The sequence below is a fragment of the Cucumis melo genome, chromosome 11 (assembly GCF_025177605.1).
Source record: "Cucumis melo cultivar AY chromosome 11, USDA_Cmelo_AY_1.0, whole genome shotgun sequence".
In the NCBI taxonomy this organism is placed as follows: domain Eukaryota; kingdom Viridiplantae; phylum Streptophyta; class Magnoliopsida; order Cucurbitales; family Cucurbitaceae; genus Cucumis; species Cucumis melo.
Genome location: NC_066867.1, coordinates 1,099,781 through 1,171,494, shown reverse-complemented (window position 1 = coordinate 1,171,494; position 71,714 = coordinate 1,099,781). Strand labels below are relative to the sequence as shown.

Here is a 71,714-nt window from a genome sequence, read left to right as displayed (position 1 = left end):
GGGGAAGAGATAAAGAGAGGGAGAAGAAACGAAAAAAGAAAGTGAAGAACTCACCGGCATCGATATCCTATAAACGACGCGTTGAAGAGTGGGCAAACGTCGATGACTCGACCGGACGTTGAAGACGACGGCAACAGGTTAGACGATCCTTTGAATGGCGTTGGATAACTCGGCAAATTTGGAGACGCGCTGGAAGACTTTGAGAAATTAAGCGTGAGATTTAAAAATTAGGGAGTGAGAATTTGGGAAATTTTGGGATTTTTTATTTTAATAAATTATTTTATATTCCTAAACTCTTGTATGATAGAAAATAATTGTCACAAAAAAATCAATTTCGAAAACAATATTTTTTTTCACCAAAATACGCTTTTTAACATTTGATGACAATTGTTTCTTCTTTCCTCTCAATTTAAATACTAATGAAGTCTCGTACAATGACATTTTTCTTGGAGTGTTTACAAAGCAAATGGGACGGCTTTATCATATTTAAGATATTTTAGGTGAGATGTCAAATTCTCAAAGAACTATTCTATAGAAATTAGTTGATTGATCCCTTCATTTTATTAGTAACCTCACATTCCAATTTATTGGGTTTATATTTGGATTATTTCTTTAAAAAAAATAGAAAAAGAAATCAATCTTTTTGGTCACTCATTTTAATCATAACTACAATTTAATTTAATAAGCCTTTATTCCTTTTTTCATATATAGAAAAAATAATTAGCTCATTTGTAAATATAACCTAATGGTCATTTTGTTTCCTTTTTGCTATATTTTAAAATAATTACATCAATTTTATCTATTAAAATAATTTTTATTATTTAGATAGTTACATATATAACAATTAAATTCAAATTAATTAAGTATATAACAACATTTTAAAAAGATTGTAATTATAGTAAAATCTATCAAATTCTATCAACGACGGGAGTCTATCATTGATAGGTCATATTGTAAATATACGTCTATCACATATAAACTTTTCTATATTTGTAATTTTTTTAAAAATATTATCGTATACTTGAATAATTTCTAAAATTGCTACTCATTGTAATTTTTTTTCTAGCGTTACACTTATTTCTTAACAATTATTTTTTACAATTATTGCAAAGAATATTTTGATTATTATTGCAAAAAAAATATGGATATCTTTGATTATCCAATTATAGATTAATCCTTATAATCAATTTGATTTCAATCTAACAGGTATAATTAGATATGAATGAGACTTCTATTGAATTTTTTTTTTCTTTTTGCGACGTTACACTCATTTCTTAACAATTATAAGTAGTTTGAACACTTTACAAGTAAGTTGATGAGACAGTACTTAAATATTCATTAAAATTAAAATATTACGTATAAGATAATAACTAAACTTAAATAGCCTTCCAAAATCAAAAAATGTGACTCGATCTTTATCAAAATGACAAAGTATCCGTACTTAATATGTTTTATAAAAAAATTGAAAACTAAAGTAATGATTTGCTCGGTAAAAATAATATAGCCAAATAAGAACGTAAAATCATTGAACAATTCCGAAAAAAAGTACTATTTGCTTAGTAAAATATATTAGAAATATCAGGTTTTGAATTTAATTATTTGGTCCATATTCATTTATTGTATATGTTTATATAAGAACAGAACAAGAGTGTTAAGCTCTCCAACACATTTGACATAGGAAGAGATGAAATTTTCAAATTTGGGAATTTGTTTCTTCTTCTTCTTGTTTGACATTGCAGCAGTACAAAAGCGCTTTTCTGAAAATCCAACCACCCAATGTTCGACTATCGGAAAAACGCTTCGGGTTTTTGATATTCGGAAATTCTTTTGTAGATGGTTGAAACAACAACTACCTCAATGGCAGCATTAGAACTCGAAGCAACTTCCCTCCCTATGGTGAATCCTTCTTCCCCATCCCAACTGGTTGTTTCATTGTGAAGGAGATTTCTTAGGTTAGATACTTTTGTGACGGTCGTATTATATTTTTGACGTTTTTTAAATGTCGTTAACATCAAGATACTTGACGGTATTTATATGTTATAAATATTTGTATACTTGACGTTTATGAAATATTAATATTCATTGTTCTTGATGTTTATTAACTGTCATAAACTTCGACTTTTTTAATTCTGGTTTCAATGACGATTTTAAAACCATCAAAAATCATAATTCTTCAAGGTTAAAATGGGTCGAGAGACTGTTTTTATCACATTATTTCTGGTACTCAGACATCTCAAACACTTTCTTAAACTTTTCGATTTGACTGAACAACTATTCATCTAATATTATTGATTTATTTTTGGCCGTGGAGTTCGCCGGAATGCCTTTCATTATTCCACCATATTTAGACCCTAAACAACAATAACTATATGAGTGGTGTGAATTTTGGATCCAGTGGAACAGCAGTCTTGCCTGAGAGGCAAATGAGAATATGTGGTTCCAATCTAATGATCAACAGATTTTCTTTTTCTCTGCTGAATTAAATGCATAATTTAATTTGGTATGGTTTTACAGGCCTTTATCACTTCAGACTCAGATGGGGTTTTTCAAAAAAGAGGAGAAATCACTAAGAAAGCAGATGGGGAATGAAACCTGATCATCTCAAACCTTCCTCTCTAACCCTGTTTTTCTCTTCACTTTGGAGGAATCGATATCCTAAATCCTTTCGCATCTAGCTAGCTTTGACATCTTCAATACCATTGAATCCCAAGAACAATACGCCAATATGGTGATCAATAACATGACAATAGCTCTCAAGGGAATTATACAAATAATCTCTCTTTGTGTGTCTAAATATGTTAGGCTATGTTAAATTATACAAATTAATCTTTAGGCCATTGGCACTACGTTTTTATATAGTAAAAAAATATATATAATGCTGAATTTTAAAACTTTTATTAGCTAGTGTGTCTAAATTTTTCAAAGTATGTTTAGGCTGTAGGAGGGTGTGCAACGGAAAAAACAACGAACCAAATCGAACTGAATCGTCTGGAGATCTAATACATCTCCCAACGCCGTATATATATGATGTTGTGACAATTGTATACTCCTGATACTGTCCATACAACGACGGGAGATCCTCTATTTTAAAAAAAAAATACATTCCATTTAAAAATGGAAGGTATATATTCTCAAAGAACACAGTTCGAGCCAGATTGATCCAAGCAACCAAAAAAATATCATATTTTCTCCGTTTTAGCATGAAAAATAATAGTTCAAACGCAATTAAAACATCTTACACGCTAGTAATTCAAGCATCCAAATTAGCATAGAGAGACTAGAAACTGAAGGAGCTAAAGGAAAGATTCATGAATTTGGGTTGAAGAAATGTATATATCGTTTTTAATCACAAACTAACTCTAAATTATCAAAGCAATACTTTTCAACCAAACCTTAACTAAAATGTACACAACAATAACATTCACCAACAACATTCATCCATAAAATGAATCCTAAAATTACTAAACATAAAAAATATAGATGTTATTTAGGGCAACGTCTACAATCCACAATTAATAAAAAAACATACAAATTCTAGAGAATTCAAACAAATCTCAAAACATTCTAAACATTTCATCAAACAAAATCTTCAAAACAAAGTAATTTTAGGGATTCCAAAATCTCTTCCTCTCTCTCGTTCTTCGACTGGGGTGTCTCCCTCTTTCTCGTTTTCGGCTAGTTTTAGATATGTAATAGATCTAAAAATTGGGTTTTAAAGGGAACTCCTGACACCGATGAGGGTGCGTCGAGAGTTCCTGCACCACCTCGACACCATTATGCATGCCATTGGGGAAGTTAATATTAATAAAAAAATTATAAACTTACCTTATATCGACGTCGCCTTATGTCACGTCGGGATTGTCAACCTTTCTCGACGGAGCTTCTACGGTTTCGAGAGAAGCTTTTTCTCTCAATGTCACTTATCCAAACGTCCGTATTGTGCATCGAAAAATACGTATTTTCTTGTAAGACCTATAAACAAAGATAAAGTGTTTAAGGACGATATTAATACAGTAGAACACACGACTCAAAAAAGGAAGTTTATTGTTCTCTTAGGTTGTTAATTTAAAGAAAATTGTCTCGAAGGAAAAGATTGTTTTTATGTTGATTTTTATATGTTCTATATTTTTCTATCACTGTTAAAATAGATAATAAACAATAACCAAAAACCATTAAAAAAGATTTATTTGAATTTAATTTGGCTTTTCCAAAGTAAATTAACTTTTAAGTACTAAAGTGACATACTATATTCTCACTTTTAGCCTATTTTTTAAGATTTTGTGTAGCTTAAGAACTTCTTTTAGTCATCCGTTTTCTTAAAAAATTAAAAATAAATAATTTAGTCCCCTCTTATCTAGTGGATTTCGTCATCTAAATTCGGATTAAATAATAAACCGAATCACCAAGAACTAATTTTAGTGGCAAGTCCGAGTTGAAACATATAAATTTCTCAAGTAAAACTTTTTCCAACCAATCGTAGTAACCAATCCCGTGGTGGTTTTAATGAAACTATTTTGAACTATATCCTATTAGATGTTAAAGAGGAATGAATTAGATTGAATCTAACTTAGATAGATTAATAAGATGTGATCAACTTGCTCCCTACACAGAAAATCTCAAATGTCAAGATAAGTATTTTTTTTTTTATAATACTACTAATTTTGATTTCCAATATATCTTTTCCAAATAGTAATTTTTAAAAGTTAAAAAATGAAAAAGAAATAATTTCATAAATAGAGAAATTCTAAGAAGTGTTGCATTGTTTTTTGAGGAAATTTAAAGAACTTTTACATTGATTTGTGTGTGTGAGACTTCGTTTGAAGAGAGAGCACAACGTGATCTGCCCCCATCAACCTATATTGTTTACTATATTATATTTTAAACATTAAACCCTTTTCTTTTGTTTTATTTCATTTCATATTTAATTCTCTTCACTACTCCCTATCATCAATGAATAAATAAGCATACAAATTAAACCAAAATATTGTTTATCAGTGACTAATACCGATAGACTGTGACGTTTCATTACATTTTTGTAAACACTTTCAACAGTTTTGTTATGAAACCAACAATATTTTTTTTGTACTAAATTTCAAAACAACAATATTTTAACAAAATTGAATTGGGTCCGATTCTCGATCAATCACTTCAACAAAAATCATCTACCAATTAAATCTTTCAAAATAATTTTAGATATTGTACAACCAATTTTCTTTTGTATGAGAGAAAAAATAAAAGATTACCTTCAAACGTTATCTAGTTGCATAAAGAAGAAGAAAAGGGCAAAATTTGGAGGGAAATTGTGTAAAGTTTGATAAAAAAAAAAAAAAAAAATACGTACAACTAACGGTGCAAAGTGAGTAGAGACAGCGATGACACAACATCTACATCTGGGGTCCTTGACCCTAAATCAAAGATTTTTATTACTTTGAAATATAAATCATAATTGCAACATTATGATCATAAGTATAGAGTTTACAAAATCAATTACTCACTTTAAGTGATACAATTCCACTATGAGTAAATCTATCACTACTATAATTCAAAGATAGTTTAGATAAAAATCTCCTTCTTAATCATTTATCTCATCCAATCATCTGATTAAGGAATTGATGACGAAGATCTTCCTTTTAATCAAGTGTCTCATCAATCGTCACAATGAAAGCTTTCGATCTTCTTGTTAATGTTAAGATAGACGTTCTTCATAGAACACTACAGATTATTACAAGCAATTGCATTTACTTACTTGTTTCTTTCTTCTTTTCTTGCTTCACAGACTAATATATCTATTCATGAAGACAGAGCCCACCAATATTCTAACAATGTTAGTATTATTGAGATCTTCATTTAGATCTTCATTTAGATCTTCAAAGTTTTTATTTTTTATTATTTATTTATTTTTTGATAATCACGTTTACATTGTTTATTGAAAAAATACAAAAAAGAATAATAAAATAAAATAAGGATCAAGAACTTTTGAAAAGCTTTTGATTTATTTATTTATTTATAGGACAACATGTGGATCATTTACTTTAGTAGCATCTTCATCACTCTATTTTAAAACCAATTTCTTGATACCTACCCCCTCCATGCCTTCAAATTTCCATTCATTCATTCATTTGTTTTTTTTTTTTTTTATTTATTTATTTTAAAGAAGAATGGTACATTGAGAATCTTACTATTTCCACCTAAATAAAATCCACATAAAGGATTTTATAAATTTTCATCTCAAAATAATTTATGTTGTGTTTATTTGTATGAAATATAAATTAGTGTAATGGTAAATAAATCAATCCATCTTAATTATATTGCAAGTTGTAATTAAATGACAAAACCACTTGAAATAGAAAAATTTAAATTTTAGAAACCATTGAGCATGTTTTAATTTTAATTTTAAACCAAATTAAAAAGTTAATTTCGATAAATGTAACAAAACATTAAAATATTTACGTCTCGTATAACATAGACAAAAAATCCATAAAGTCGATAAAATATTTTTATAAATTCAAATTTTGCTTTTGACGACGATTTGTGACTTTTTTTTCTTTTCTTCTTTGCGATTTATTCATCTTCTCTTCTGGGTTTCTTCTACTCTTCTTTCTTTCATTTTCATTCAATCATTTTTTTCTTTCTTCGTTTTCTATTTCTTTCTTCAACTCTTCTTTCAGAATATCAAGATCGTTTAAATATCACTTTGATAGAATCTAAACAACTGCTTACCTAATCAACACGATTGTTTAGCATGGTTAACACGATCGTTTAAATTTGAAGCTCTTTTTTCATTGTTTAAAAAGAACTACACGATTATGTGGATATGATCTAACGATCGTTTACCATAATTAACATGATCGTTTAGCTTGGTCAACACAGATATTACGGAGGATTGCTTACCTAGCCAATATGATCATTTAGCTTGGTCAACATGATCGTTTAGATTTGAAGTATTTTTTTCATTGTTAAAAAAATCTACACTACACGATTATGTAACGATTTTTTACATGATCACTTCTCATGATCGATTTTTGGTATTTTTCATCGTGGGGTGTGTGACATTGTTCTCTTTTCAAAATTGTTTTATTTTTACAAAATCCGAAATTAAACATTAAAAATTATAACGATCTTTTACATAATTAAAATAGATAGTGACACATACAACTTGTAAGGAAATTAGTATAAAAGAAGACAAGAAGAGTTTCTTAAACAGGAAACTATAGAAATGAAGTTTTCAAACTTTTGCATTTCCTTCTTCATCATCTTCTTCGCTGCCGTGTCGGAAGCCGCCAGCATCCAACTGCCCGGCAATTCGTTGTCGGATACCCGTTTCGGCTTTTTCATTTTCGGAGATTCCTATGTCGACGCTGGCAACAACAACTACATTATCACCACCAGTGACTTTCAGGCCAACTTCCCGCCCTATGGTGAAAGCTTCTTCCCGAACCGGATCGCCACCGGCAGGTTTACCGACGGCCGTAATATTCCGGATTTCTTAGGTCATTATCATTTCTCTCTCTGTTATTATTTCTTTTCAAAATATGTTTGTTTAGTACCAATTAGATCACTGAATATGTTTCTTCTTGTCTTGTTTAAATCTTGGTGGTTGAACTCCTGGTTAATGCTCTGATGAATGCGTAACATAATTTTTTGTTCCCTATTAAGAGAATGGGGCTTAGTTATTGTCATTTTCTTGTGACTCAAATGTTTTAATTAGTTTGGTTAATGGATGGGATAACTCTTGGATTTATGGATCTTATTTTGCTTTAGTTTGAAATTCTAGTATGTGATTTGTGTTCACAAGGATTGAAGATTAAGTATAAGAGTAGATTTTTGGGTAGGATTTTGTATTGAATGTTTATATTGAACTGATAACTCGATAGTCCTAATCTCATATTTGGATCGAGGGCAATGGGTGTGGCTTGTAATAAGTTTTACCTTCTTTCTCATGTTTTCACATCTCACAATCTCAGTCCAATAATGTCTGTTATAACATTCATAAGAGATCCTGATTCTGAATCATTTTCGAGTACATCCCAGCTTCCCAAAACAGGTAGAAGTTTGTTGGTAGAGAAGTGCTAAAATCAAATGGTATGATTGGATTTTGTACTTTGATATATTATTTAATTTGTCATCATAACCTATTAACTTAAGCTTTAATGTCAATGGGTCTCAGAACTCTTTCGTTCCCAGAAGATGGATAAAACATTATGTTGTTTCCTAAAAAATATCCGAACTGATCTCGTGAAATATTTCTGAAAAATTGAAGTTGACACGAACAAGAAACAAAAATGTAAATAAACGACCCTTTAGTCGAAGATTATAATGTTGTCAGTAGGCTTATGATCAAGAAATGTTAATGCAGGTGAGTATGCCAACTTGCCTTTGATTCCACCATATTTGGATCCTCACAACGATCTCTATGACTATGGAGTCAATTTTGCATCTGGTGGAGGTGGAGCTTTAGCTTTGAGTCATCAAGAACAGGTTACAACATAATCAAATCAATCAAACCAATTTCTTTTCCCTGTTTTTCCTCTGCTGAATTGAATGCATTTTGTTTGGTTTTCAGGCCATTGGGCTTCAAACTCAGATGGTGTTTTTCAGAAAAGTGGTGAAATCTTTAAGAAACAAGCTGGGGCATGCAAGATCTAGAAGCTTCCTCTCTAACTCTGTTTTTCTCTTCAACTTTGGAGGAAATGATTATCTGAATCCTTTCGACATTAGCTATGACATTTTCAAAACCATTGAAGCTCAAGAACAGTACGTGAATATGGTGGTCGGAAACATAACGATAGCAATCAAGGTAATATGGCACAACAGTGGTTAGCTCATTTGATAAACCCTTTTGTTTTCTGTTATACATTAGGAAACGTGTTTATGTGTGACAGGAAGTATACAAATACGGAGGAAGGAAATTTGGAGTTCTGGCAGTGCCTCCATTAGGGTATATGCCAAGTTCAAGACTGAAAAAGAGTGCTCAATTTTTTGAAGAGTCTTCTTCAATAGCAAGGATTCACAACAAGTTTATTCTCATTGCTCTTGAGAAACTTTCCAAGCAACTCAAAGGATTCAAATACACTCTTGCTGATGTTCACACTGCGCTTCTACAAAGAATACAGAACCCTACAAAATACGGTAATAAACTTTACCTTTTTTTCTTTAATTCTCGAAATTATAGCAAATAACCCAATTTAGAAAATAAAATATTTATCAAAATGAGTAATATTTTTAAAATGTTAACATTTATATTTGTGCTATGTATTATATTATTTCTTGCTTGATTATCATATATGCAACTTGCCCTATAAATCTCTATGCTTTTTAGCATCCCTTCATATTAGTCCTTAATACTTTTAAAATAGTTGTGTATGGTCTTCTTTTTTTGTTTTTGTGTACCTTTACAAACCTCTTTTAGTCCTCTATTTTGCAAAGTTGACAAATTATGTCCTTAATCATAAAAGTTTACAACTCAGTGGCTATATTTGGAGACACTTAAAATGTATGTTTGTACTCAAAATTCTCTCTTTTCTAGAAATATTACTATAAAAAGAGAAAAATGTTAAAAGAGTTTGAGATTTGAATGAAAGATAGGTTAAAAATCACCTTTAGTCTATTTTTAATTTTGTAACAATTTAATCGGTAATTTTATTATATTATAATTTAGTTTTTATTTTTTAAAATTAATAACTATTTGTACGGTAAAAATTAATATTGAGATCTAGTGAGATTTTTAACCTAATAAAAAATTGGGGTTAAGATTTAGTAAAAGTTTTTCTTTTTTATTAAATAAAGGTCTACATCATTAAAAAGTTAACATAAATTTTTTGGGTTATGAATAAAGTTACAAAATCAAACTAAATTGTTATATACTTAACAAATTTAATTGCTACAAAACTAAATGATAATTATAAACCATATTGGTTTAGGGATGAAATATGTTTTTATTATAATGTATATTTAAATTAAAAATGTTTGTCATAACATCACATGATCACAAGATAATTTTGATTTTGATGAACTTTTATCTTTTCAAGGAGTAGTAGTCAATGAAAGTTTATGTTTTCGAGACTTTTCTTTAAAGTGAAATAAATTATTAATGGCACGTTGTTTGAGAATCATGAATGAAGGGTTTGACATATGCATTATATCTTTATTTGTGTGGATGAAGGTTTCAAGGTAGTGGACACAGCCTGCTGTGGGAGTGATGAATTCAGAGGGGTTTACAATTGTGGAAGAAAGGATTTTGGATCTTTACCCTATACTCATTGCCAAAATCTTGAAGATCATATGTTCTTTGATTCTTTTCATCCCACTCAAAAGGTTTTCAAACAACTTGCAGATGAGTTTTGGAGTGGAGATGTTGACATTGTTAAGCCTTTGAACTTCAAACAACTCTTTAGTTGTGATGACTCAACTTTGGCTTCTTATTGAGAATTGTTTAGGAGGAGGATTTTAAGATTGAGGAAAATCTTGGAATCTATATGTTTAACAACTTGGCATTTAGCTACATTTTTTTCTTTATAATCTAGATGATCATGAGGCAGCACTACATTGTAATATCGTTTGCTATGAAAACTCGTCGAATAAATGTTAATCGTTTTTGAAATATGTCTTTCTTTTAGAGAATTAAAATTTTTTTAACGTGCATGACATGAATTAGCTATCTAACACATTTTATATACAATATCACATGGAAAAAATAATTATGGGACTATTTTTAGTATTTTTTTCTTTTATTTGTAGCGTAAATTAGCTAACACATATTATTTTTGTAGTGTTACTCGAGGGAGTAGAAAATTTTGTTATATACCGTTCTTTTTTTTTAAGAAGGGGTTAGGTTGTGTTTTGATGCAACATGATAATCGTTTTTATTCCTTCCCATAGTTAAAGAGTTATGAGCAATACCTAGCTCACGATTTGAGGTTGATAACTATGGCTTGGAGGCAATATTGTAGGGCTATCTGTTTCAAAATATTACAAATTAAATGATTTAGGTTTTGAGTTTCGTTTCTATTTAGTTTCTAAGTTTCATGAGATATTACAATTTTACTTTTAAAAACATTTTGAAATCTAAAGTCCAAATAAAATCTATGCTAAATTTAAAAAGAAAAAAAAATGTCCATCAACCTTGCATTTTGCGTCAAAAACATCTTTAAACTTTCAAAAAACAATTCAACCAAAACTCTCAAACTTAAAAACAAAATGTTTAAAAATACTCTAACGGTTAGCTTTGAATGAAAAACGGTTATAATTTTGTTTTAAAAATTCCACTGAATTATTGAAAAGTTTAAAAAATACCTCGAACTTAAAAATAGTTAAGAAAAACTATTCTCAAAATTAGTATATGAACTAAAACCGTTAATATTTTGTTGCAAAAATAACTCTTAATAATTAAAACTACCTCTATTGTTAGTATAATGCTAAATTTATTTGAACTTGTTAATATTTCTTTGATAACTTTATGCTTCCCCTAAGTTTAGAGAATCTCTTTTCAATAAATCATCATACATAATAGTAAGGAGAATGAAGTACGTTTCTAATAAATGTAATATTAATCACCATATATAGTCGTAAGGAGAATGAAGTATGTTTCCAATAAATGTAATGTTGTCTTCTTCTAACAGAGACTGAAACAACTATACAAGACAATTCAAATGTTACTCTTAAGACAAACTGAATGACCAAAACTCTAACCAGAGGACTACGTGTCCTTTAAATATGCACATCTAAATTACAAATAAGCATCCCTAACTTACATAAAAACTGCGTGCTGAATAAAGAAAGATGTCAACCGAAAAACAAAAGAAAAGGCAACCACCAGTAAAGAAAGTATTTTGCATTTTGGTAGACCATCCCCTTTTCAAAACAACAACCTAACATGGCAATAACATTTTCGATATCTCAAGTCATAAAACAAATATTGTCAATCTCATAAAACCTAACAACTTCAAATAAATTTATTACTATACTAAGGATAGAGACATAATATTTTATTTAGAGTTGGTTTTCCAACTATATATTAACAATTTTAGTTCATATACAAAGAGTAGTTTTTTCTCTTTTAAATTTTCTTTCTAAGTTCAAGGGTATTTTTGAAACTTTTCAATAATTTAAAAATATTTCTAAAACAAAACTTTAACTTTTTTCATCCAAAACTAACCGCAAAATATTTTTAACTATTGTTGAAAGTTTGAGAATATTTTTTAAAGTATTTTTTTACCCAAAGTGTAAAGTTGAAGGACATTTTCTATAATTTAGCCTAAAATCTAATAACAAAAATATGTTTTTCTCTAATAATAATAAGTGTTGTACTCAAATATAGTAAAATGAGCCAACATTGTTATAAATACTGCAAAATGACATTGTTTATCGATAATAAACACAAACAGATCATTATCATCCATTATTATATATAAATCTATCAATGTCTATCAATATCTACAACAAATAAACAATAATAGATATCGATCTTTATCGAAATAGTATCTTGCTATAATTAAAAATATTTCCACTAATTTTATGGTTTAAAATATTTATCTTAATAATAATAATAATAAATAGGAAGGATAAGGACAACAAACAAGACAGCTTTCACATTGATCTTGATTGGTCCACTGTACTTCAATAATTTTAATAATCATAAGAAGAACAAGTTGATAATTACAATGAAGTAGATTTGAAAGTGAGTGTTGGTGTTGTCACAACAAAAATGAAGATCTCAAAATTTCAAACCTGTTTGTTGGTGGTGGTGTTGTTTAGTAGTAGTGTAGAAGAAAACATATTTGTATTTTCAGAACAAAATGTGGGATTTTTCATCTTTGGTGATTCAATTTTGGATGCTGGAAACAACAATTACATCAACACCACTACCAAGTTTCAAGCCAATTTCCCTCCATATGGCCTCACTTTCTTCCACAACCCCACCGGCAGGTTTTCCGACGGCCGTCTCATTCCTGATTTCATCGGTGATTTCATTTCCATTATCTCTTTGCTTCCTAACCATTTCGTTCAGTTTTATGTTTTTTTTTTTTTTTTTATATCTATATATGGTTGTTGTTTTCTCCTGTTTCTTTAGAGTAGTTTTCACTTTCATGCTGGTTTTTATGGTAAATTTTTGAAAGGGGGTTTTGTTTGTTGCAGCTGAGTATGCAAAGTTGCCTCTGATTAGGCCATACTTAGATCCTCACAACAATCTCTACATCCATGGCGTCAACTTTGCTTCTGGTGGAAGTGGTGCTTTACTCGAGAGTCACCAAGGATCGGTTTGAATCCATTCATCAAACTTTTTTATATATGCTTGAGATTTGGGTATTAATTTAACTGCCCTTCAAATATCTGTATAATGAATATCTCTATAATGGTAGATGTTGTCCTTTGGAAACAAACTCTCTTGACTTTGTTATCATCCCTCTGTGTTTTCCTATTGTCCACTTTGGACATGCATAAGCCCCTCGTAGCTTTACTTTTGTTTCACCTAAAAAATCTTGCACCATTGAAGATAGTGGACTTTTCTCTTATGTAGCCAATGTGAAACTTTTATTACACTCCAACGATATGTACCAATTTCCCAGAAATCCAAAAGAGGGAATTAGTAACTTTTATCTCTTAGATGATGTTTATGGTTGTCAAAATTACAGGAAAAGAGTATGACATTCACGTGATATCGGTAATAAATTTGTTTAGATGGAGAGAAAGATAAGTTGCAAAATAAAGAATTCTACACATGTTTGATGTTTGGCACTCATACTCTAAAAGAGTGGAACCTTTGGGATTTGAGAGTGAATTTCCATCCTTTAGGGGTAGATGACTAAAGACGTTATCTAAAATACGTTTCAAAGCTAAATCAGTTTTAACTTGGTCTCAACCGAGCATGTGGGTTTGTGCTATCATTATGAACTTGTAAAAATATAGATTTAACTTCGTTCCATTTGTTTTTCTTCTCTACTGCATTGAGTTGAATCATAAGAAAACATTCAAATTGTTGATTAATGATTTTCAGGCCATAACACTTCAAACTCAGTTGAAGAATTTCATTGAAGTGGGGAAATCATTGAGGAAGAAGTTGGGAGATAACAGAGCTCAAAACTTGCTCTCAAACTCAGTTTATTTGATCAGTACAGGAGGAAATGATTACATAAGTCTTTTTGAAGGAGACTCCACTGCCTTTCAAATCTATACCCAAACACAATATGTGAATATGGTGATTGGAAACCTCACCGCAGTGATCCAGGTAAATTTAGAAAGCATCTCAATTCTGGTGGTTTGAATGGCTAAACTAAACACTGTGTCTCATTCTCTGTTCGTGGACGTAACTAATATATGGTTAATAAACCACGAAAATCTTTGTGTTGATTCGATATTGATTACATTTTCATGAAATAAAGTATAAATTTCATATGTTTATAAGATGAGAGTTATAGATTTAGGATTTTGTTACGATGGAAGTTATGGATCGGTCATTCCTAACACTTCGACACATCATTTAAAGAATTAAATTTATTTGACGAATGAGTTGTGTTTCATGTTAGTGACATCTCCGCATGTCTAAGTATGCGATAATTCAATGATACGTCAACTTTTTGTCAGTCGAACTTACTAGTTTCTTTTTTGGCAAATGCCCTAATTGAAAATTCAAGAAGTTTAAGAGATCAACATAACCAAACTACGAAAAATTTAGGGTTCATTCAACATATTTGATTTGACGTTTCGTCTTTCCAGGAAATATACAAGAATGGAGGAAGGAAATTTGGGTTTGTGGGAGTGCCTTCTTTGGGTTGTATGCCAAGGTTGAAGATGTTGAAAGGAGAAGGACATGGAAAGTGTGTAGAAGAGGCTTCTTCAATAGTAAATTTGCACAACAAATTGCTTCCCATTGCTCTACAAAGGCTTGCCACTCAACTCAATGGATTCAAATATGCTTTTGCTGATGCCAACAATTTGCTTCTACAAAGAATACAAAACCCTTCCAAATATGGTAATTGTTTCCTCTTCTTTTCTCTTCTTTTTTACGATATACGAGAGCTAAAATTGCATGATATGTAATCTCTTCGAAGTAGAAATGTCTCGACTACATGATGAAAACTTTCTCTAAAGTAGTTTTTCTTGAGGTTAAAACTTAAAAGGAAGTGTGGTTTTTTTCCCCAATATATTTCTATAAGTATACTAAGCTTCTACTTGGTTTGTGATGAAAAACAAAATATGATTTGGTAAATGTTTGAATTTAGTGTTTAAAATTTTTTTTTTGTCAAATTGATGAAGTGAAGTTAGGGTGAGATTAATTAATTGAAATTTTATTTTTTACAAAATATAGTAAAATTTCAGATGTTATCAATGTTAGACGCTGATAACATTGATATGCTTCTATAAGTGACATTGATAGACAATAATAAAGGTTTATCAGGATTTATGTTTGATAGAATTCAAGATCTTGTTATATTTTTTCAAATATTTTAGTTTAGTTTACTATATTTGAAAATATTCCTATATAATACAAAAATTTAAGTTTATTTTACAATCATTGTTTTTGGTTTTTTGAAATTTGTGCTTGTCTTTTTATAATTTGTTTACCATAGTTTTCATTCTACCTAACTAGACACTTTAATTACTGATGGATCTTTATTTGGACCTATTACGTATCTAAAGTAAAACTTTGTTATATTTGTAAATATTTTTATTGGTTATGGTTGAGAAGATAATTAATATGAAAAAAGAAAAAGTTATGAATATATATTTGGATGAAGGTTTCAAGGAAGTGGAGACAGCATGTTGTGGGAGTGGAGAGTATAGAGGAATTTATAGTTGTGGAGGAAAAAGAGGAGAAAAAGAGTTTAAAATATGTGAAGATCCAACCAAATATTTGTTCTTTGATTCATATCATCCCAACCAAAAAGCTTATGAGCAACTTGCAAGGCTCATGTGGAGTGGAGATGAACAAGTCATTAAGCCTTATAACCTCAAACAACTCTTTCAATATGGATCACCTTTGTTGGCTTATCAATGAAAATTACAACTATATTCTATAATGTCTTTTTCTCGTTTTTAGACACTTCTTTTCTTTTCCCTTTTTTTGAGTTTCTCCTTGGTAGAGAGTATTTCTTTCTTGTGAATTTTGAATTTGAGTTGCCTATGTTTAGCATTAGATCGTTTGCTTCTTCTATTTTCGCCCAAGCATACTATTGTTAGAATGAGAAAAAGTTTACCTTTTTAATCTCTAAGTATTGAATCTTCTTAGTCTTGAGTTTTTAAAGAATACAAAGATTTGCTTTCAAAATAAGTTTTCCAAATATACGTTTTTAGTTCGTCAATTATCTGAAGTCCAAGTGTATTGACAAGTCTTTTAAATCTAAGCTAACTTTGTCTTGATCCCTTTTCAAGAATTGTAGGGTTCGTTTAACAATGTATGTCTATGATTACTTTTGACACTTAGATAATGAAAAATAATTTTATGTTCTTTTAACCTATGTCTAGGACAAGGTCAACTTCTATGTCTAAATACTCTACCTATACTATATTTCTCTTATGAAAATCGTGCTTTGTTTAACTCTTTCGATATCGAAGTCAAACATTTTATGAAAACTGTTTTTTTAACATAAAAGTTTATTGGTATAAGAGTAATCTAAATAAACTATTTACAACTTAACTTGAGAGATACTTAACGTTATTTACAACATCGTTCTGAAAATTATTATGATTTTTACACATGAATGTTAGAACCAACCCATCAGTGTCATCAATGTTACCAATATCTTCATTATTGACTAAAATAGACCAATGTAAACCAACAATATTCAAAGTCAGTTTTAGCTCAAAATTAGTGTTGGTTGATCGATGATGACCTAATCCATGTAAATGAAAACCATCTTTGATGTCCAATTTCGACGACGACCACCTCTGAAGACTACCTCCATAGCCAACTACCACAATCATCTCCCGAAACCACTTATATATGCAACTAACTCCAAGGGCCAATTCATGATGAATCTTTTATAGTGTTTTAGTAACTCTTTAATCGTACGACAAACCAAACAAAGTTGGTTCGTGTGAATGCATTTTTTAAAAAATGTAACCACACACGATTAGTTTTATTTTAATTTTTTTTATAAAAGGTGTTTCAACATTTTAAAAAATATTTTTTCCTAATCGATCCAAACACGCTCTAATGTATAATTTGCTTCATGAGTCTCATCAAAGATCGAACAAAAGAAAAATTATGGATATATGAAAAGAAAAATCATTTATAAAACTAAACTAGAGATTAAGATTTCAAAAAAAATCTTACGAGGAATCTTTTACGATAATTTATACGTTCTAATTCACTTCATTTAATATAATAACTCAAACTAAAATAATTTACTTTTCAAACACAAACTTTCTAAAGTTAGATAAAGATAATTTGCACCCCAAACACAAATTTTGTAAACATAAACTAGAATAGTCCACACTCCAAACACGAACTTTCTAATTCTACCAACTATTATAACCAACTTCACAAACCAGCACTTAAAAATTAAAAAGTAATAAAAATGAACTTTTGGAAGTTTTAGAGAGGAAAAATAATCTAATTTAGGGGTATTTCAATAATATAACCTTTAATAAATGATATCATTCAGTTCTTAACTTAGATGAATTCCACAACTCTTTCAAATACAACTCTAATGTCTAATTATTTTTTTTCTCCATATGCTTAGAAACTTATAACCATTCAACATTTTAAGATGATGCACTGTAATACTCTACACTAGACCAAACACACTTATGAGATGAGATGAAGAACAAATGGGACAGCCTTGAGTGAAACTGAAACATGCCTTGATACTTGATAAAGAAGATTACCCAGAAATAATGAAAGAATCGATTTTGTTTCCACTCATTGCCGTTATTCATATGTACCTGAAATCATAAGAAAAATAAATACATTAATAACTCTATAAGCAAAATGAAATGGAAAGATCATCTACCTACTTCATTTGCTGCTATGAGAAGTAAGAAAGCTTCTATTATACCTAAATGAATCATTTTTTTTCTTTTGTGGTCATCAAATTGCACAATAACCATCTTCTCTCTTCAAAAAGATCTCGATTTGTTCAAGTGCCTGAGATTCCATGGAATAAACAAGTGTGAGGCAGAAATTGTTATAGAAATAAAATAAGACTTGTTGTCTAATGAAAGGCTTTGGTTAATTGTGGTGTAGTGTGTAGGTTATCATGTTTATTCAGAGAATGAGAGATATAGTTATAGACCTCGATTGCTATGGCCATAGGCGTGACATTCGATACATCTTTAGTACCCAGTTTGGCTGCAATTTCTGCATAATATAACATTAGCTTATGTCATTTGGTATTGAGATTTTAGATTCAAGGAATAGAGGAACCACCAAATAATACTTAATTGTTCGAAATGGCATTTGAAAAAAAGAGCTTTAAATGAAAGCAATGAAGCAATTTTTCTATAACAAAAAAAAAAAATACTAAAGAAGTGTTTGTTTTAAAGCGAAAAATTAACCTCTAAAATTCATTTCAAACTCATCCTAAATGGCATCTCTTTAGTGGTCGGTAGTCGAATGAGATTAAAACCAAGACCATTGGGTTTTTTACATTAAGTTGGTAGAATACATTAATAATATATCACGGAGGGATGTCTTACTTTCGCAGGAAACTGTGACTTCAGCGTTGGCATATGCTTCGCCCCTCTCTTCCAGAAGAGTAGATAAACGGACGAGGGTCTGTAGATAACAGGAATTAGAAAAAATATTTATTCGAGACTCAATTTTAAAACTAATCTTTAAGGGTTATTACTTATTATGTTGTGAGTAGAAAACAGAACCTTCGTAAAATCATACATTCGTGTGTATGTTTTGTGTAAAATAACTTCAACATAATAAATTTTATAACGTTTGTTATTGGACATTATTTTGCAGAAACCTGGAAGATCATATTTAAGAATAAAGGGAAACAAACACTGAAAAAAATACCTTTGAGTATGCATCAGTTGAATCATGATGCAAAAGAGGACGAGAATTGGTTCCTACAGCTGAAATTCTCTTAACCAAGGCTTCTAAAGGCACATCCAACCAAACACTGATGCCTTTATGCATATATTTCCTGAAAAGTTAGAAACGGTTCGCTCTGTCAGATGATACTGAAAGCTATTTTGAAATGGAACACTTGTATTCAACTAGTCTGTCTTCTATACCAGTTTATCGATCTCGTTACGGCACCTCCGCCGGTGGAAATAACAAACTGGCGCATCAAAGATAACTTCCTCAATGCTTCCGTCTGCAGGAATCAAGATAAGTTTGGGCTCACTGGTATGTTAATCAGCTAAAGTTCTGCTTCGAACTTCATATATGCATAAAATAGAGCTTGTCTTGTGCTAACAATATTTCAAGAGTGAGAAATTCGAAACATTACACGTTCTGAGTCTACAATTTCATGGCCCAGTGAACAGGTTGAAATTATCTTTAAGAAGGAAAAATAAAAAAACAAAGTAATTCCTAGTTACCAAAGAGCATTATTGGCATGATATTAACTTTGACCTTCGAGGCTAACATGAGGTTTTGGTTCAAGCAAGAACCAAATCCCTTAAACAATACAAGATGAAAATCTCTAATCCCTTCAACTATACAAAAAGGAAATTTTCCAATAAGATCACTTTGATCAATTCTAGATACTATATATAACACTTTAAAGAGTACTCTGAAGTACAAATTCAATTGTATATTGGAGACAAACAGTTGAAATATCCTCATCATTGAAGAGAGAAGGAGCAGCCCGACCAAGATCCATGTTCTGATATAAAACCTAACAGCTAAAACGCTTGACAAGATAATGAATGTGTGCACTTGAGAAGAGAGAGAGAGAGAGAGAGAGAGAGAGAGAGAGAGAGAGAGAGGTACGCATAATAATGAACAAGCAACATAAACTTTGAACAAGGCAGTGAACATGCAACATAAATAATGTCAAGATATGGAAAATGATTTGGCAGTTATGCATCCAGACTGACCTCCCTTTCTCTAAAGAAGTCCTCCCCATAGACCTTGAAAATTTCAGCTACAGAAATTCCTGTGTCTTCTTCCACCAATGAATCACTGTGGCATCCAAAACATAAAATAGAACAAGAGATCAGCATGGAAATGTCTCATCAAATGATTGTACGTGCGGATGCATAGACTAGCAAAATTAAATACAGATACCAGAAATCATAGCATTAGCATAAAAACCTAGGTCAACAGTTATACTCGGTTATTTTTCTCTCATTTATAGATGGGAATAAAATTAGGAACCGGATCTAGTTATTTTTCTGCTCCTATTGCAGCTTCAATGATAATTTACGTCAGCTGTATTTTACTCAGCTTTTGCTTTCCAATATACATTGGAAGTTAATTTTAATTACAAAACTTAAAGAAAGTAAATATTTACCTTGCTATGAAATCAAGATGTAACTAAGAGTACAAGAATTTTGTCGAAAGTTTAGTAAATGCATTAGCAGCTATGAAACAAACCTATCAGAAAAGGAGTAACCAAGTGCATTTGACAAGACTTTTCCCACAGTTGTTTTTCCGGAGCCCATCATTCCTGCATTTCATATATAAGATTTTAATTATCTAACTGCATAAGCGCAAGAGTAATGCAGAACTCCAAGAAAGAAACTCACCAACAAGATATATAGAGCGCCCATTTAAATATGACTCAATCTCCCGGGACTTCCTCTGCAATTTTATGACCAGTGAGCAAAGAGATGAAAAATATGCTAAACAACAAATAGGACAACTTTTGTCCCCCTTTTAGCAAAAAGCAGGGAAAAGGAAAAGTAAGAGGCTCCACAATCACAGAAGGCAGGAAAGCGATGGAAAGCCTAGTAAAATGATAATGAAAAAGTGGGATTGGGAAACCCTTACCTGTATAGCCAAAGACTCATCAACAGACGCACAATGGTTTCCAGATTCCAACACTGAGAAACACAAAAATTGAAAATCTTATCAAAAATGTTTTTTTTTTTCCTGAAAAAACTCAACTTTCATGGAAAAAAAAAATGAAAGAGTACACAAACATACAAAAGAGAAAAATGTAATAAAAAAGAGCCGACCTACAAGGAGTTTCAATCAAGAGAAATAAGACCAAGCTAATAGTAACAAAAGAGCTTAGAAACAGAGGCCCAAAGCGAAACAGAGAATCTAGCAAGGGACCACAGGATTGCCAAAAGAAACTCTTATGTCCTCTGAAAATTAAGTTAGTTCTCTCACCCAAAATCCCCAACAAGATAGCACATATCCCAGTCGGCCTAACATCTTGTGTTCATAAAAGACGATTACCCTGTTTTCTATTTTTATCTTTTTTATTTTCTTTAGAAATTATTAGTTTTTCAAATATCGTATCTACGCAGGAAGAAATGAGGAGAATGGATCAAATTCAAGCTGACCATTAGGGAAATTTCACGAAACTCTCATTCTGGGCAGGAATCAATTAATAGCATAGTTTCAAAGGAAATAAAAATGTTTTTATGGCCCTTGCCTCAGGCATCAGACTCAGACTCAGACTCCTGATCTATATTTTCAAAAAATTCCTTATTCCACGAATTCTAGACTCCCCCATCTAAAAGATCTTAAATCAACTAGATGTTTCTTCACGGTGGAAGCAACTGGGAGAAAAGGTAATAGATTGAAATGAAATTTTCGTTTTAAAACACATTTAACAAATGGTGCCAAGATGTTTAAGTCTACCAAGCAAATTCGAACAAGTGAAGAAACATTAATTTTAGAACGGGTAAAGATGAGGAACTTCATGAATCATTGGGGTTCTAATGGCGTAGATAAAGTTGAATTAAAGAAATTTTCACAAGTAAATGCTAATCAAAATTCTAGGAGCTAAGCTATAAATGACTCTTACCAAATACAAACATAATTCCACAAAATACCATCGAATTAACAGGTCATCTCATTTCATTAGCTTCAAGTAGAGAAAATTTAATATAATCGCAATAGATCGCGAATACCAAACCTGAAGAGTTCTTATAAGAACAGGAGATTTTCAAAGCAACGGTTCTCCGATGATTTGAATGTCTCGACACTCGTAAATCGAATGAAAATGGGGCCTGCAATATATCCTGCTCCGCTAATCTCCGAGGGAAATGCAGCGAACCCTTCGGTTTTGCAGAAACACTCTTCGAGTGAATCCATGGCGAAAACTGCAACTGCTGCATTACCGTAGTCTCCATACTTACTGGCACAGCAGCTCAAATTTCACCAAATTTCAAGAACAAATAAGAAAAATAATTTCACACCACTGCAAACCCGAAGGTCATCACGTTAGATTCTCAGTCCATTCATCTTCAAAAACAAAAACAACAACAACAACAACACCAATCAAACAAAACAACAGGTAGCGTAAAATAAAAATAAATAAATAAATAAACACAGCCTAATTCTAAGTTAGTTACAAAAAAAAAAAAAAAAGGCAGAGTGAAAAACAGAACAAATCCGAAATGGAAAGGAATGACTCAAAACTCAAAAAAACAAAAGTAAAGAAACAGAATAACAAGGATTGTTGCAAGGTTAAAATAAAATATGGATGGAAAACTTGGGATAATGACGGCCAAATGAAGCGTACCGAAGAGGATGAAGACAGAGAAGAATTTGAAAGTCGGATTTCTCTGAAGACACTCCTCCGGTTCGCAATGCCTCCGTCTTTCTCAGCTCCGGTACCCGAAACTTCGTCGCAGCAACTATGTGATGGAAGATATTTTTATATATATATATATTTGGAAAGGTAAATAAAAATGTTTTACCTTTGGATTGGATTGGCGATGGAATTTGGAGTTTGAAGGCATTGAGATGCGATGCCATTTGCATCATTATTATTATTATTATTATTAATAAATTTAATTTTTGTATTCAAAATTGGCTCTTACCAACCCCATGAGTCATCACTACCTGCCCCCCCCCACCACCTTGGTCAATAACGGCAACAAGTGAAACTATATACACACAGAGAGTTGTTGGGTTGGGTGTTATTGTAGTTTGGTAGTCTTCCCATCATGTGTGCTTCATATCTTTACAAATTATATTTCATTTTTTATGATATAATTGTATTCAAGCTACCAAAAGGAAAAAAAAAAAAAAAAAAAAGTCAAAATTCGAACTTTTTTTATTTTTAAAAAAACTATATATTAAAATAGGTGGTTTGAAAATATTTATAAAATATAACAAAATTTTACCTTCTATCGATGACACTAATAAACTTTTATTCCTATTTATCAATACACATGTAGATGTTGCTAGAAGATTTCTATCAATGTCATTGATATATTTGAAATTTTATTATATTTATAAATATTTTGGTTCATTGTTTTATATTTGACCGTGTCTTCGATAAACTTTAAGAATTTGATTACATTCTTTCTGCTATTAAAAAAAAGAAGTAAAAGTTGAAACTTTTTTTTTTCATTACCTTTTTTATATTTTAATTTAAGAAAGAAATTTGAATGTATTCCTTTTACACTTCATTTTTTATAATTATATCAAAACTTAAATAAGATAAGAAAAGGTTAAAATTGAAATTTTTGTTTCCTACATTTTTTTCATACTTTAATTTAAGAAAATGTTATTGTGTAATTTAGTGATTTCAATTTTTTTATATTTATGTGGAAAAAGAAAACTATTACATCATTCAAAGTTCATATGTACTCCATTTTATACTATACGATCATAAATATTAATAGAAGATATCTTATAAATATAATAAAATAGGTTATTTTATTTAAAAATATAACAAAATGTTACTAAATATTCCAACAAATCTAAACATGTAAATTAGACCACCAACATACATATCAAAAAAAAAATTCTTTTGGTTATATTTATAGTTTTTAGACATATATGCTAATTATTGTTTATTGTATAAAATAAACTTAAATTAATATAGAGATTATTTTGTTCAAATAAAATAATAAGACTACATTAATAAAAAAAATAGAAATTTAAATTAATTTATATGTTATATAAGTTCAAATTATATTAAGTTTATTATAAATTAATGAATAGTTGGATGAGCAATATTGAATGGTTAGGTAAATTTAAGGCAATCCAAATAGAAATCCTTAAAAAAACATATATAGTTATCCAAACTTTCTTAGATATCTTAAACATATTTTCTACAAAATAGACGTGGTTATCAAAAAAAAAAGTGGGACGTCTATAATTTGGTTGGGCATCTAAAAACTCTAGTTGTTATGGGTGGTTTTTGACCAATGAAAATAATTGACATTTAGAAATGACAAAGTCATGAAGACATTTGATACAAGTGCTAGAAGTGGCAACTAAAAATCGAAGTGGACCTAAGAAAAGAGGCTACTCAGGCAAGGGCGACCTTCCCAAATATTGTTTTATGCATACCTACTACCCAAATTAGTAACTAAATCCAAGATATAGCTCAAGAAAAATGCTCGATCTTCCAATGCCGAAGTTGAAGTCAACCGTAGCTTGCAAACTCAAAAGTGAGCACATCCTTTAAGCCGGTTGGTTATCTAATCATTCCAAGGCAACTTGAAAACCCTAGAGAATATCTTAGGTCAACTTTCTCTAGAAGTACATCATTCTAATTACACAATTAACTTGAGATTGAGTATCAAACTCTATTTAGCTTCCATAATTTTTCACTTTCTAACTTAGGATCGAATTATGTGTGGCAAGCACCACACTGACATGTAGGTTCTATCTTTTGCAAGCTAAGGTTTTTATCCTCTTAAAACAAATTCGTTGTTGTATCATGTAAATATCAAGGACACTTACTCTTCAAATGTTGACATTAACAATAGTTATTTACGTTCCTAGAAAAACCTAACTACCTGCCAAGCATTTGGTGGACAAATATTAGGTTAGAAAATAATAATAAAGATCCAAACCATCAAAGGGAGGAGATTTGATACAAATAATCTCAAGCAATTAAGACAAGTTATTCATGGTGATCAACGAGAAAGACACATTGCTTTAGGCTTAGATGAATAAATCTTAACTTCAGTCCGTTAAAGTTAATTTATTGATTGAATAATAATAAGAGTGGTATAGTTTTCATGCAATGTAAATATGTTTTCAAATTTTATTTTAAATGCTATAACAACTAATAATTTTTACAAAAAATTAACAACAAACTAAAAGTGGACTAAATTTATAATTTAGTAAAAATATATGTACGTCTAAAAATAAACAAACATTCAAAAATAGAGATCAAATTAATATTGTGACAAAATAAATAAACGAGGGTTTATGTCAATGCAACCAAAGTTGTACATGCATTAGATAAGAGAATGTTTTTTGGGGTTAAATGAAAAGCAAAGTTATCCATCTATCTTAGGGTACCGAGTCAACCGATGAAAAAATCAACCGAACTAAAGGTGGTTGGTCAAAGATGGGGGAGGGGAGCTTGGTATGAGTTGATTTGGAAAAAATTCAAACTAATTTAAAAAAAATGAAAAATTAAACAAGTAAAATCGACTAGCTAGAGCATACTGCCTATCCAATAGAGTTCAACGACGAATCATATCAAGTGACCTACTTTCGAGTCTGCATCACCCTCCAAGTATCTCCACTGCGGTACAATATTGTCCACTCTAAACATAAACTCTCATGACTTTTGCTTTTGACTCCATTCTAAAATGTATCATGTCAATGGAAACAGTTGTCTTTACTTATATACTCATGATCATCGACTTACTAAATCGTTGTCTCAACATGTGTTTGTTTTAAGTTAAAATTCTTTTACAATTATAATTATTATTTTGTAATATCGTATAATTTAATGTAGGTTATATGCCTCCTATTTTATTTAACAAAATTAATTGAGTTTACAACCTAAAATAGTATATTTGTTAATATTTTTCAGAAAAAAAAATAATAAATATAATTTAAACTTCAATTTCAAAATTTGAATGCACTGTTAATATAAAAATATTATTTTTAGAATTACAAACTCCAAAATAGAAAAACAAATTTCCAAAAGACAAAATGCACAATTGTTAAATCTAATAAAGAAAATGTATAAAACATCTTTACTATAAGAATTGAAATATTTTTTCGACTTAAAGCAAATTAATATATGAAGTTATTTCGATGTTCATTTTCAATAATTGTTATACTAGAAAAACAAACGACTCTATAAAAAAAAAAAAAACATAATTTATCAATTCAATTCTCAAACGTGTTTATTTTCAAACAAGGTAGATTTCTAAGTTATTCGTACAACCTTAAACCAAATGGTAGGATTGTTGTAATTCTCAAACGTGTTATTTTTAAATAAGGTAGATTTGGAGATGTTCGTACAACCTTGAACCAAAGGGTAGAATTGTTGTGTTGTGAGGAAAGGTCGATGTGGTGAGTGTGAGGGAAAAGTGGGTAGGTGATTCTAGTGGATAACGTTGAGTCGTAAGAATGACGTGGCTGTGGGGTTGGTGAGAAAGAGAGAAGGAGTTGGCAATAAAAATCCGACGTGGACCACCCCAGTTTTAAATTTTCATAGCAATTCTGCTTTTTAGAAAAGTGGTTTTGGAGGTTTTGATTTGAGTGAGGAGTACTGTGTGTATTGCTTTGCTCCTCATGGACCAGACCATCATCCTTACGCTCCCTTCCCTTCCCCTCATTTCATAATCATCATCTTCTTCCTTACAATAGGACACCTTCATAATCCCCCCCCTCCCTACTTTTTCTACTTTTTCTTTTTCTTTCTTTTTAAGTGCAAATGTAACCCTACAATATTTGGACATAAATGTATTGTCATACGTGGCTAAATCTCGTTCTTTCAAAACGTAACTCACGCTTCAAATAAGCCTCTCTCTCTCTCTACTAGTCACAATCTTCAGTTGTTTATAAAAGGATAAATGTATGAGTTATTGTTATTTATAAGAATATCCGTATAATATATATATATATATATATATATATATATATATATATATACACTTTTTAAGTTCCAGTTGCGGTTATAACAGAGCAAGTTCATTATCTATTATATATCAATTATAAGGTGCACTTTTGTTTTTTAAGTGACTCAATTATAAGAACTCTAAAATTAAGCATGTTTAGCTTGGAACACTTTTATTTTAGAATGCTTCTATGTTAAGTGACCTCTTGAGAATGTTCCTATTAAGCATGTGAGTGAGATTGGAATATGTTGAAAGAATTTGTGCTGGATTTTTACGATGGTTTTAACTATTTTAGGGTTAACATTTAGGTTTAATTAATTTGAGCAATTGCTATTATCAAGCTCTAGATTTAATTAAATACCACTAAGCGTGTGTGTATTGCTTCTAAAGTAATTAGATAAGGGACATTATTGTTTGAGTTCCATTTATTTTGGTTATTGTATTTTCTAATATGTTTATTTTAGTCTTCTTTTAGATAATGTACAAATTTAGAATGGGTATATATTCTTTTAAAAGTACAACCATGAAAAACAAATTTTCTTAAAATAAGAATAATGAATCTTTCTAAAAGAATAAAAAATGATATCGAACAAAATAATAGTTGAACTTCAAATAGTAAGGGCATGTTTGGAATGAATTAAGAGAATAAAATGTTTTCTAAAAAATACATTTTCATTTAAACAATTTTTTAAAAAATTCTTTGAAAGAAAATCACATGTGTGTTTGGCAATTTTGTTTTTTCAGAGGTGTTCTTAAGACGAAAATTTTGTTTGATTTGTAATAGAGTAAGAGATTTATATATATATATATATATATATAGAATTTGTCCATGAAGATTTTGACAGAAGTTCGACAACGATCATCGAAGACGGTGGTTTGAGGTGGTCAGAGACATCCACTGTAAAATGATAATCAGAAGTTGGCGACAATGGTCATTGGAAAGTCAAACAATGACAATTACCAAAAAAAAAAATAGTGGTTGACAGTTGACCAATAACAGACATAGAAAAACGATCGACAAAAGTTGACCGGTAACGATTACCATAAAACAGTTGACAAAAATAAACCAACATCAGTAACAAAAAAATGACCAACTTACGAACATTAATCATTAAACACACAAAATTTATTTTTCTAAAAGTTGGTTTTAGGTGTTTATCTTAAACCACATTATTCTATAAATTCGTTCTTTCAAAATTTATTTTAGGTGGTTGCCAAAAACATGATATTTTTTTCCAAAACAACTTATTTCTTGATTTAATTACTTGAGAATGCAATCCAAACACACCCTAAATTACAACCGATCGAGTTTACATCTAACTACTCAATATGTAATTAATGATATACGTGTGCATCAATTGTTTGAAGCTATGTTTTGGTTTGATGATAGATGTAAAGGGAAGGTGGGGAAGTGCCACAAAGAAAAAAGTGGGTTTTGATATAAATAGTAGAGAAGATTCCAATATAATCAAGAATGGTACAAATTCTTACAACCACACCCCACCACCATACCACCATTTCTCTCTTATCTAACCCATCTTCTTCTTGTGTGGTCGGTGTTAAGTCTTAAAACAACAACACTCATATTTTCCCATTCCACTCCTTTACTCACATACCCCAATTTCAAAACCTTACATGTCAAATCAACCTATTAAATATCTTTTTTTTTTTTTTCTAATCTAATTGAAATTACAATGTTAAGATATGTCTATTTAGTTCATCAACTTTAATACATTCACTAAGTTCAATATATATATGTTTCATAAACAACATCGAAAACTGTTGTTTTGTACGTATTTGGTGGTCCAGATTGTACAAATTCTAAAAAACATTGTCCTGTGATAAAATCTTTATGTTGTGTTTTCTTTTTCATTTTTTCTTGCACACGTTGTTTGCATCCTTAAGGAGTAAAATGGAGATTGTTACTATAAAATGCATAGATTTGTTGTGTTTTTCCCATTTTCTCATATTATAAAATGAAGTAACTGTGTGAAGGTTTCTTCTCGCGTTAACTTTATTTTTGTTTGTGCGAGGAAATAACTTTATTATTTACCCTTAAAATTGCTTTAATTGACAAATTTGCCCTTAGATTTGTTGGATAAGAAGAAAGGGGACAAGGAGAGAGAATCTAGAAAAGTAGCAAAGCAAAAATGGGGGGGTAATTGTGTCATTATGCCATACAAAATGTGTCACTTCCATACACTATCAACCAGTTGCTATGACAACGATGCATAAAATGAGAGAATTATCAACATTGATTTATAGGATATACAATGCCTACTTTAATTAATTGCTTGTCGTCATATATTAGTTTCTTTTTTTCTTATGAAAATTTTGTTTAAAAAAGATATATTAACATTTTATTCCAAGTTGAGAATCACGTCTGGCTAAAAAACGAAGTGAAAGCTCTTTTATATACCCCTAACTTATGCTATAGGTTTGAATCCAAAGAGTATCCATGTTTTAGACGGGTGATGTAACGACCCAACTTTCCGGACTAAGCTGAGGTCACTACTCAGTACTAAGACTCGACCAAACAACACAAAATTTATAACGGACCGGTTACGATTTCTTAAAACGTTAGAAATATTACAAAAAAAACAGTTTCGGGCCCTATTTTAAATCGCAGTCACAAAAGTTTCAAATAAAAACTCAGGTCATCAGCTCAAAATCACAAACCAAATATTCTAACAAAATACATCAGCGGAAGCAATAAGAAAACCAGACGCGTCCATATGGCCTTCACGCATCCTTCCTGCCTCTCGTCGGTCTGCCCCTCGCTGTGCCCTTACCTGAAAAGTTTAAGAAGAGAAAAGGGTGAGTATAAACATACCCAGTAAGGGACCCACTACTGGGCCCGTTAGGGAACAACAGTTAACTTCCTATTCAGGGGTACCCTACATAACAGTCTAGTGGTTCCGTAGAACGTACATATCAGTCTAGTGCTCCCGAAGGATGCACATATCAGTCTAGTGCTCCCGAAGAATGCACATATTAGTCTAGTGCTCCCGAAGGATGCACATATCAGTTTAGTGTTCCCGCAGGATGCACATATCCGTAAGGTACACTACCCCATAGATGAAGTTAACCGTTACCCCTCAGTCCATACTAAACTGTCTACCACAGTCATACCCCATCAACACTCATATTACAAATTCGCCATAGGCTTTGCCGGTCAGATAGTATAGGTTTAAACAACTACACCCTCAGTTGCTATACGCGTTTCCAATTCGCACACCATTATGGTAACCCCTAGACCCAATCAACTAATCAATCAAAATCGGACTCACGGTCCTTCCCCGTCCAAACTCCATGATCAATGTCCAGACCAATGACTACCACGTACCTAACCGTAACTTCAAGGTCCATCGACATACAATTCCAATCTACAACGTAGCCCATTAACATAACCACACTATACCGAACATCCAGCATCGGGGTCTACCAGCAAGTAACTCCTTATACATGATAGCACACAAGCTACAACTAGCGGTCGCGTTACCTTTACATCAGACAAGAGTATAGTAACAATGCTTAAAAGTCAAACACACATATATTTATTCGGTACAGTTACTAACGTGTAATCCCCTGTGGACTACTACGTTTCCAGCCTCGATCCGAGGTCCAGTAGTAGGAAAACCCTTACCTGAAACTTGGTTATGCCCCTCGATCGAGTCCACGCTCAACGGATCCACCTAAACGAAAAACACAAGGGTTTTTAAACGATGATACTAGTAGAAGTCATTTTAATTGGCCCTAAGCAACAACCGTTGACTTACCCGAGGAAAGGAAAACTATCTCCAAATAAGCCTGTCGCGAAACCCGAGAACTTAAACGTCAACTCCTTAATACCTTCAAGGGATGAAAGGTAGGACCAAATCTTATTCCAATATTCAAATTCGAATCGGACGTAGCAACATTAGGAAATTCATCAAAATAATCCTTACCGAAGTCTCACTGTGACCCGAAGTGGAGGGAGGAAGGCTTAGGTGGCTCGGTGAACAGGGAGCTCGGCTTGGCTTGGAGGTGTTCGACTCGGCTCGGCTCGGCTCGCGGCTTGGCTCGGCTTGGCTCACCCTCGGCTCGGCTCGGCTTGGCCTCAGCTCACAGCTCGGCTCGGCTCGGCTCAACTCGGCTCAACTCGGCTCGCGGCTCGACTCAACTCGGCTCGCGGCTCGGCTCAACTCGGCTCGCGGCTCAGCTCAACTCGACTCGCGGCTCGGCTCAACTCGGCTCGCGGCTCGGCTCACAGCTTGAAACACGGGTCGGGTCGACTTGAAATCGGGCAACCACGAACGACAAACCTTCGGGCGTTCGACGACGGAGATGCGTCGCGGCTTGGCGGAGTCCGACGACTGGCTCTGCTTCAACGCGGCCGAGGGCGACGGATTGACGGCGGACACGGTAGGACGAAGGACGCACGGCGGCGTCCGAGTGCTTTGAATCGAGAGGAGACCCGAAATGGTAGGGAGCCGCGGCGGACGAAAACGATGAAGTTGAAGACGTTGCCGACGCTGGAGACGGAAATGGAGACGGAACGCGACGGAGGAGATGGGGACGGAGGCGACAGCGAGTGTGAGGAAGAGAGATGGTGGGAGGCGGCGCTGAAAGGAAAGAAAAGAAGATGGGTTGCGGCGGCGCAAGGAAGAAGAAAACGAAAATGGATGAGGGGGGGTGCCGCGCGCGCCTTAGGGTTTTTTTTAAAAAAATATTATTATATATATATATATTAACTTATAATAATTATAAATAATAATAATAATAATAATACTAATAATAATAATAAAAGATAATATTAATATTAAATTATATATAAAGATTATAATAAATAATAATAATAATAATAATAATATAATTAATATTATATTATTATTATATAAATTTACAAATATTAATTTAAGAATTTCAGAAATTACTTCAAAATTTAAATTTCCGAAAAATTTATGCAAAACGATAAAAGTTTACCTCGAAAATTCGAGGCGTTACAGGTGAAGAGATAGATAAATGTAGATATGTTGATATCTCCACATGTGCACATTCTCACCATTCTCTAGGGATTCAAAATACGAGTGCCAAATTATTGCTTCACTGTATAGTCTAGTTTGAGTTTCAACACTTTCTTTTTTTATATTAACAATAGATTAAAAGGAGATTCAAACCATAAATCTCTTAGTCGTTAACATATCGATGTCATAAATCAGTACCTTTTAAGAATGATATTGGATCCAACGTCAACATTCAATAATTATTCACGAAAAAAAATCTTAAAATAAATCCAAAGAGTAGAAGAACTAGAATTATAGAAAGTAAAGAAACTAACTCATTTTGTTTGACAATGACTTGCAAACGAAGAGAACATATTGTTGCAAAAATGGTAATCCTGAAACTTATTGGAAGGAAATTTTATTCTTGAGAAAGGTGGCCAATTATAATCGAGAATAATGCAGGTAAAAAACCCTCCAAAATCTCCCAACAATATATAAGATATTACGATCTTTTCACATCCGAGAATAAAATGTACATTCCATGACTTTGAATATTAATAAAATTAAAAGAGAGACGGAAAAAAAGAGTCATAAACACTTATTTAATGTGTTTTATGAAAAAAAAAATGGTAGTTTTTGAATTTTTTTGAAATTTGTGACAATTTCTTTTGGTCACTAAAAATAATATAGAGTTATGGAATAAAAAAATTTATAATTAATTAATTATTTCTCCACACATTCTAATAATTGTGTGATATTATTCCATAGAAAACTAATCATGCCAAAATGTCAATCAAGGTAGGAAACTATTTAATTTGGGTGACCTTAAACACAAAATTTGGACAATGTTCAACAATTTTTGCCCATTTGGGAAGGAGAGAGTTAGATTTCTTTCATCAATGATGAAGAGAAGTTGAAGAGTCATCTAAGAAATCAAACCATTCTAAAGTTTCTACTTTTGGGTCATTTGCAACTTCATTATTAATAAATGTTTCACAAAAAGATTTGCACTTGCCTACTTTTTGTTGAAGTGTTGATATAAATTAAATTATTAGGTTTTTGTAGTAGATAATTTTGGATATGAAGATTAGATCTAAAAAGATGTTTTCATCCTAAATGAATATATGAGATGAATAGAACATAAGTCAAATAAGTATAGGTTGGGATCCAATTGGTCCACAAAAGGTCGAAGTTGAAGCCTACTTAGCCATCTCTCATGCTGTAGATGCCAAAAATGAGAGTGCGAAGAAATTGAACCCCTCAATTGAATTGGCTGCACCAACTTGCTCTTTTCTTTTAATTGGATGCACAATAACAAATGTCAAACAATTAAGTCAGTCGGCCCAAATTGGTCTACCTCAGCTTAGAGGCCAAAGCAGACACCAATTACATTTCCCATTCTTTGGAACTTATTTTTAATATGTCCCATGACGTCTACGTGGGACCTGATTCAACTCTCAAGAGTCCTATTCCTAAAAAATAAAAGAAGTACTTCAACCCTCTTCCATATTTATATGTGTATATGTACGTATGTACGTACGTACATATGTATGTATATAAGGCATGACAATTCTATACACGTAAGTTAATCTTCTGTCCTAAAAGTTCACACAATTAAAACCAATCACCTTCACGTTTTAACTTATGTTTAACATGTTTTTGTCTATGATTTTCCTCTCACCTTGTAAAAGAAAAAATACTTTCTATCTTTCTTTTCAAACTTGTCGTACTAGTCATTATCATTATATAAGGGAATTGTCGAAAATGGCAAAATAGAGAAATTATTTACACTTTAGGATAAAATCAAGTATCGTGATTTTTTGTCTTTTAGTAGTTTTTTACATAAAGTGCAAAAAGTTTGTATTTTTTTATTATTCTTAATAAAACTCTATTATATAAATTTTTTTATGTGAATAATGTTTGTGGACAAATTTCTTATTATTCCACTCAAATGTTTATCATTAACATCTTTAGAAAATTTAATCCCAAGTTTTGTGTGAGGGGTTCTACCACACAATTTACAAACTCATACAACCAAAAAAATAAGATAACAAAATAGGCCAATGGAAGAACGAAAGAAAAAATAGAGAAATAAATTACCCAAACTAAGAATTCATTAGAGTGTTTCATAAGGGCAATTTTTTTTTTCTTTTTTTTTTTTTTAAATTCTAGACTTTTCAAACATTGTAATTCAAACATGGTTTTTTTTCTTTTTGAAGTTCAAACTTCGTAAGCAAACTCTCAAGATTCTTGATCTCAAACATTTGATTTCAAGCCATGTTTATTTTGGAGGAAACGTAGTAAAACATCGATAATTTGAAAAGTAGGTGTGTTATTTGATTATTTTATTGTTACTTACCAATGTTTGTAATCATTAGAAATTATGAGTTATGCCTCCAAATTTATAATCAAAATGTGCAAACTAATTGTAAAGAACGAAACGATTTGATCATATTTAAAAATGACGTATGACCTATTATTTTTACCATATATTTTTAATAGTTACTGATGTTGTGTTTTCATTAAGATCAAACAATAATGGTAACAACCAATATGAAAAATTCATAATCCTAAGTAAACAAAACAAAAACAATCCAATTATAATAATAATTAGAATACACTATACAATCGATTTATCAAACAAAATTTCATCTAACAACACTGAAGCTCTCTAAAACCTAATACACCTTTGATACTTTCCAACTCGAAACGAAGTTGGTCGGTCCACATCAAAACCTTCCAAATAGACAAATTTCAAAAAGATTTTAAAAAAATACCAAAACCAACAAACTTATACTCATACAAAGTTAAAAGATGGATTTAAAAATTTAGTAAAGATGGGGTAAAATGTAAAAAGAAAAGAGGAAGTAAAAAGTGGATGAAGTTAGTAATTAGAAAGAAAAAGTTAAAAAGAAGAATATAGAAAAATGAATCCATACACTTCTGAAGAAAGTCTGCATTGGTGGCTGGCTGGGCTGCCCATTGGAACCTAACCACCACTGTCAAACTTCACACGTGAAGGCTCCAAAATAGGATTCTTGGACTCTATATCATTTAGGAAACATTATATTGCAAATACCTATAATTACACATTGTTTTGCATTTTTCCCCTATTACTTTATCTTTTTACCTTATTAAGTTGTTTGGATCAGTTTAACTCAATCGAAGCCTTCGATTTCTCGTTTCCACGTTATTGACTACCACCATTCCATTTTATTGAACGTCGTCTTCGATGTTAACTTTGGCAAAAACCAATTTTGATGGTCAGCTGATCAGTGACGATCACCTTCGAATGACTGACTTAAACTACTATTTTGATTAAATACAAAATTGAAATTATTAGTTTAAGTGTAATAACCGTTTTCTTAGTAATTTAATATTAATAGAGGTACTTTGAGTTTTTATCAAACCAAACAAACTTATCAAAACACTTTTGAGAAAATGTAAATAAACGGAAAATGATATCAAATTTAACTCTAAACTTTCATTTCATCGACTTGAACCTCAAAATAGTAAATTGTATATCAAGTTTAACCTTAATTAAAATTTAAATTTCATGATCAATTTAAACATCAAGCTTGACATATTGTATCAATTTATCATCAATTTAAACCTCTTACTTGAATAATTATATCGATTTGAACCTCTAACTTGAATAATTCTTTCATTTATAAAGTTTAGGGTTAAGATTGATACAACTTCTATACGTACGTACGTGTGTGTGTGTGTGTGTATATATATATATAACCTTATAAAACCTTTATAGTTAGAAAAAAGAACAAATTCACATTTTACAAAGGAAAATTGTTTTAAATGACAAAACTGTTGAAAATATTTACAAGTATAATAAAATTTCATAATCTATAAGGGTGTTTGGGGCGATGAGTGACTTATAATAATATGAGAATTATAATAGTCTGGGATTATAATAATCTGAGGATTATAATAGTCTAGGATTATAATAGTCTGTGTTTATTTGAGGTACAGAATATTATCTCACCTTTTGTCAGAGTTCTTCCTTTTGTGGTGGTTGCTACTGACATTTTCGTTTTGGCTTGACCTTCTACTCTTACCTCATAAATATTTAGAGTTTAGTGAGAGAGGAGGTGTGAGGATGAGGAGAAAGGGGAGTGAGAACAAATATTATCATAATACTATGATTAGAAAAATCCTAAGAAAAAACAACCCCTTATATTGGAAAACAGTTCCTTCCAAATACAATCTATTTTAATTTTATAGACAATTTAATTCTACATAAAATTACTACCAACCCAACTCGACTCTGTCCACTAATATATAAAGTCATTAATATATATATATACTCAAGTATATTGTTATTAAGGAAAAAAAGAAGGAAAAAAACTCAATATATTGTCTGTTTGTTTCAAGGCTGCCAATTTCTTTCTTTCTTTTTTGCTTTTTTTTTTTTTTTTAAATAACAAGCAATTAGAGTTGATGAGAAAGTTTTGTTATGATGTTAAGTAAAATATTTGGTTTGATGTGTTAACTTTTCTAATTTTTTTTTAATGATTTTAATATAAAGTTTTTAGAGTATGGTCCCCATTTGTACATTTTTTTTAATACACATATTTGATTTAGAAAATATGAATTTCTTTTTAAACTAATAATCACTTTGTGTGTAATGTAGTATAGAATATTTCCACATTGGCAACTTTACCAACCATGTATCCCCACATGGTCTTAATTAAAAAAATTTATTATTATTGTTATTAAAGTTTGAATATTCTAGTATTTTAAAAAATGACGAATTATTAAAATTTATATTAAAAGTTATTTTTATTTTTGTCTATATTTGGTAAGTAGTTTTATTAAACACTTCTCAGACCAAATTTGGCAGAAGAGTCCTCTAGTTGAAAACATAAACATTTAGGTTAACAATTTACCATCCAAATTTGTCTTGAGTTAATGAACAGAAGTAATTATGTCAATGAACTTGTGGCCATCTCGAAGCAGTTTTAGTCGAGGATCATTGACATAATTGCTTCTATCTTTCAACTCAGTGCATCTCGAGATCACGTTGATCAGAAAATAGTTAATCTAAATGCTTCTGTTTTCAGTTCGATACATTTCAGGAAAACTTTGACCTGAAAAGTGTTTAATAAACATAGAGATTTTGAGATTTATTTCCAAAACTTTATTAAAGGGATAGTTGCAAATATAGCAATTATATTCAAAATTATAAAGTATATAGCAACATTTTAAAAAAATTACAAATATAGCAAAATCTGTCAAAATTTATCAATGATAGGAGTCTATCACTAATAGACCATGTAACAAATGTTGGTCTATCATTGATAAAATTTAAGAGTCTATCAATGATAAAACTCTATCACCGATAGACTTTGCTATATTTACAATTTTTTAAAAATATTGTTATACTTGATAATTATTCTAACAGTTGTTGCTTGTTATAATTCCGAAATATGAATGGGGATGTAAAGGCCCATGAATTAAGAAAGGCCCATAAACCAAACTACCCGCTTAATGGGGATGTAAAGGCCCATAAATTAAGAAAGGCTCAACTAGCGGCCCATCATCAAGCATTAAGAGATGAAGTATACATCGCTGTTTCTAAGCTTCACCAATTTCATCGCGGAATTCCTTGGGAAAAATTGTTGTTCGACGTTACTCTACCCAAATTTCTCTCTGAGCTGCAACAATGGCGACCGTTATGCAGAAAATTAAGGATATCGAAGATGAGGTATCTGCACTTATTTAATCCTTCTATGTTCTTAGTTTCTTTTACTCTCAGCTGCCGAGCCTAGGAGCTTCGTTTCAATTTATTCCTTGCTGGGTTTACTTTTAAAATCGATTGAGTTACCATTTATATGCTCCCGATTGATCTAAGATAATGAACATGTTGAAATTATTTTGAAGTTGCTTATATAGTCTAAAGTTACTTGTGATGTGGTATTTTCCGGGCTGTTTTATGTGGGTTTGTTGATTTAGAGGACGAGTTTATGATCATTCGTTCATATAATTCATTAGACTTCTCTCAGTTAAAGGAATTTTTGGAAAAAGGGGGAATTTTTATGGAGTATCCTGTATTCTGGTTCCATTCTCAGTTACATATATCTGAGTCGAACTTATAAAAAGATAAATTATAGAGATATGTAATCTACCATCCATCAACTTTTATATGTTGGAAATAAAAATGATTGATGTGAGGATGTTATACCAATGGTTGTGTATAATGGCTGAGTATGTCATTCTTTCTTAGATAGGGAACAATAGATTTCATTACTCAAATTATAGAGCAAAATTAACTGTCGAGAAAGTTCCATTTTTGGAGTGTATTGTGAACCTTTTAAGTTTTCTTACTGAGCCTATTTGGTGGGGGGTGATGGAGTCAGCTTTCTCGTTCTTATCTTGGCCTTCCTTTGGGAGATAACCCGACATAGGTGTGTTTTTGGAATAGATGGTGGAGAGTTCTGACAAAGGGAGTTTTTTTCCCCTCGAAAGGGAGGTGGACTCTGGTCCAATTTGTATTGAGTAAAATGGCTATAACTAGTACAATTCTAATGTTAATTATGGAGCAAAAAATAATGAGGAATTCTATGGGAATGAGGAATGAAATCTGGGACGGAGAGAGAGATGGAGAAACTGTCCCTGTCCCGACGTCCCTAATTACAATAGATACTCATCTATTTCGATTGGAGGTGGACTTTCTGAGAATTTGCTCTAAACATTCGGGGAATCCTTTCCATAGACGATAATCCACTTGGCGCTACTGTTCTAACCACTTGTTTCTCCATTAAGAATGCAGTGAGAGTTGTTGTGTTGAGAATGAAACTCTCAATCTAGTCTTTGCGTGTTCTATGGAATGCCTATTTTCCTAAAAAAGTCAAGGTTTTCTTTTGGATCTTCTGTTTTGAAATGCTAAACACCTGTGGTATAATCTAGAGAATACTTCGAAATTGTGATCTCTCCCTAACTGGTGTGTTCTTTGTAAAAACAGTGAGGAATCTTTGATGCACCTTTTCTTTTCTTCTTTTGTTCCTTTCTAGCTGATTGTTGGGGTAGATTGGTTAGCTTTTTCAAAATTCAGTGATGCTGGCCAAAGAAAGCTTTAGATGCCTTTCCGCCATTATTTGAAGGTCTTCAGTTACATGTCCAAGCAAAAATCCTTTTGTCCAATGGGATCTTCATCCTCCTCAAAGGCTGTAGTTTGAAAGAAACTCTTGAATCTTTCATGATCAAGTAACTAATGGCGATTTTTGGAGTTTGGTTACTCTTGTAGCTTATACTTGGTCTACTACTTCCAAATTATTTTTTCATTATAGCCTAACCCAAACTTTTACTAGTTGGACTCTTTTTATGTAAGTTCTTCTGTGGGGATACTCATCTCCCCCTCCTTTTACATCTTTCTCTTAGGTAATGAAAGTTATGTTTCTTATTAAAAAAAGTAATCCTAGTCCACCTGGACATAAACCTTTTTAAATTGTATTGTTTGTGTAACCTTATCCAATTTGATGCTCCTTTCATCCACAAATGATTGGCCGTTAGGACTCTGTCCAGAGTTTTTAGCTGATGTTCAAGAAATTGTTTGGCAATGCTGATTTAATTTGTTCTGCTTAAACCTTGCTACAATTGAAGATAGAGGTTCTTGGACCATTGTCCATAGTTGTCTTTACCATGCCTTTCTTGGGAACTAAGCTGTTGGTCTCATTTATGTGTTCATTTTTTTGGCACAATATATGTGGGGGTGAGCACCGGTGGATTTAGTGTAGGTTCAAGGTGGCTCGAGCTCCCTCTCAACTTTGTGATTGATCGTTATCTATACATATATAAATGATTTTGTATCAATATCATTAGTTGATCGAGTGGTAAATTAGCCTTCCAGTCCCCCTTTAGACTCAGGTACAAGCCCCACCTTTTACATTCTTTTTTAGATTATTTTTATTGAACTGTCAAGCCCCCATCGACAAAATTTGGTGATGGTTTGAATTTCCAATCCCAATGAAAACAGTGGATGTCATTATAGTTAAGTAGTAGTAACTGACCAAAAGGCACGTGAGCTTTGAAGAACAATTACTAGGTAGTAAGGAATCTGGATAAATATTCAATAATTATATTATTTTATGCTGACATTGGAAGTTCTAGAGATGTGAATTTCCTTGTGCATGTACTGTCACGTTGTTATAAGAGATGAATGGCTGATAAAAGTGGTAAATTTATATAATTCGTTTGCTGTGCAGATGGCAAGGACTCAGAAGAACAAAGCTACTGCTCATCACTTGGGTTTGCTCAAGGTATGTATATCCTCGTGGTTTGATGGATTCTTTTTAAATATGCATACAAGGAAAACGATTTCATTGATGAAATTAAAAATAACATTAAACTGCGGTGAACTTTCATCTTATGAGAAAAAAATACTTTGAAGTTTAATGGAAGTATCATCAGACAACTAGATACATGAAACAACCACCAGCAGCCGACCAACTATAAGCTCAACAATGAACTAAGAGACCATAAAACCTTACCGCTATGTCCTTACAAAATCCAAAACCTACAATAAAGAACTTCACAAAAGCTAAGATAATTATACCTTCAACTCTAAGATCAACAATGATCAATTAGACCACCAATGTCTTGTAGCGGAGCACTTGAAAAAGTTTAGGCAAAAGTCCAAAAGCTGGGAAAACAGCATAAAGCAATTAAAGACATCACAAACACTAAAACAGCAGCTAAACTCAAATGAATAATCCCGAGTTCTAAACTTTGGCAGTAGCTCCTACAAACCAAACATCAACAATTCCCGTCTTTTCAACAGTGATGAAAATATCCTGACTTGCTAGACACGGCAGCAAAAGAAAATACAAACAGTAACCTATAGTCAATCACTTACTCGCCCATATATCTATATAATAAATTCAAACCATGATATGAAATTGAATAAGTATTCAATCTCTCACTATTTTCTTTACATTTTCACACTTTATGTACATAGAAAACACAGATGGTGTACTCAAGACCAAGTTATCTTATTCTTTTTGAGTTCTGACTGGCTCAATGGTTAGTCCTCACTATATGTACTGTTAATCGCTTACAAACTCTCAAAATTTGTGGTCTGATAGGCTAAACTTGCAAAGTTACGGAGGGAACTCATTGCGCCTGCATCAAAAGGAGGTGGTGGTGCTGGTGAAGGTTTTGATGTCACCAAAAGTGGGGATGCAAGGGTTGGTTTGGTTGGTTTCCCTTCCGTCGGAAAATCTACATTGCTCAATAAATTGACTGGTACTTTTTCAGAGGTATAAAAAACTTGTTTGATGTTATATCTATTCTTATCTCTTCACAGTGATGATATGTAGTATGATTTCTCTATATTCAGTGACATTTACATAAAGATATCAACAGAATAATATTACACTGCAATGTTATAAATCTCATTGAAACTGATTTCGCTTAACAATGTCAAGTTAATATATACATCTGCAATAGTTTGGTTTGAAGGCTTGTTAAACATTAAAATAGCCGTTGGTCAAGTGTTAGCCAAAAAACCATATACATTTACCACATTAGGGATTAAACTAGCTATTGTGTAGGTTCTTTCAAAGGGCTAAATAAACCTCTTGTTTCTTGTGTAAAATCAACTGATTTAACTTAATAAATATCACTTTGCTTCTTGTGCAAAATCAGTTGATTTAACTTAATAATATCCCCTCTTTTTGGTGGACACCGCAGTGCATGCCTCGTCTTTATTCACAAACCGGTTTGTATAGGGGAATTAGGATGTTTCTAGTGTGCTCTTACATGCATATGGTTATAGGTTTTGAAAGGTTGGTTATCTTGAGATTGATGCATAGACTTGGGTGTTGTAGGCAATATCCCCTTACCTTCTTGTCCAACCTTAAGAAAAAAAGGAGCTCAGGATATGTATGCATATACAAGATATTTAGGGCTTGGCTTGTATGGTAGGTAATCCGTAAACAGAAATTTGAAGCCGTTGAATTCAAAGAAAACAAATTTGTATTTCACGTTCTCAGATATTTGTTTGGTAGTAGACTAATAAATTGAAATCTAACTTAAACAATTGCTTTAAATGTGTTTAGTAGTATTTCCATAGATTTTTTTATACATTACCTAATATGTATTTTAATTGAAAAAATGAATTAAGTTTATAACTTGAAATGCTGTATTTCTAAATGTTTTAATCTTTTTTTTTTAAATGTAATTTTGCATTTTAAAATTTAAAATTCAAGATACGAGCACACTAAAAACATAAAAAAATATTGTTTTCAAAATTTATATGGTTTGAATCACATAAATTGAAAAGTGTTCTAAACTAGAATCTAGATTGCGAACCAAACATACCCAAGATAGCAAAACGGTTTGACTGAAGTCACTGAACTGAAATTAATCTCCCAGCAATCACAGTTCGGTTACAGTTTAATAGTATGGTGCTGTGTTTTCTTTTATACCTGTGAGATGAGAATTATGCAGAATCTCCTTTTATGATTAACAAATGGATTTCTTGCAAGTTGTTTTTCTTAATTATAACTTCCCCTCGCAAAATTGTATGTGCTGTTGCCACTTATATGAACAAATGTTATATAGATGTACACGGTGTCCTAGAGTTCTAAAGAATCACATGTGCATGTATACATATGTGTTTGTAATTGTATAGAATTAATATGTTTACAATTTATGGATGCATATGTGTCTGCATGAATGCATTTGTGTTTCAGTATGGACGATTAAATTCTTAAAATTCTGCATATCCTCTTGTGATGTCTCACAAATTGTTATCTTTACAGGTTGCTTCATATGAATTCACTACTCTGACTTGCATACCGGGTGTAATCGGCTATAGAGGAGCTAAAATTCAGGTGCTGTTATTCTTTTAGATTTCTGCCATTTTCCTATGCTGTATTATTCTATTTCCATTGAGTAGTGAGGGCTAATAATCAATTACACTTTCTTTTTCAGTCGTTTCATTTGTTAGAGAGAATTTTTCTATAGTACCTTTCTGCCACCTTTTAAAAATAAAATATAAATTGAACTTGTATTGTATTGTGGATGGCAGTTACTTGATCTCCCTGGTATTATTGAGGGTGCTAAGGACGGAAAGGGGAGAGGAAGGCAGGTAAAGCACGATAAATCTGTTAACACTTCTTGTATTTATATCATTTGGTTCGATTCGGTTCAGCCGTCAATGGTTATTGTTAATTCTATTATTAAAGTCATTTCATTTTGAATGTTCACTATAGAGGCCGAGAGATGCATTTCTGCTCTCTATTATCTTATTCTTTTTTAATGGCTTACATTCATGTAGGTTATCAGCACGGCCAGGACATGCAATTGCATTATAATTGTTCTCGATGCAATAAAGCCTATTACACACAAACGTCTAATAGAGAAAGAGCTGGAGGGATTTGGCATCAGGTAAATTTTTTATGGTTCCAAGTTTAGCATTTGATATTTCTCAAGTGGTGTATGGAAAAGTTTTATATGATATGCTATTGAGACCAAAATCAAGATGGTGCAATTAAAAAGTAATTTGGTTTTGATGACCTCAAGTCTGTCTCTTAAAACCAGCTTGCTGAGCTGAGCATGACCTTTTGGTGTTGACTGGAATACTGGACAACACTTCCTTGTCAACCAAGATATTACCTTAATGCTCAATACACTTGCAAGGTAAAATAGGTGGACTGTGGACAAATATGTGGGATGGTTTGTGCCTTCGGAAACTACTCGAATGCAATTTTAAATCTTGCACTTCTTCATGAATCCATTTGTTCCCATTCTAGCTTCTGTTCAATGTTATATCCTTTAAAACCACCTTTTTGTCGTATTGTGACCATGTGGGCTTATGGGCACTTTCATTAGTGAAAAATTGAATGTTTCCACGATCATTTTTCATTTATTAAGGACAATTTCGATTTTTAGTAAAAGAAAATGATAGGGGGAAAAGGAATCTAGACATCCGCCCCACTCACAACATGGAAATCTCAAAGGATCTCTCCGGTTTTATAAAATCATAGTTACAAGATGAGTACAACTTCTTTCTGAACGTTTTGAAGGATGAAGCCTACAACATAAAAACTACATAAAATGTTTTGAAGATAAGTTTGCTTCTTTGATTCTTTCTTGGACTTTTTGTTCATCATACAACCTCTTAGTGGTGCACAAAATTACAAATTCTTTTGTAATTATAGCCTTTTAATGTGTATTATCAATTGGAGGGCTCTTCTTTATTAGTTGTGTGGAAGGGGAGGGGTTTTCCTCAAACCTCTTCCCTTAGGTTGTCCTTCTTTGCTCTTCGATGAATATACATCTTTGTTTCTTATTAAAAAAGAAGAAGAAAAGAAAACATAAAAGGATCACCCCTCATGAAACCTACAATAACCCCGGAATTTTTGTAAGGCATTATAATTTACAAGGATTATTTATAGAACAAGCTCAACAGAAAAGTTAATTTCATTAATTTCTGCCGGTGATTGGGGATAAATATAATATTTTTCTCATGCTAAAGTGAGCTTAGCTTAATGTTAATCGACATATCTTCTAGCTTCAACCCTAAAAGTGTTGGTTTAATCCTCATCTCCACAGTTGTACTAATAAAGAAAAAGACTATTTTTCTCATGCTTGTGAATATTACAGTTTGGTGTTTAGGACGAGCCCTGGTGATCACCGTAACTTGATTTTTCCTTTTCTTTGTATCGTTTTATTTAATTTTTGGTGCATTTCTTTGAAATCAGGTTGAACAAGGAGCCTCCTAATCTGTCGTTCAGGAAGAAAGACAAGGGTGGGATAAATTTAACTTCAACTGTAACTACTACCCATCTGGACCTTGACACGGTGAAGGCTATCTGTAGTGAGTACAGAATCCATAATGCTGATATCACTCTTAAATACGATGCAACTGCTGATGATCTCATAGATGTAATTGAGGGTAGTAGAATATACATGCCTTGTATCTATGCTGTTAACAAAATCGATCAGATCACTCTCGAAGAGCTGGAGATTCTGGACAGACTTCCTCACTACTGCCCAGTCAGGTAAATTTTATGTACTTACAACTTTCTATAATTTTCTTGATATTATTTTTAAGTGTGTTTTCACTTTTAAACGGTGCTTGTTGGCATTATGAATTTTATGATCTTTGTTACTTTCCCATTTAACCATTTAACCATCTCTGTAATTTCCCCTCTCCGTTGAAAGTAAAGATGAGGAAAGAACACAAGATCTATGTAGAAATCTTAGTACAGGGAGAAAAAGCACAATATAGATGTTTCTTATTGTTTTTTGATAATAATAAAGATACAAGGGAGAAAATATTTATAGACAACACGAGCCTCATTAAAAGAATAAAAATTAGGGCAAAGTAAATGACACAACTATCCTGGGCTTTCAACATTTCCTATGCCCACTATTTTTAACAGTATCAATAATCAAGAAATTATAGGTTCAATCTATAATGGCCACCTACCTAAAAGTTAATTTCTTGGAAGTTTTCTTGACACCAAAATGTTGTAGGGATTAGGCAAGTTGTACCGTAAAATTAGTTAAGGTGCACATAAGTTGACTAGGACACACATATAAAAGAAATCCAGCTGCGGTAAATGTTTTGAATGGAAAATCTATCTAACTTCTGTAAACTATATAGAGCATAATTTTGACTGAATGACAATGACCTTAAAGCATTAATCCACTAGGCCACTATTGTGTCTTTAATGTCATGTGAATACTGTTTTATTTTCCATGGAAGATTCAATGAACAATTGGAGGTTTTTACTTCGCTTGATAACATGATCATATTGTTCATTGTTTCTGATATGTTTGACAGTGCTCATCTTGAATGGAACCTTGACGGTTTACTAGACAAGGTTTGGGAGTATCTTGACTTAACTCGCATCTACACAAAGCCCAAAGGAATGAATCCAGATTATGAAGATCCCGTAATTCTATCATCTAAAAGAAGAACCGTTGAGGATTTTTGCAGCCGTATCCACAAAGATATGCTGAAGCAATTTAAGTAGTGAGTAACTTTTATTGAAATCCCAACTTCGGGTGTTGTTTGGATGTGTTCGCTTTGTTTTTTAACCTAATCTTTAGTGCTGTTTGCTATTATGTTTTGAGTTAAAGTCATCTTGGATTGGTTTGAGTTCAATTTATAATAGACCATCTAAATAAGAATTAATTTCTTACGAGTTTTCTTGACACCAAATTAGGCAGATTGCCCCATAAGAGGTGAAAGATTAGTTTTTCATCTTACACATACTAAACCCCAAAATTTTGGTTTTTCAGTGCCTTGGTTTGGGGATCAAGCGTCAAGCACAAGCCTCAACGAGTGGGAAAGGTCAGTCCATTTCCTTTATTTTCTGCTGCCATTTGTAGCCCCCCACCCTTTGAACAAAATTTAAAGTGCACTCTTGTATAGAATTATGTGTACGTGAAAATTGAGAGAGGTACTTTTACACACAGGAACACGAGCTTGAAGATGAAGATGTTGTTCAGATCATTAAAAAGGTGTGATCCTTGAATCATTTATAGCTTTTCCAACTTATCGGAAACCCTTAGGTGCGAATACCTTCACAATCTTGAGTTTAGCTTTCAGTGACGACACGACACATCCAAAGCTTTTTGTTAGGCTACAGTGTTTCATTTGGTGCTACTACAATCAGTCAGAGCTTTGAACAATACGTAGTAGGAATTGAGCTTGATATGTAATTGTGCCATTTTATAGTCAAGCCGAGAACGGTCATTTTCTTGTTTTCTTTAACAGGTTAGTTTTCTTTAACAGATTATAACCGTTTCGAGTGTTCAAATGAATGTTCTTAGATCGAACATCACTGGGATTTGTTAGATTGAACATGCAAGTACAAGTAAATTGTGTAAGGCCGAGTCTTCTTGTATAAGTGTTTTTTTTTTTTTTTTTTGGCTTTTTAGTCTCTACATTACATGAGACTTAGAGCTGTCAGTATTTTGTTACTTACACATGATAGCTTCGTGCTTTGTTTATGAGAATTGTGCTGATGAAACTTGGGACATTTTTCTACATGATTGGTTCGTTTCTTCTAGGTTTATGAACTTTAAAATTTACGTGACATAGATCTTTCGTTTCAATTATGTGTTGGGTGTGCCAATTTTCAATCCTAGTTTGAATTTTCTTTATTGTTTTCTGGCTAATTGTTAAATGACTCGGACCATTTTTAAGTTTTTATTAAAATATAAACATTGATTGGAGATTTGAAAGTGGACACTATAAATGGCATTTCAACATAAAATTTAAAATAGCAAGCACTTAATTGTAAAAACTAAAAGAGTGGTTTGGTCTAACTTTTGAGGTGTTGAATTTTGAACACTAAGTCATGAATTATGAAAATAATTCAAGAACTATTCAAAAACTAGTTTTTGTAACACTTTTAAACTTTTATCACATGTTTTTTTTTTTAAAAAAAAGACTTTTATATTTCTTTTCTAAAATTAACAACTAGGTTAGGTGAATGATGTGAAAAGAAAAAGAAAAGATTACACATTTATCTAACTTCAATAAAAAGAGTTTTGTTATGTTCATATAACAAGTTACAAACGAAATGTGAGAAAAACCTTGAGAGAAGAAACCATCACATTCATAAATCAAGATTGGAGAATTTGAGTTTGTGATCAAGCTTTCACACAACAGTTGAAGTATCTTAATATGCTCTTCCTTGTCTGTAAAGAAAAAAAAAACCCATAAAATAAAAGTTGTAAGATACAAGTACAACTTCAATGTATATCCTTTCTTTAAGAAAAAGATCAATAATAACGCAAAGAAATATTTGAATTGTTTAACAGAAATCAATCACTTCAATCCAGCAAATATAACAAAATGAAACAAAATATTTATAAATATAACAAAATGTTATTATCTGTCATAATAGACATTAATAGATGTCTATTTGTACTTTTTCTTTAGAGAAAAAGATGTCTATTGTCTATCAACTATGGATGCTACAATTTTGCTATACTTGGTTTTATCATTTAAAAAATATTAGGAATTGTATTGTACTATTTAATTAAAGTATTTTGTATAAATGATAACATAACCACAATGTATTTGCATAATTCGATTAAATGGTCATGAGTATGTAACGGTGATGGATTATGTACCAACATCAAATTAGATAATATAGGAACTTTTTTTGTCATAATATATTTTAAGTTTGTTCTATTTAGGTTCAATCCATGGTGGTCACCTACCTATGAATTAATTTATTACGAATTAAATTAACACTCAAATGTTGTAGGGTTCCAATTGTTTTCGTGAGATTAGACGAGGTGCACATAAACAGACCCAAACACTCACAGATATAAAAAAAGAAAAAAGGAAGAAAAGAAACTCGGGTCCTAGGTTTTCAAAACCTATATAAAATTACAAGCTCTTAATAATGTTTCAAAACTTTCAAAATCACTATTTTAATATCTAAAATAAAAAAAAAAATTGTTCCTTGCTATGTTATTTTTATATGACTTAGCTAATAATCATAACTCGAAAGAATGGTTTTATTAATCTACTAATAGACATCATCACTCTCATGTCAATAGTTTTTAAAACAATAAAGTTAAGAATCAAGATATTTATTTGATTATAATTTGGACTAAATTAAATATTTTAAAGTTTAAAAACCAAAATGTAACAAATTTAAAAATTTAGATAACCGTTTCATGACCATTTGGGTTTTTGTTTTTTAAAAATTATTCTCTAAACATTCCTCTTATACATAAGTTTTTTTAATGTTTTATTATCCACCTTCTACTATTTCTATTTTTTAAAACAAAGTCGAGTCTCAAAACCTTTATATATATATATATATATATATATATATATATATATATATATATATATATATATATATATATATATATATATAATTCAAATTACCTAGAATTGGTTCATTTAAAAAAACAAAATTTATAATTGAATATTTTAAAAGAAAAAACCTTAAAAATAACAATAGATCAGCAAAATTTCAAATTTTACTCGAGATAAGTATGGATGGATTTTTATTAACTTTGTTAATATTTTAGTCGTTTTTTCCTTTACAATAATTATCTATATATAGTTTAAGAAAAAATAGCACAGATTTGAGCAAAAAAGTATAATTTAAAAATTTATATGGTAGAAGGACCACTACAATCGATTCCGAGATCTGAAGAAGGTAATTAATTTGCTTTCCCTAGACAAAACACAAATCCCCATCAATGGCACTTTGCCAGCCAGTAGAGTTTTTTCTCTTTACAAAAAGAGAATGTGAGTGAAATGATTGTTCTGTAATAATTACTCAATATTCTTCATATCCTCAACAGTCAATTCCTCTTGACCCATTAAGATAAAAATCCATAAAAGTGTTTGGGAAATTGTTCATCAAAGTTTAGGAAATCAAGATTATATATAATTTATGGCCAGCCATGCTGAAGAGGAAATAAATGAAACAAAAGTTAGAGAGAGATTGTTGTTAAATGGTTAGATATTTGACTCTTTTTTTCTTTCTTGGTTAGGTTTCAATTCTACGGAATGTAATGCATTACCGAGGTGGTTTAGAACGATGAGACAAGATCGAGATAGGAGACCCAAAGACAAATATAGAGATCCAAGATGGTTGACCTATTGTTGGGTTTTGGCAAAAATATTAAAAATGCAGTTGTCTCCTATCGAAAAGGTTCAGCAAAACCATAGACTACAAGCACTATAAAGAAGCTTATGCCTTTGGTTTTAAATTGTCTCAATTCGAAATACTTTAAGCTTAGACGTTCTAACTCTAATTAAATTCGTTCTCAAGTTTGAGAGTGGAAAAGGGTATGAATAGCCAAAAGTTTTGAGAGACTTTTTGTAATTGTGGTTGAGGAGATATTACCATGTGATTATAAAATTTTTTACATAGTAGATTTTTCTGATCTATAGTTTTTTGTTACCAGTTTTATTGCTTTATTTTAATTTGTATGGCCTTAAAAGGCAGATCCAATAGAATTGGCCAAATCATGGAAGACCCTACAATCCAGGACCCATGGCAGTGCAACTATTCGAGTAATAACTTCGATTCAAAGAATTAAAAAAGACCAATAAAAGTATGGAAGGTCCTTCGTCAAAGGTACACTAAAAACACCATTCTATTAGTCTCCATTGTCATGTTGATCACAAACTCAACAGCAATACTGACTTAATGTCGAAGTGGTATTTCTTTTTCATTCTTTAGTTTTCTCTTTCCTAGTCAAAACTCAAAAGTATAAACTAGGAAAAGGATTTCAACATGATAGAGAAATAAAAGTGGCACAGAAGATTGATCTTTATGTTAATTTTTCCCACAATAGCATATTGAATAATTATTGAGGGGCGGGGTCAGTCATATCACATGCATGCCCACACGAGGAAAAAGGAAAGATGCTTAAAGTAAAAGCTGGAAAATTAAAAGTAAAAAAAAAAAAAAAAAAAAAGGTAATGAGAAAAAGGAATCTGACCGTTGGAGAGTTGCTGATGGTGGGATTCAATTGACGATTTTCATCAACAATAGAATGAGGCGTGTTAGTGGTGGGAGTGACTGACGATGCCATTAGCTCCTCTTCATTCCCAATGCTTGCTCTTGACAAATCCCTTTTGTGTTGTTTCCTATTTTCCCTTATTTTCGAGAAATCAACTGAATAATCAGGCACCTCTCCCTTCTGCTCCCAATCCCCAAATTGTGGTACACTCATCCATGGAGCAACTTTCTGCATAAAAAATTGTTCATTCATTCTCTATTTCTTTATTTAAACCACTACTCCAAATCATTTCTCATACACTACCCAAAATCAAAGTATTGCAGCTACAACTTATCCAACCACGGTTTGCAATGATATAGCAAAAGTTCCTCTTTCTGATTGTTTAACAAAGCCTTTTAAGTTTCCTCTGCGATGTAGTTGATGCGATGCACCAATCAATCATAATACTATCACTATTTGTTACCAATACAATGTCAAATACAAATCTAAAGTACTCAATATAACTACAAAGACCTCCTAATCCAATAATACATCACAGAATTCCTTCAGAAAGTATTCATATTACTAATTTACTTGATTTCATAGTTCAATTTAATAAAAACCAAGATTTGAAAATAGATTGACTCAATAGATAAGTATGGAGGCAAGTAATTTATAATAAGTTTACGCGTTTAGGTAAAGGCGGAGAAAGTGAGATGAACTAGGTGGAGAAAGTGAGAAAATGAAGTAACCTAATTATTTGAAAGGACAGAAGCATTGCTTAAAAACTCCCCAAATTTTTCAATCTTATCCGCTGAAAAAGATTTAACCGATCTTAGAATTAAAAATTCCTCAACATCCATTAAACACACTGAAACTTCATCCGATAACTAACTAATCAAGTCTAAGATTGGACTCCCGAATTCGTCAATTTCAATGTCGGATAGCGGAGTAACATCAGAATCAAGAGACGGAGGGGAAAATTTATAGACGAAAGATTCGGAACACGAAAGAAACTGAAATTTCGCTAAAGAAGAAACGAATTGAAACTTGAAAGAAAAGAAATCGGAAGCAGCAGAAGTAAGAAACCGTAGAACATCAACAAAGAATTTGGGAAAAGATAACATTAAAGGTCGAATTACAGAATTTCGAAGCTAAAACAAAGAACGTAATTAACGAACTTCAGGAAGTGTTAAATCAATCTGTACATACTACAAACCGGTGTTTTCAACACTCAACAACTTGTGTTTTGGTTGCGGAGAAAGTGCATCATCAAAACGAGTAAAATAATTACCGAATTCTCAATGTGTTTGAATAAAACAACAGAAATGAATTGTGCAATGTAAGTTTCAGCAGTTAACAAACTCAATTCAGCAAATCCTCAAAGCTTTTCTTAATGTCCATACTCAAAAAACAAAGCAACAACAAGAACAAGAGATCGGAATCACCATCGTTAACCAAACAAACATGAGTAGAAGAATTACCTCCTTGCGATCCTCCATGAGATTGAATTCAAAAACTTCGGAAATTCGTTTAAAAATTCAGCAAAAACTGAGGGACTAATGAACTGAAAATGGAACCTTTTCTTTTCGTTCATTTAAGAACGATGACAAATATATATATTGAATAAAATGTTAGCCATACGAAAAAAAAAAAAAAAAGAAAGAAAAGTAAAATAAGCTTTTTCTTGGTTGTTATTATTATTATTATTATTATTTTGCACATAAAAGGAACAATCACATAAATGACAATCTACTACACAATAATATAAATCTAACCCTAAGATAAAGATGTTCAACTTCAAGATTGAATTAAGTGCTTTTCATGTTCGATTCTTACACCCTACGGTTGTTGTACTTATAGAAACTCAATTTAAAAATACTTACTATATAATGAGAAATACCGTTGAAATATTTAAAATATAATATTGGAATTTAAATTTCATGTCACCACATCAAAATAAGCTTAGCTTAGAAGTCATTAACATAACTTTTCATTCTAAAGGTGAGAGGTTCGAATTTTAACATTATAGTTTGTGACAAGTTAGTTTCAAGAAATTAGGGTTAAGATTCTTTCTCGTTAAAGATAACAGTAAAACTCAACTAATACAAATAAATTTTAAAATGATTTTTATCTAAGAAAGTTTAATACACCCATAACTAAAATTAAATAATTTTGAAATTTATGAGTAAGATTTTGACAACTTTCTTAACTTTCCAATTTCATTGTAAGCTTATCCTTTTGAACAACAGAATCTCATTATAGGAAAGGAATGTATTAACTAAACTTCTCAAAGTAGATATCCTCTCTCAACACACTACAGTAGAGAAAAAAAAGACTATGGAACAGATTTACAAACTATTGTCTTTTTATTTTTCTAGTCTTTGTGTTCTTATCTTTCTTGGGTTACTTCTTGCTTTTGTCAACAAAAGAAAGATGGATCACTGATTCAAACATAGTGTTAAACTTGTTTGTGCGAACTGGCCTTCTCACACCCAGAGCATGCTGGTAGAAGGTCTTAACGATCGGCCATTGAAAGAACTTGTAGATGAAGCAATTGAGTTGAGGTTCAATTATGTACATGTTATGTATGCAACTCACATGTTTTACTCACTATGCTAATAGAACAATTGAAAAGAAAACTTTGACCTTCTTGATTTACAATGAGCTAAAGCTGGATTGGGTCAATATAACCCTTTTGTATTGAATAAGACCATTGTTGAAGCCAACGAGGTTGTTGTAGATATGGTCTGATGCATGCAAGTGGTTCAATGGTTATTGCCTAACAACCATATTGGTCAGCCAAAACGTGCTGTGCAGCAATGAACCTACAAAATAAGATCCCTAAAACTTTGACCTTCTTGATTTACAACGAGCATGCTCTCTTGATGATAGTAATGGCTTCTTTAGAAATCAAATTTTCAATCCCTAAGAATGTTTACAAGGTCATAGCTTAGTCACCGTAAAAAATCAATGATATGGAACATTTAAAATGAGTTTTTTTCATATTCTAGAGGAAACCAATCTCATGCATTTGAAAATTGGAAAATAAAACATTTCTTTAACAAGTCTTTATTATGACATATAGGTGGTAGCAATGAGCCTACAAAATAAGATCCGTGGATTAGTGGAAAATGCAAATGATTAGAACAACTATGTAACTCAAGTAGTAACAATCCACAACCATATATCCAAAAGTTTTAGTGATTGTTTCAGGCTTAAATTATGACAATGATCTTTGATGCTCGAAGGAAAAGCCCATAAATCTTGGCACCTCAGGCAGTAAGCTAGTTTTTTAAGTCCACTTATATTATTTTTAGTGGAGATTCTAAGAGCAAATTCAAAAACAAAACCATAAAACGACATCAGTGATCATTAATGGCTTTATAGATCATGCTAAGTTTATAAGTTATGAACTATCGAATACGGTTACGATCAAAGAAAGGTTGACAATGCCGAAAATTGGTTCATGAGTGGCTTTAATTGACATGTAGATCCAAATTCCAATTCTTCAACTTCCTATGTTATGTATCATCCACAAAGTGGTCAATGTGCCCCAGCATCAAACGACAATACAAGAATATTTTTGAGCAATTGCTCCATAATTTCAAGTCATTGGAGTCATGATGGTGATAGTGACCCATTCTCATATTGACATCCAATGGTTTGTGTTTGAAGGCTGCCAATGCAGAAGGTCTTGAAGCATCATTCTCAAGTGATTGTTTGAGCCAACAAAGTGCTTGGAGAGCCCTTTCAAACTCTAAAGTACTTCATCCACCAACTCTCACTCAAGATGGAAAGAGCCTTTGCTTACAAAGTGAAGATTCTAACTCTTCAAAAATTTTGGTAAGTTCTTGTATTTTCACAATGGTGACTCAAATTGCCTCCAAGACACCCAAAGTATATAAGAGGTTCACACTTGTTGCAACCAATGCCTTGTAATTTATCTTGATATATATATAAATATACATATATATATATATATATATATATATGAATAACAATTGACTAATTGATCTTTTATGATTCTTAGGGTTGCTGCCAATGCTTTTATTTAAATCATGCTTAGTTGACAATTCTATTGTTCGAACTTGTGCACAACCTTCAAAGATTAGTCCATATGGTTGGTCGAAAAATGAAGCTAGTTAAAAGTCTATTTCCAACCGATCAAATAAAAATCCTAAACTATCGGTCAATACAACAACTACTACTAGATAGTATTAGCAACAAGATCAAGTTAATATTCTTAAGGAAATGTGATAATTGCTTTACTAAGTTAATTTCTCATCAGTAAGGTAAATGAAAAATATTTGATTTGAATAGAGAAGTTGCATAAAGTAATAAAATGCACTTAAAGAACAGTTACCAATATGATACAATTCGATTATTATTAAATCTCAAAACATACATTCATTCGACAATCAACTCACTCAATTTAACTAATGAATTTAGTAGCCAATTTTTAGAAAAAGTTTATTCGAACTCCATGTCGTTGAACTATTCACATCCATTTACAGTGAATGTTAGAATATTTGCGTATTCCATATTAAAGCATTTTACATTATCTTATTTACCTTAAGTTTATTTTATACGTAAAAATTTACTAAACATATTCTACTGTTTGTAATATTTAAGCTTATTTCAATATCATTTTACTAAACATAGAAACTCTAATATGAAACTTCTTTATCTCTTTTTATCTTCTTTTTGTCTCTTTAATTTATCTCAACAAAGAAAGATAACATAATGAAACAAGTGGATGAAAGGGAGAGGAAAGAAAATATAGAAAGATAGGGAAGTTGAGAAAAAGCAAGTGGAAAGACAAATAGAAAGAGCTGTCCAATCATACAAAAAGAATGATCAATGTTACTTCAAATTTTTCAATTAGTAAATTGATGTTTCATTTAAGACCATTTTTCAATTTTTCAAATATCCAAAGATGAAGTGTAACTTTTACAACTTTCAAATTAAACCCACTAACAACCATAATTTACTTTGTCTAACCATGTCACATAATTTATTATCATTCATTAACGTTTAAATCACTTTACTTAGTCTAACTATTTAGTATTCCTTTCTTCTTCTTCTTCTTTTTCTTTTGTTTATGACTTTTTTTTAGAAGTGAATTTAAAATAATTAAAATTACTTCGTTGATATTACACAAAATATTTTAATCATTAGTCTAAAACTTCCATTTATGATTTCGATACTTCTAAACTTCCATGTCAACATTTATGTTTTGTGCTCACATATTTTCATTTTGAACTTCATACATTTAGAACTTCTTTGTTTTTTCTTCATTTTGCTTCCATGTCTTATCTTTTCTTTTTCTTCGTGTTTTACTTTAATTTAATTCTAATTTTACAATAGATGAATTACAAGATGATCAAAATATTTAAAATGTATAGAATAATTTACGTTCTAATTTATTTTACCACATGACAAAATGCCTAAGAAGGTTCAATTTTAGAGAAAAGAAAGAAGCAAATCCATAAAAACAATGGTAGCTCAACTTAGTTTTTATTTTTCTAATATTTTCAAATTTTATGTATACAATCTATGAATATCTTAATATTTATACTTCACCATTTTCTTGCTCTTTTAAATTTAATTCAAATAGAATTCAATTTTTATTATTAACATTTTTCCAATTTATCAATAAACTATTTTTACTCGAACCATATGCGAAAGTATCTTGCATTACAAAAAGAATGAGACCCTCTTTCCAATCAATTTTAAACTTCATATTTGTTATAATACTTCTCATTCTTGTATTTCTATTTCAAACATTTTGAATTATACTAATCACATTTCACATTCTATAAACAAGATACATGTCATTTAAACTAGATTTCATATTAAAATGTATACATTGTTTTAGCAACCCTCCCTTTCATTATTTTCAAATTCAAGATCAATTTCAAAATCCAAACCAAAATATAAATTTAGAAAAAAAAATAAAAAAAACTAACCAAATTGAATTTTGAAATATCAAACAGTTAAAAACAAATCATTAGAATCTGAAAACCACCAACGACAAACGGTTTTGGTTGAACAAAAAGTAACAGAGTAGACTAGAGCAAACTCAGCTTAGATATATCTAACAAGGAATACTTTGGACAAAAATAATCATAATTTTCTTTTATTTACAATATGTCAAACAAACAATTGTCTGTTTTACAGATCAAATACTATCCATCTATGTTCTCTACTACACATCTATACCAAAGCTTCTTCAAACTAGTTTCAAAATTTTATAAATGAATTTGAATAAAATTATATAAACCCAAAGCTTTCAAAACTTGTTTTGGTTAGTTCCAACAAGGCCCAAATCTTGGAGTCTTTCAGGAAAGGCTTCTTTTGAGAAACCTTAGAATGTAAGCTTAATTTATTCTTTCCAGAACTATCGAAGGCATCATCCTAAAGTTGATTTCAGAAACTTGGAGGTTAAGGAGCAATTTAAAAATGTTGAGGGAAAAGAATTATGACACTGGAAAAACCTATTTGCATCAGAAGAGATTCATTCATGCGGACTCTACCCGGATCTTGTACAACACAGCTCACCTCAGCAAATCGAAGATCAGAAAAAGAATTTTAATCAAAGCAAAAACCAATGAGAAACGTTATAAACCAATGAAGGTAATATCATTTCTGACTGGTTCTATTCCTATATCCTGTGACGTTAACTTCAAAGGAGACGTTCTCGAAAGGAATATCTATGCATCAGCAAATGCTGAAACAGCTAAGAGGCATGACACCAGAAAATGTTAGTACAAGAAATACAATCAAACTTCAGAAGTTTGACTAGCTAATATGCAAGTTAATCGTGCACTTTTGACACTTGTACAACTTGAGACCACAGAGATCCAGTGACTAAATCAGGAACTAAAAGATGCAATATATTAGTAAATGTAACATATGAATTGTGAGTTTCTAAGTTAATAAAACAGATCAATACAAGGAAATGAAGAGAGCCCTGTCAAGCACCCCATTTTTCTTGATACCAATGAACTTTTCTGACAAGTTTTTAGAAAATTGCAAGCCCTCAAACCAATGAACTACCTACAAGCATAGTCAATTCCAAAAGAATCAAAAAATATTTAACCATTGCTAAGAATAAACTGCACCAGTCATGCCCTACCCTCAATTCATAAACATGACGAGATAAGAAAAAAAATGAAAAAGGCTATTTACATCTAAAACACCACGTACCTTCAAATTGAAAAAGTTCATCCAGAAAAACAAAGCCACGTTTTAAAATTAAAGAAAAGGTAGTACCCTAGTAAAATATTGAGCAATTATGTCTTCACAGGATTGAAGGTATAAAGATGCTTACCATTGAATGGTGCAGGCCAACTTCATGAGAAGAGGAAAAAGGGAAAAAGTAAAAAGTAATAAAAAGGAGAAAAGAATAGACAAGGCTTGACGTAATAATTTTTGCATGACTAAAGACAGTATTATCTATTATGAGTTATAAAGAAAATAATAATAAGCTCAAGAAACCAATTGGATTAACTATCAATCTGAGTCGTCTATAGACCTAAACCCAACCCTCAAAATTATTAAATTGAAAACTTTAAAGTACTGGTGTTTAAGTGCAGTTAACATTTAAACCCTAATAGATTCCAAGTGAAAATAAAACTATAGAAATGCAAATAAGAAATGCTGTTTTCAGATAAAATTGCTCCAATTCCTCAGAGCCTCTGGCGATGCAAAAGAAACTTCAAGCAAATATAAAAGATGAAAATACCTTACAAAGGAGACAATCTGCGAAATAGTAGCTCTTCGTTCCAACCGGGTAACCTGATTAGATTAATATTCACTACCAAATGCAAACAAATACTCGTTGCATGGACAATGTGTTCAAGACCTCAGCTGGCCCACTAGTAAACCCAATATATATAGAAAGCTCGATTAAAGTTTACATTTATTGATCAAAGGACAGTGTGACTAATATTTTAAAATCAGAAACTCTTTTGAGTACAATAACAATAGCTTGTAGAAGGAATAAAAGATGGGAGGAAAATGAAATATGAAAAATGATTTGAATTGGGTGATTCAGACCTGGATTCAAATGTCATAGATAAAATATAAACTAAAAAGACCCATGTTTTACAATTCCCTAAAGCATAAAAAAAATGTCAATATGAACCCAAGTAAAGATAAATTTCAAAATTTTCAGAGCAATAAAGATAAGGAATCTAAATAGTAATTAGGTATGAAGTCTTGCAAAGCATAGAGTTTTAGTTGGACAATGGTAAAACAAATCAACGAAAGACAATAAATCATAACTTAACTGACAAGTCCAAGATCTATTAAAACCATAGGGGTAAAAAGAGTTTGAAATATTTTTTGTCAACCATTGAGCTAGAGTTTACATAGTTTTACTGGAAAGTACTAAAACTGATCCAAATCTTTGAAACAAATCTTCAATAGATCAAAAACTACAGATTTAAAACGGAGCTTAAATGAAGAGGGTCGAAAACGTCATTTGCATCAGCTCCTTAAACTTCAGAGAATCACCTGATCAGTACAAAAATACTGACGCACATATGAGTGAGATCTGCACAACGAATAAGAAAGCATGAAAAAATAGTTTCAGAAAACAAATTTTCCAGAACCATCTTTTTCAAATTGTTCAATATAGCTATTTAAATTCAGGATGTCACGTGGAGAAGAAACTTGTCTTGAATTTTGATAAATTCTTTTAGTTAAGACATGAAGATGTGCAAAACCATCATTTGAGGAGAAAAGAACTTAATTTGACATTAGTTAAGCAAAACTACTTGTGGGAGCACAAAATGAAAGAAAAGCTGAAATAAAACTATTAGAGATCAGGACCACTTCCACATCCTTACCCCATGAAAGCAGTTAATGAAATAAAAATGGGAACTTAATTGGTTTATAGGATGCGGAGGAGGCAAAGTGTTAGCTTCTAAAGAAAATGATGTTGTAAAAATCAAATAAGTCGAGAAAAAAGAAGAAAGGGAAAGAGGGAAAGGTAAAAAGGAGAAAGAAGGCAAACAGCTTTTACAATGGAACATTGAATTAAAAGAATAAAAAAAGAGCTTCTCTCCAAAATTTTACATCTGATTTTCAAGCATTCTATTGCAAACCTACATATACTGCTTCAAAAAAGGATGCTAAATAGCTAGATGTTGGTTTGGTGCAAGAACTAAATGCAACAAACAAAACTACAAAACTAAAATGCATCACACAGAAACCTAAAATAAGCCCACACAAAAATATATAGCCAAAATCTAAACACACAAAGAACGATATTGAAAATGTTAAAATAATTTATCGTGAAAACCCCACACCACTACCTTGCTTTCATGATTCAGACAGACGTATTAGTAAATGAAATCACTACTACATAAGAAAAGAAAGGCCAAATTGCCACCATCAAGTAGTCCTGTCACCAACAGAAGTATTGAGACCAGCCAATGTTCCTTTCTATCAATAACTGTTTTTTGTTTAATCTAAGGTCAGATCATTCTATAACAATATCTAATAACCTCCATAGCTCTATCGTTCAGTCATTAATATGTTAGTATGCATATCTTAAGATAAAACAAAAGAATTTGGAATAAAAGGAGAGTGAATCTGTACCACATCGAGGCACTAGTGCCCCATATAACCACCGGGACCACCATACTGCCCAACACCATGCTGCCCTCCTCTTCCAGCTCCACCCTGTCCCATCTGTTGGTTTGGATATCCACCCTGCACACCACTTTGACTTCCATATCCAATCACCCCAGGGCTTATATTCGCTTGACTCCCATACCCACTTTGTACACCAGGTCCCGCCCCTTGAACAGCTGGATTCAGCCCTGCAGTTCCAAGTGTCCCTAACAAATTAGTGAGTCCCAACCCAGCACCCTGACCTGCCAGCAAAGCAGTCAGCGCCTGACCAATAGCTGGGTTCAATCCTTGAGGAGGTCCTTGGTTGTAACCAACACCAGGCCCTGCAGGTGCCATCAAGTGCCCCGATCCAGAAGCCGCCCCACCTGCATAATTAGGATTCTTATTCCTCTGGAACGGAGCATTTGGTGTATGATGCTGGTGCTGAGCCTTCCCTGGCTTGGGACCGTCGATGGCCTTCTGACAATGCAAGACATGACCCTCAAAGTTCTTGTGAGGCTCCTCCAAAGCCTTCTTAGCACTTTCTATCGACTTGTACACAAATAGACAGAAACCTTTAGGCTTACCCGTCATCTTGTCAAGTCCCAAAGGTCCTTCATCAACTTCACCGAACTGGGAAAAGAAAGCAAGCAACTTTTGGGGGTCTACATCAGCTCCAACATTGCTGACATAAATCTTTCTCTGCGTATATTCTGAAGCAGGTGGTGCTTGAGGAGCTGCCACCGCATTGGCCGTTGGAACAGGCCCAACCGAAGCTAACTGGCAAGCAGTCATCCTATTCCCAATCTTCTTCTGGGGTTCCTTCAGGGCTTTTCGAGCCCCACTCCGCTTCTTGAAGAGGATGAATCCGTAACCCTTGGACTTACCAGAGACCTTATCACAGACAGCTTTGCAATCCTCAATCTCGCCAAATTGCTTAAACACATTAATCAAAGTTTCAGCATTTGTATCCCAACCAAGCCCGTGAACAAAAATCTTCCGATGAGACGGGTCCGCATCAGCAACCATTCGAATCCTTCCAGCCACATCCACGTGCTTATCCGCCGCTTCACGAAGCAAATTAATAAGCTGGTCCTTACTAAAAGGCTCCAAGAGCTTGTGAATGGGTTCATCATCGTCGTCAGTAGTTGCAACAGCGGCCGAGGAAGACGAAACCTTGGGGGTCGGATGGTGGTTATTAACATTCGCATCGCCTTCATCATCCTCGTCCTCATCTTCATCGTCATCCTCCTCTTCCTCCTCATCGTTGTCGTCGTCGTTTTCGTTTTCGTTGTCGTTGTCGTTGTCGTCATCGTCTTCTTCCTCGACGACATCGTATTGAGGTAGATCTTGAGGAACGACTTCCTTGAGGGGTTCATCTTGTGGTTTGGCCTCGTCGAGGGAAGCTTGAGGTTGTTGCTGAAGCTTCTTGGGAGGCTCGGTGGACTCGGAAGTTTTGGAAGAATCGAGCTTTCGCTTTCTAGCCATGGAAGGAGTAGAGGAAGCTCAGAGGAGGTCTAGGGTTTTGGAGAGACAGAGAAAGCAAAGGGGGGGGGGGAGTGGGTACGATGCGGCACCGAAGTAGTGATGGAGGAGAGAGATTAGGTCTTGTTGATCACAAATTCCGATTTTACCTTTTTTTGGGCCTTTGGCCATTTAGCCCATCTTTTGGTCCCGGCCCATTCCCTTTTTCTACTCTTAACCAACTTTTAAATAAAAGGTAATTATACTCGTTAATAATTTTTAGAATAATTATTAAGTATGCACAAGTATAGCAAAATGCTGATAGACTTCTATCATTGATAAACGCTTATGGTTTATGAGTGATAAACCAACATTTGCTACATGGTCTATTAGTTATATACTTCATTATTTTGAATATAATTCTTATATTTGCAACTATCCCTAAATAAAATTATAGCAATACCACAGTTTGCAAAAATAAACTAAAAATATAGCTTGAGAATAAAATATTCACAAAAGTATCAAATAATCACTCATAGTCACTATCTAATACCATATCTGTGAAATTAAAAGTTATCATTCATAAATTTAGTCACACCTATTTATAGCAACTATCAATTTTTATCACCCCAATTTGAGAAGAATGAGAAGAAGCGTTTGTAAGCAAGTAGAAAGCAATCTTATTATTGATATTAGCTATCAGGTGATAACAATTAATGGTTGTTATCAATTATAGCTTTTCAACGTGAGAAAATCGGAAAAAAATGTGTGAAAGAAGGGTTGGGTGTGGGGTTTTATTCTTGTTACCAATTATTGTTTCATGTATGCAATTATTTTAGCTTTGTACTATATATTCTATTATTTTTTGCTTGAATGTCATTTATGTAGTTGTTCCTTTTCTTCTTCTTTTTTTTTTAATCAAGTAGCTTTAGAATGATTTAAATCATTTTTAATAAACTTTGAATTATTTTATTACTTTTAACTATTCAAAACTAATTTTGACGATAGGAAAATCATGTAAAAATTAAGTTTTCAACTAATTTTAAAAGATCAAAATACATTTTTTATAAGATTTTGAAGACGACAAGTGATTTAACAATTTCAAAATCATTCTGAAACTTTTCTTTTTTTTTTTCGTTTGATTTAGGTTTTTTCTAGATGTCATGGTTTATAAACGTGAAAAACAAGATGTTTGTACTTTTTTTAGCCATATGAATGGGAAATTCAAATGAGAAATCTCTCGATCATCATACGGTGTCAAGTTTTATATTTAATTTGGAAGAAATTGTTGGTCTTATGTATAGGTCGATGGGTTACACTCCATTATAATAATTAAACCATAATAACTCGAAGAACAATAGGTACTTCGATAATGTCCATAATTACTATATAGATAATTTTCACTGACTATCCAATTAAATCATCTTCTACATACAAAAAAACAAGTGAATATGCATCAACTTTGAGCATCGTCCTGAGTGGATCTTCCAGCTAGAAATGAAAAGGTTTCCATTAGTCTAATTCCTTGTCCACCGACTTGATGGTCAATTGGTCATGATTGGACTATTAGGTGGGATGCGTGAATTGAGATTATTTAGTCAACGAGTTAAGCTCTTTATATTGGTAACATTTTTCCAACATTTTTTTTAAAGCAATATATTGTCACCCTACCATAGTAGTTCTATGGTAGTCTATAACATAAACACGTTGTCTAAAAGAGTCGTATCACTATTCAAACTACTACTTGTCAAATAAATGTATATTTCCTTTAATCCTTTTTATTGGACATAAAATTTCTGGATGGTAAAAAAGAAAAAAACAGACCCTTAACTTAATAAATTTTTGAAACATTAATATTTTCTATTGTAGTAAGTAGACCCAGTGAAATTTGATTGAATCCAATTTATGGCATCAAACAATCATGATATAGTTTGATTTTAATTCGTATGCTCTTTCGAAATTCATGAAGTAGGGTCGGCTAGATCCCTTTCACGAGAGGATTTCAGAGCTGAATTCAGATAATCTCTTTCAAAATATATAACATGGATTCTGACAATGTAATGTAGTTAGACTCTCGTGTCAATCCGAATGTATCATTCTTTTTAGTTAAATTGTTATAATACAGATTTCTATCATTGCATGACAGTTTGGCCGAGTGGTCTAAGGTGCCAGATTTAGCTGCCAATACTATTAAATTTAATTTCGAAACTTTTACCTATAAGACCAGTTGCCACTCTAATAACTTCCATGATATGAAGAAGGCTAAGTTGATTAACAAATTAGATTGTTCAATTCTTTTTAACTTGTAAGAAGGATTGTGAGTTAATAAAATATTTAATCTTTTTAACTTATTATCCATCTCAATTTTCAAATCACATATTATAACCTTTACCTTATTACGACCACACAAATATTTATCAAAATTACCAAAGTTTAGTTTATTGGTATTGACAAAACATATACCTCTAAAAAGTTGGAAATTCAATCTCACACCTTATAAATGTTTTCTAACCAAGCTAAAAGAGTTTACATCCACAAACTATTATAACCTTAAAAAAAAAATAGTGTACACCCTAATCAACTTCCAAAATAACTTCAAAATAGTTCAAGTAAACAAGAAAAACTGAAGAAATGAATTAAAATCAATCATTCTTGAAACAAGTACGTATTTATTCTAATCATTATATGTGCAGACAATTTCAAATTCTTATCATCAGTCCAACCATAACTAAAGCAAATTTTCTCATGCACAAGAACAAGCAGTTAGATTGGAAAGAATGGGGGTGTAGTTGTTCTATAGCATAGCATATCATATCATTAAACATACTATGAATCAAGCACCAATTACAGAGACGGATCCCTTAAGCCATGAAAGAATTAATGAACTGATTTTATATCAACCAAAAGTCCAGACAACTCATACAGCTATATTAAAAGTATACCACAGCTATTGCTATCACACATGCTAGTCATCGACTGATCGAATCATACGTTAATATCCGAGCGCTTTGACCGGCTAGAATTGTTCATCTCCTGGGAGGCTGAAAGAGCAAATTTTGGAAGGCTGTAGTTCTCAGAGGCTGAAAATGGCTGCTGAGGATAAAGTGTTGGAGGTGGAGTAAGATTGCGTTGTGCTGGGAGTGGAGGAAGTGCGTTGTATTTGTACGTTTCGCTGCTGAAACTGCAATTAGTTCAAACATCAGTACAATAAGCTAGGGCGGAGTAAATGTATTATATAAGTAAAGGAAGAGATCTTATGGAATCGCATCAGCATTTTGCAACGTGCTTACATAGAGGAATTTGCAAATAAGTGATCTAAAGTTTTCTTTCAGGCTATTTTTGATAATTAACCATATAATAATTTTGAAAATATTCATATATAAAAACTTCTTTCCTTTGTCTGAAGCACCAAGAGGTTGAAACTCGTGCCTACTAATTACCCTTCCACCTTCAAAATTCTCCTTTTTTTTTTAATATCCACGAGTGTTTGGACCAGTTTACACGCATTTCGACTAATTCTACGCAACACCCAGACTCTACCTCATTTAGGTGTTAAATAAATTAGAAGGAAATTAATTTCTAGGTAGGTGACTATCATGGATTGAACCTTTTAACTTCTTATCCATTTATTGATAATATATTCTGTGTCAAAAAAACTCGTAAGAAATTAATTACTAGATAGATAGTCATCATAGATTGAACCCTTAACCTATCAACCATTAATTAAGGCTATATTACCTATAAATATGTCCTAAATACTATATTTCGTACCTAGTATATATTTGTAAATTGAAGAGTGCAATTTTTTCTTTTTTTTGCAATTTTGTTATATTTGTAAATAAATTTGCTATTTTATAAAGGGATAAAAGATAAATTAATAAACCCGACAGAGAATCTTACTAACAAATAGTATTTTGGAGTTATCTTGCTTATAGATAAACGCCCACTCCCTAATATGAAAGCCTATGATTTAAAAGAGGAAAAACAGTTTGCAACTTTCAAGCAAAAAGGGGAAAAGGAAGAAGCATTTTTCTGAAAAGAGTACCTTGGACGACTGTAGGACTGTTCCTCATCACTGATGGCATCGTCAAGGCGCTGTACAGATTTTGGAACTGGAGAAACGGACCAAGTGATTGCTGCAGGTAAGCTATCTGAGAAATATCTTCTTCGGATGAGCTGGAAAAAGCAAAACAACACATTGAATACTATGGGGAGAGAAAGGAGCTGTGATTTACAAGTAAAAGAATAGCAGAAAAGAAGAAAAATAGGGATAGGAAAACTGACCGTGCGAAAAAAATTGGTCACGGCTTCTTTGTCATATCTTGCCTCTTTGGCAGCCTATGTAGAGAATATCCACGATAAGACAAATGAAATTGAAATGGTAGAGTAACATTCGCAACTTCAAAATGTTGTGCTTTTCATTACAATCAAAAGGAATTGGGGTGCTATTTTTTACAAGGACATTCGCTAGTCTACTAGCCAAGCTCACAGAGGTTTAGATTCATTACTTTACATTTTCACACTAGCGAATTCATCTCTCAAATAATCCCAAACTTTTCAACGGCACAAAGTACTGGGTTGCTTCAAAAAGATGGGGGAAATAGGGAAGTATAGAAGACATGAATGAAATGGAAACGTTTGACCATACCATCTGACCAATAAAAGAACTCAAAGCTATTACCCACAATCTACAACCAAATAACATATTAGATATAGATTTGGACAAATTTCTGTTTCTTATTAAAAAAAAAAAACTGGGAAATGTGAGGGAGGAAATATAGTTCTTACAGCAAGAAGTCCTCCACCGCCAGGGAAACTCTCAGTTAAAGGGATTTCCTCACTGAAGGAAAGCAGACCCTGCTTCTCAACCCACTGGCGAGCAGCATCAACTAGATTACCACTACTTCCTCTCGTACCCTCTTTAGCAGCAATATCCACTTTGTTACCAATAACAATATATGGCACGGGAAGGCCACCAGGGCCTCCAGATCCTAAGGGAGCTGAGAATGTCCCAACCGTTGCAATCTCTACTGCCCACTTCTGTAGGCTTGATTTTGTTCTTCTCTGGGAAAGATCATGAACAAAAATAACGCCTGTATACACAATTTAAGCATGAACTGAAATAAAATATATATCTTAAGGAAAAAGGAAGGAAGTTTAAGGAAAAAAGTGTCCACATAGAACATGTAAAATTATAAAAATAAAAAATTAAATTAAATTAAAAAAAAAAAAAAAACAGAGAAAGGAGAGAAGTCAAGCCCCAACTCTAGTCAGATTTTTCTTTTTTTCTTTCTTGTTCTTTTGGGCAAATGGTATTAAAAGAACTTAAAGAATTGAGTATTAGAAGGGACCTCAAATTTCCACTAAGAAAGAGGAACAGAGCAATATAAAATACCCAAATGACCTTTCCTTTAATCCTTTAAATCTTTGAAGACTCGAATGTTTCTGTCAAGCCATAAAATCTAAAAAGAAAGCTCTCAAAAATTGAAGAACAAGCATTCGGCTCTTTCAAAAGGGTGGCCTCCAAAACTTGAGGGTTAAAGCCACCTGCCAACCAAGGCTGGTAAAGCAAGTTCCAAAAATATCCAGCAAACCAGAAAGTTTCTAAAAACTAGTCCCTCGGAATCCAAGTTCATCTTATACATAGAGAGCACCGTCAATGGAGACAAAGCTAAAAGAAGGCCCTTTTGATAAGGTCAGGGGTGCTAACACTTTTATGGGTGTGTTCAGTAAAAAATAACTTCTTTGGATACTATTAGTACTTACTACTTGAATTGAGTCGACGTTTTAAAAGACACCCTGAGGTGTGAGCCTATGTGCTAGCTACAACTCTAGCACCTGTCTCCATTAAAGCCTTAAGGCACTTGGGTTAGAAAAACATTAAAAAAAGTCCTAATCCTAAATACAAACGAGGTTTTTTTACTTTCCTTTTTTTTTCCAGCACAGCAACATCTTAAGGTACCACAAGTCCACGACAGACCACTTTCTCTACTATTTCTCCAGAATTCTTCTTCCTACTCCAAACTTTCTATCAAGTCATAGCAATTTTGAACCTTGTTTACCTTTTAAGTTTTACATGCTATAACCTTTCCTTTGCTATAGATCATTTGATTTCCATGGATGTTTATTATTATTATTGTGTATATACTCTTTTACATATATATTTGTGTATTTTTTTTTTATATATACAGTGTGCTTCATAAATTTTATGTATTTGATAGCTCAACTAATGCCTTAGCAGGCTAAAAAGCTTCAGAAATATACCAGATACGAGGATAAACCAACCAAATATTACCAGTAAAGTACATTGCCAATGATTAGTGCTTACTGACATTGTCTAGGCAACATCCTAAAAAGACACATGCATATAAGATGAAAGTTCTGTAACTAATATTTTAAAGTAAATATGAAAAATTGATACGCACAAAGGTCTCACCATTAATCTGAGAATAGAAAAGAGAGCGACAGTCTTTGTAGCGATCATGCCCTGACACATCCCAAAGTTCGACAAAGAAATCTCTCTCAGCATCACCTTTTATGCTACTTGAAGAGCTACCCGCATTTCCATAGGTGATATGCTATCAAAAGTGTAAATAAAATTATTGATGAGTAGTGAACTTTCAAGAATAACTGGTGTCACTACAGACAGAAGACGAGTCTTACCTTAACTCCAACTGTACAGCCAATAGTTTGAGAAGGAGAAGAAATGGAAGAACCGTTTACAATTAGATGAACCAGAGAAGTTTTCCCCACTCCTAGAAAATTATTGAAATTTTATTTATCCAGAGAAATATGTCCGAAATCTGAGAGTACACTGAACTAAATGATAGCAAAACAGCAAAACGCTTAACAGGTTTAATATTTATTTATTTATTTATTATTATTATTATTATTTTAAATGAGAAGCATAAATCAGTTACGAGCAGTATAATTTTTTCTCAGAGAAGCTCCTAACTAAGCACCAGTAATGAAATTCAATTTTATCTAGTTTTTTAAAATCATCAACCAACCACAGGCAACAAACTTTTCTAACATACAGGCTTGTATAAATTAGACATTTATGGCATCCAAGACACAAGCACAGACAGTACTGTTTACTCCTTAGCTCAGAGAATCCCCAATCCAAGCATCAATTATCATCTGTCAGATAATTGTATTTTTGAGAAAGATAAAATCTGATTACATTATGAAAACAAAAGAAATACATATGTATACATGTATATTTTTAGTGAAAAGAATAACTTTCATTACTAACAAATCAAAAAATACACGAGGACAATACAAAAAAGAATACATTAGAAATAATTTTTATGAAAAGAACAAAATGAAACCTAAAAGGTATTACAAAAAGTTTTACACAAAGTTACCTAAGGAGAGGTGTAGCCACACCTCAACCCAAGGTCACTGTGGAAAAATCATGTTATAATATTCAAATCACAGCAAAAGTAGACTTGGAATAATTTTTCATTATTTATCCAATCAATTTTTCTGCCATTCATCTCTCCATTCCCGTAAAAAGTTGCTTGATATGCTTTTAATTGTATAAGAAAATTATGAAGGTTGGAATTGTAGGTAAAGGTTGGCAAAGCTAAGGAGATCAAAAGAAGTCCTACTTCTCAAGAAAATATCTTCTTCCATCTATCGAGCCTATAATGTGTTTAGGAATTATCAAACGACAAAGTACCATTTACTAAATCAACTAAGACCTGAAATTAAAACCACAAAAAATAACCTGGATTTTTACATGGGGAACTGAACTCTTTAGTACTTTTACATAATGAAAGATGGTCTATTTACAATTCAGCTAAGAACTAGTCTCAGTCTCAAATATATTGACCTAAACTGATGAAATCCTCAGAGTCTAAGAACTTCCCCCGAAGATCTATTATCTGTTAAAGTGAAAACAAGGCAGATTTATTTAAAACATTCTAGATGAGATGAAGTTTTCTTTAAAATCAAACATTTTACCCCAAATGGAATCTTTTTTTCTTTTTGCAAAAGATTGTCAGTCATGAAATCTTTCAGTTTTATGTCAAGGAACACCACAGTGCCAAAACACTTTGATTTTGAAAATTTCAAAAGTCTTTACTAGTCAAGTTCCCATTTAAATATAGAAATATAGACGACTCCAAAGGAGCCCAATTAACCCTCCAACTCCAATTAACTCTATTAAGAGGATCAAAATCATAACCTCCGCCATTAAGCATATTAAACTCTAAACTCAGCAATGGAAATAATCATATGCCCATCCAGATTACCTAAACTGATAATAAGGAAGACAAAACCACGCACCCAGTTAACATAACATTTCAGTGGAGCTACTAGGAAAAGAAGAAAAAAAGAACTAGAACAAGAAAGAACCATTCGATCATAAAAGGCAGAAGAAAAGTAACTATAGAACGATTTAAAAAAAAAAAAAAAAAAAAAAAGCACCTGAATCACCAACCACAAGCACTCGAACCTGCCCACATAAAGGACCGCCATTCAGTTCTTTGTGCTCTCTATCACGGTCCTTCCAGAACATGTTTTCTTTTCAAACCCTCTAACCCGTATTCACCTCCTAAGACGAATTCAATAATTAAGTACCGTCAAAAGGACACAATCTCCACGAAGAACAATTTCTGAGCATAGACACCTCTAAGTTCAATCTGAAATCCATATTACACGAGAACTAAATGCAGATCAAAGCTGAAATCGGAAAACCCATGTCGAAACATCTCTGAAGAAAGCCGATAGTTTGTTGTAGAGGGGTGAAAGCAGAGATCTAGTTGGTGGAATCATACAAGAGCGGAGGGTTTGAAGGTTGGAGAAGAATGAAGAATGAAGTGAGGATTGAGGATTAAGGATTAAGGATCTGGGAAATGGGCACGGAAGTGAGATCTGAAAGAGATGAAAAGTTGAGAGTGTAGTCAGATTTGAGAAGCTTGGGAAGAAGATGAAAGAAGAAGAAGAAGATGACCGATAACACCGCGCGCGTAAGAAGAGAGATGAAATGAAAACCGACGAAGGGCATTGGTGAATGTCCGTTTACAAAACGACCCTTCATCAATGAATTTTTTTTAGATTACATTTTTTTTTATTAAAAAAGATATCTAACCATATTACTTTTTATTTTAAAATTTTAGTTTATTTTCTTCTCATTTTTTATTTTCACAACTCAACTCACATAAAATTCAAATTCCTCACTCCCAAAAATATAAATTATAACACGTCTTAATATTTAGTCTATCAAAACCATTATTAAAAATAATTTTGGTAGCAACTTAAAAATAGAATTTTGAAAATAAAGTTGCACTCTAGGTTTGATTTTAAAATATTTGTTCGTTATCAAATTAAAGGAAAACAATTTAAACTACTTTAAAAAAAAAAAAAAAAACTTCAAAATGTGTTTGATAATATATTTATAAACCACAAATTATTTATAGATATTCACTAAATATTACGTATAAAATGAATTAAAATATTTACAAAATATTATCATCTGTTTACGATGGATCGAGATAAACAAAAGTAGATTACTATTTTGTCCATGATGGTGTATCAAAAATAGATAATGATATTTTGCTATATTTGTAATATTTTCATAAATTTTGTTATTTAAAAGAATGCATCTTAAATATAAAGTATTATTAATTAATCTTCCATTGCATGATTGTTACTTTGTCATCAAAAACTATTATTAAAAAAAAAAGAAAAAACATTGTCATTTCTATATTTTCGTCATAAAAATTAGTCGATCTTCTAAATGATTCAATAATTGTTTATATACATGAAAAATGTATTTGTAAACATTTTAAAAGACTCCATTCTATAAGTGATGGATTATCTCGTTGATAAATTTCTACTAATGACAAATTCTACCTTAATAGACTTCAAGAGGGTTCGATTATTGATAGACTTTGAGAGTTTGATCTACATTTTGCTCGATCTGCAAATTCTATTGTATTGTACTATATCTATTAATACATGATGTCTGATTGCACTACTTGCAAATGCTCTATTAATGGAAGACCACGAAGATATAATTACTATAAATTTCATTTAAAATGATATGGTAGATATTATAAGTTTACAAACACAACCTTTAAAAAACTTAACTTATGGCTAAGTAGTTTCAATAGAGACTTCAAAAAACTTAGGCTTCCAAACCCTATACTCCAAACGTAGATATTTGCGATTTCTATTATTCTTCAAAACCCTTTCAAATAATTAAGTGTTTGGTCATTATTTGATTCTAAACTTATGCACTAATTTATAATAAGATTTTACTTA

General features: G+C 31.9%; 7 protein-coding genes across 9 annotated transcripts; 3 read left to right on the top strand and 4 right to left on the bottom strand.

The window, feature by feature from the left end:
* The first annotated feature begins 7,180 nt into the window (after positions 1-7,180).
* Positions 7,181-10,602, top strand: LOC103497528 (GDSL lipase-like). The gene is made up of 5 exons (XM_017046666.2): positions 7,181-7,490; positions 8,357-8,478; positions 8,564-8,797; positions 8,883-9,129; positions 10,163-10,602. The coding sequence occupies exons 1-5, from the start codon at positions 7,217-7,219 to the stop codon at positions 10,423-10,425; spliced, it is 1,140 nt and encodes a 379-aa protein (XP_016902155.2). The 5' UTR covers positions 7,181-7,216; the 3' UTR covers positions 10,426-10,602.
* A 1,970-nt stretch (positions 10,603-12,572) lies between these two features.
* On the top strand, positions 12,573-17,856 carry LOC107991569 (GDSL esterase/lipase 5-like). The gene is made up of 5 exons (XM_017046685.2): positions 12,573-12,959; positions 13,135-13,256; positions 13,994-14,224; positions 14,713-14,968; positions 15,735-17,856. Exons 1-5 carry the CDS (start codon positions 12,704-12,706, stop codon positions 15,992-15,994), a joined length of 1,125 nt encoding a protein of 374 aa, XP_016902174.2. The 5' UTR covers positions 12,573-12,703; the 3' UTR covers positions 15,995-17,856.
* Positions 17,548-22,813, bottom strand: LOC103497472 (shikimate kinase, chloroplastic-like). Of its 3 annotated transcripts, XM_051079348.1 has the most exons (13): positions 22,777-22,794; positions 22,599-22,713; positions 21,990-22,274; positions 20,891-20,943; positions 20,647-20,701; positions 20,495-20,567; positions 19,996-20,080; positions 19,186-19,268; positions 18,965-19,094; positions 18,637-18,715; positions 18,234-18,298; positions 17,997-18,085; positions 17,548-17,883 (listed from the first exon to the last, which is right to left on the bottom strand). In XM_051079348.1, exons 3-12 carry the CDS (start codon positions 22,204-22,206, stop codon positions 18,029-18,031), a joined length of 897 nt encoding a protein of 298 aa, XP_050935305.1. In that variant the 5' UTR covers positions 22,207-22,274; positions 22,599-22,713; positions 22,777-22,794; the 3' UTR covers positions 17,548-17,883; positions 17,997-18,028. The 3 variants fall into 3 exon arrangements, with proteins under 3 accessions (XP_050935305.1, XP_008457898.2, XP_008457899.2); XM_008459676.3 differs by having other exon boundaries at positions 21,990-22,318; positions 22,599-22,813; XM_008459677.3 differs by having other exon boundaries at positions 22,599-22,812.
* Positions 22,814-37,470: 14,657 nt separating this feature from the next.
* On the top strand, positions 37,471-46,911 carry LOC103497473 (developmentally-regulated G-protein 3). The gene is made up of 10 exons (XM_008459678.3): positions 37,471-37,611; positions 40,109-40,162; positions 40,988-41,161; positions 42,668-42,739; positions 42,937-42,996; positions 43,186-43,295; positions 44,612-44,911; positions 45,700-45,891; positions 46,161-46,212; positions 46,338-46,911. Exons 1-10 carry the CDS (start codon positions 37,570-37,572, stop codon positions 46,386-46,388), a joined length of 1,107 nt encoding a protein of 368 aa, XP_008457900.1. The 5' UTR covers positions 37,471-37,569; the 3' UTR covers positions 46,389-46,911.
* A 454-nt stretch (positions 46,912-47,365) lies between these two features.
* LOC103497474 (uncharacterized) lies at positions 47,366-52,002 on the bottom strand. Its single transcript, XM_008459679.3, has 3 exons — positions 51,836-52,002; positions 50,352-50,600; positions 47,366-47,567 (listed from the first exon to the last, which is right to left on the bottom strand). The coding sequence occupies exons 1-3, from the start codon at positions 51,851-51,853 to the stop codon at positions 47,520-47,522; spliced, it is 315 nt and encodes a 104-aa protein (XP_008457901.2). The 5' UTR covers positions 51,854-52,002; the 3' UTR covers positions 47,366-47,519.
* A 6,637-nt stretch (positions 52,003-58,639) lies between these two features.
* LOC103497476 (UBP1-associated protein 2A-like) lies at positions 58,640-61,599 on the bottom strand. The gene is made up of 2 exons (XM_008459680.3): positions 59,964-61,599; positions 58,640-58,914 (listed from the first exon to the last, which is right to left on the bottom strand). Exon 1 carries the CDS (start codon positions 61,464-61,466, stop codon positions 59,976-59,978), a length of 1,491 nt encoding a protein of 496 aa, XP_008457902.2. The 5' UTR covers positions 61,467-61,599; the 3' UTR covers positions 58,640-58,914; positions 59,964-59,975.
* A 2,632-nt stretch (positions 61,600-64,231) lies between these two features.
* Positions 64,232-70,510, bottom strand: LOC103497477 (small GTPase LIP1). The gene is made up of 7 exons (XM_008459681.3): positions 69,876-70,510; positions 68,106-68,197; positions 67,879-68,020; positions 66,231-66,535; positions 65,727-65,780; positions 65,488-65,618; positions 64,232-64,623 (listed from the first exon to the last, which is right to left on the bottom strand). Exons 1-7 carry the CDS (start codon positions 69,964-69,966, stop codon positions 64,428-64,430), a joined length of 1,011 nt encoding a protein of 336 aa, XP_008457903.2. The 5' UTR covers positions 69,967-70,510; the 3' UTR covers positions 64,232-64,427.
* Positions 70,511-71,714: the final 1,204 nt, after the last annotated feature.

Coding starts and splice junctions, on each gene's coding strand:
- LOC103497528 (XM_017046666.2), top strand. CDS start 7,217: ATGAAGTTTTCAAACTTTTGCATTTCCTTCTTCATCATCTTCTTCGCT. Junction 8,798..8,882: donor ACATAACGATAGCAATCAAG/GTAATATGGCAC, acceptor TATGTGTGACAG/GAAGTATACAAATACGGAGG. Junction 9,130..10,162: donor ACAGAACCCTACAAAATACG/GTAATAAACTTT, acceptor GTGTGGATGAAG/GTTTCAAGGTAGTGGACACA.
- LOC107991569 (XM_017046685.2), top strand. CDS start 12,704: ATGAAGATCTCAAAATTTCAAACCTGTTTGTTGGTGGTGGTGTTGTTT. Junction 12,960..13,134: donor TCTCATTCCTGATTTCATCG/GTGATTTCATTT, acceptor TGTTTGTTGCAG/CTGAGTATGCAAAGTTGCCT. Junction 13,257..13,993: donor TCGAGAGTCACCAAGGATCG/GTTTGAATCCAT, acceptor AATGATTTTCAG/GCCATAACACTTCAAACTCA.
- LOC103497472 (XM_008459676.3), bottom strand. CDS start 22,206: ATGGAGACTACGGTAATGCAGCAGTTGCAGTTTTCGCCATGGATTCAC. Junction 20,568..20,646: donor GCGCTCTATATATCTTGTTG/GTGAGTTTCTTT, acceptor TATGAAATGCAG/GAATGATGGGCTCCGGAAAA. Junction 18,716..18,964: donor CAACTGATGCATACTCAAAG/GTATTTTTTTCA, acceptor TGTTATCTACAG/ACCCTCGTCCGTTTATCTAC.
- LOC103497473 (XM_008459678.3), top strand. CDS start 37,570: ATGGCGACCGTTATGCAGAAAATTAAGGATATCGAAGATGAG. Junction 42,997..43,185: donor GAAAGGGGAGAGGAAGGCAG/GTAAAGCACGAT, acceptor ACATTCATGTAG/GTTATCAGCACGGCCAGGAC. Junction 46,213..46,337: donor AGCCTCAACGAGTGGGAAAG/GTCAGTCCATTT, acceptor TTTTACACACAG/GAACACGAGCTTGAAGATGA.
- LOC103497474 (XM_008459679.3), bottom strand. Junction 47,568..50,351: donor CCATCAGCAACTCTCCAACG/GTCAGATTCCTT, acceptor TTTTCTTTACAG/ACAAGGAAGAGCATATTAAG.
- LOC103497476 (XM_008459680.3), bottom strand. CDS start 61,466: ATGGCTAGAAAGCGAAAGCTCGATTCTTCCAAAACTTCCGAGTCCACC.
- LOC103497477 (XM_008459681.3), bottom strand. CDS start 69,966: ATGTTCTGGAAGGACCGTGATAGAGAGCACAAAGAACTGAATGGCGGT. Junction 65,781..66,230: donor GCGGTGGAGGACTTCTTGCT/GTAAGAACTATA, acceptor TTCTCTACATAG/GCTGCCAAAGAGGCAAGATA. Junction 64,624..65,487: donor CAGTCCTACAGTCGTCCAAG/GTACTCTTTTCA, acceptor AACTAATTGCAG/TTTCAGCAGCGAAACGTACA.